The following is a 60948-nucleotide window of genomic DNA, read 5'->3' as shown; positions in this document are numbered from 1 at the left end:
TGCTTGAGGAAGATGCATAGATTTGTGTGTCTAGATCATCTAGATTTACATGTAAAAAGGAGGGGAGGCAGATCTTAAAGGGCCTTTTCAGTCAGGTTAAGGAAGTTTCTGTTGAGGCAGTGGGGAGCCATTGAATTTGCTGAGGAGTGAAGAAAGAATGGGAGGGAGATTGGGATAAGGGAAGGGGGCCAGTTAGGAGGCTGTTGCAGTGATCTGTGGACAGGAGAATGGCAGTAGAGCGGAGGGCGTGGAGATTTTCAGGAGGAACAGACAGCACAGGACAGTGGAGGTGAGGTGGCTGGGTGAAGGACTAAGGGAAGTCAGGGCCCAACTCCAGTTTTCTAGCATGGGCAGTGAGGTGAATGGTACAGCCCTTTACTGAGCTAAGGAACCCAGAAAAAGGAGTAGTCAGGGAGGGTGGAGATAAAGTTCAATTTTGGTGGTGGTTTGAAGTGTTTCTTGGCGACCTGCGGAGATGTCCAGTTGGCACCCACCCCCGAGCTCTGGGCTGGAGGTCTGGACTGGAGGCTGTGAAGTCAAACTGTGCCCTGTGCCTTCTCACACAGCTTTGGCCTCAACATGTGGATTAGGCAGCTTTTCCAGTCCTCACATCTCCAGTGGGCTTGGAGGGCAGCCTTCCTGAAACACAAGCAGTGTGGGCACCAGGGAGCCCGGCGATGGACACATTCTGAAGGTGGCCCCTACCGAGCAGTCATTTTCGACATGGGTGGAGTTCTCATTCCTTCTCCAGGGAAAGTGGCTGCCGGTGAGCTCATTGTTCTGTTTCACTTTTGGAGACTGGGATGGAGGTGGGGATGGGGAAATGGAGGGCGGTCAAGGGAGACAGAGAGGAACATTTGGGCAGCAGTGTGTCCCAGTGGGTAATATTCTGCCTCCGAATCAAATTCCAAGCACCACTTAGTGGTTGACTATGTTGGGCAAATTAGTCAACTTCTTTGAGTCGTAGTTTCCTCATCACTAAATTAGGGCTGATATTAGTACCTTCCTCTTTGGGGTTTGAGGAGAGTGAAACGAGATGTTCCATGGAAAGTATTTGCTTAGCCTGGTGAGTATTTGGACCACCTAAACTTCTCAATAAATGGTGAACTGCCATTGTTACTGGTAGGATTTAATGACCTTTCCCTGAAAACTGTGCTACTTCTGAAATCTTGAATGCTGAAATCCCCCACCTTTGATCACAACCTTCCTTTTTCCACCAACCTTGCTCTCAGCCTACAAGAGCAAACCTCTAGGCTCTGATCCTTTCTTTGTCAGCCCCTTCCTGGTCTTACCTTTTTTCCTACTTAGTTCAAATGGCTTAAGCTTGACTAGTTTGGGGTCTGGTTGTTAGAAAACCTAACAAAACAGTAACTGAAACATGATAGAGGTTGATTCCTTTTGCACATGAAAGCCCAGGTATGTGGTCTGGGCCAGTATGTTGCTCTGTGATATCAGGGACTCAGACTCTTTCTATTGTGTTGTTCTGCTGGAGTTTACTTCCAGTTTTACCTCACAGTCTGTCTTGGCTGCTTCACCTCCTGCCATTACATTCTTGTTCCAGCCAGCAGGAAGGAAAAAGGGCCAAACAGCTGTCCCTAACGTTTTGACCTGCTGTGGTGGCTGCTTGGCAGTTCTCCATGCTAAATTGACTCAAGTACAGATTTTCTATGCTCCTGGGTAAAACAATTACCCAGCAATGAAAATTGGCTAAGTGAGTTTTTTTTTGTTTTTTTTTTTAGAGGCAGCTGGGCCCTCGGCCTCTCTATTCCTCCACTCATATTCCTCTCGCTTTTACCACGGGGCTCTTCCAAACACCGCCACGGGTCATCATTCTCTCCACCCCATACCTTCGTACTTGGCAGACAAAGAACATGGAGATCACCGGGCAGGAATCTTCTTGACTTTCTGCAGAATATCTTGAGAACCTATTCGCTCCCCTCCACTCCCACTGCCTCTACCCATTTAGATCCCTGTCTTCTCCCACCTGCATGATCACAGCAGCCTCCCAATTGCTCTCTTTGCCTCTGGCCCTCTGGGTTTTGCACCCAGAATTACCTTTCTAAAACACAGATTGTATCCCTTCACTCCCCTGCTTCAAATCCTTGAGTGCCTGTACTTTGTCCCCTAAGTCAGGCGCAGAAGCTTTCTCCTGGTATTCAGGACACAGTTCGCCTTGTGTCCTCATATCACACCATTTCCCACTGTATGTTCACATTTCAGCTGCCGAAGACTACTTGATGTCCTCTAAACTTGCCAAACGCGTTTACAGTCAGATGCCTTTGCGAGTTCTGTTCCCTCTGCTGGCAGCTACCCTTCCCAGCCTCCTCTTCCTGTTCGAATCCTACTTATACTTTAAATGGCAAGCTACATGGTATATTATTCAGCTCAGAGCCTGTAATATTCTGAGCACTCATTAAATCTTATGGTTGTGGTAAGCAAATACTAGAATTAAGATCACCTCAAATACCATATTAATATTTTTTTTACATTTAAACCTGCTAGTATAGGGTTGTTTTTTGTTGTTAGTTTGTTTTTTAATCCTCACCGAAGGACATGTTCCTTAATTTTAGAGAGAAGGGAAGGAAGGGAGAGAGAGAGAAACATCGATGTGAGAGAGCAACATTGATCAGTTGCTAACCAGGGTTTGAACCTGCAACCTAGATGTGTGCCCTGACTGGGAATTGAATCCATGACCCTTTGGTGCACAGGCCGATGCTCCAATCACTGAGAACACTGGCCAAGGCTAATTTCTTTTTCATACCTTTCTATCTTGTCTTAAATGTTTTCAGTGAATAATCATTACTTAATTACCCTGGCTGATTTGGCTCAGAGGTTAGAGCATTGGCCTGTGGACTAGAGGGTCAAAGGTCAGATTCCTGGCCCTGGTCAGGGTGGTGCAGGAGACAACCAATTGATGTGTCTCTCTCACATAGACGTTTCTCTCTCTCCTTCCCTTCCTCCCTCTCTCCCATTCTACCTACAAATCAATGGAAAAATATCCTCGGGTGAGGATTAAAAATAACAAAAAAGCCCTGGCCAGTTTGGATCAGCAGTTAGAGCGTCAGCCTGCGGTCCAGAGAGACCCGGGTTCGGTTCCTGCTAAGGACATGTACCTCGGTTACAGTTTGTCCCCGGCCCTGGTTGGGTTATGTGGGTGGCAGCCACTTGATGTGTCCCTTTCACATCAATGTTTCTCTCTCCCTCTCTCTCCCTCCCACTCTATCTGAACAAAAAATGGAAAAGTATCCTCAGGTGAGGATAAAAGAAACAAGAAACAAACAAACAAACAAAAATAGTCACTATTCATCAAAACAAAAGATACATGTAAATTATATAATGTCTTAGATATAATTATGAATGCAATATATGTGTGTGTGTGTGTGTGTGTGTGTGTATCCCCATAGCAGCTGCATTATACAAAAGAAAAACTGTACAAGAAAAAGGCCCTGGCCGGTTTGGCTCAGCGGTTAGAGCGTCGGCCTGCGGTCCTGAGAGACCCGGGTTCGGTTCCCGCTAAGGGCATGTACCTCGGTTGCAGTTTGTCCCCGGCCCTGGTCGGTCGTGCGGGTGGCAGCCACTCGATATGTTCCTTTCACATCGATGTTTCTCTCTCTCTCTCTGTTCTCTCTCTCCCTCCCACTCTACCTGAACAAAAAAATGGGAAAATGTCCTCGGGTGATGATAAAAAAAAAAAAAAGAAAAAAAAAGAAAAAGTAAGCCCTGTCTAAATGTTTTCAATATACAAATGCTAATCCATCCATTGCCTTAGGTCTTTGTAGAGAGACATTTTATTCTTTATTCCACAAAAACATCATGCCCCAGTGAATGTTTCAGTGTTACTAGCTGCACTGCTATAAAGGTATACTACAGTTTACAAAATGACGGGTTTGTTTTGGAGTACTCTCAGAATCTGGCTTATTACCACAGGTACTCTTTTACTATGTGGCCAAGACTATGTGAGTGACCTAATATATATGAGCCAGCCAATGAGAAACCAGAGAAGAAAATTTATAATGCAGTGTCCAGTATCATCTCAAGCAGGTGGTAAGGATATGCGACTTAGCAGCAGTGTTCCCTCAGTCACGCAGATTAGTACTGCTGTTCCCGTAGAGATCTAAGGCTGAGATTTGCATTGCCTGAATTTTTCCAAATTCCCACTGGAGCCCACTTGGCACCATAGTGATGCCACAGGAATTGGTATGGTAATTCCCCTGACCTCCGTAAACTCCAGCCATTTGTTAATAGATTTCACTTATTGCATATTTTTTTCCTATAGAATGGGAGGTACAAAATCATATCCCTTCGGGAACTATATTGAAGGCCTTTGTCTCGGGTGGCGAAAATGGACCCTGGATGAAGTTTATGAGAGGAGAAATGACAAAAGAAGATTTCTTACAAGAATTTGGGAGACTCTGTTCTGAAATTGTGAGTGATAAACATACCTGAATTTCCATATTATTTTTGCCTAGAGTAATGGATATAACATAACACTCATCCATATTTATTAAACTGCAAATAAACAAGTGACAATCTAATCTAAGTTTTTAAGCTATTTCTTCCATCCTCGGGTACTCAATTTTAACAACATATATGAATAAGTAAAAATATTCTTTTACTAAGCCCCTCTATCAGCTATTGTTCATCTGAAACAGGAGCTATTTGCATAATGGCTTTGATCAGAAAGCTTATTTAAGGCAATAATAATATTGAGCCTTTTCTTTGAACTGTGCATTTTTCTGAGCTCTTTATATTAACTCATGTAACCTTCACAATAACGCTGCTAAAATATAATTTAAAATATAGTAAATAAAGTTCTGTGCATGGATGGTAGAGATGGTTGCACAACAATGAATGTACTTAATGACATTCAACCATACATGTAAAATGGTTAAAATAGCAAATTTTGTATTATGTATATTTTACCATAAAATTATATATATATTGAAAACATTATGCTAAGTGAAAAATAAAGAAGCCAGTTGAAAAAGACCACAGAGCCCTGGCCAATCTGGCTCAGTGGTTAGTGTTGGCCTACGAACCAAAGGGTCTCGGGCTTGATCAGTCAAGAGCACGTACCTGGGTTGTAGGTTTGATCCCCAGCTCCTGGAGTCGTGCAGGAGGCAACCAATTGATGTGTTTCTCTCACATCGATGTTTCCTCTCTCTCTCTCTCTCTCTCAGTTTCTTCCCCCACCCAACTCTCTCTAAAAATCAATGGAAAAAATATCCTCCAGTGAGGATTAATAAAACAAAACAAAAAAGACCACAGATTGTATGATTCCATTTATATAAAATATCCAGAATAGGTAAATCTATAAGAAACAGAAAGTAGATTGATTTGCTCAGACTGGGAGTATTAGAGGTATGGGGGGTGGGGAGTGACTACTAATGGGGGTGGGGTTTCTTTTTAGGATGATGAAAATGTTTTAAAATTGATTGTGGTGATGGTTGCACAACTTTGTGACTAGAGTAAAAACCACCGAATTGGATGGTTTAAATGGGTAAGTTGTATGGTATGTGAATTGCATTTCATTAAAGCTGTTTTAAAATGTCATTGTGTGTATATAAAATAGCAGGTTTGCCTTTGCAGGTTATAAAATGATAAAATAAGAGTTTTCAAAACTCAGATTGAATTTTTTAAAAATTGATTAGAAACTAACGTTCACAATGGTGAGCTGAGGCAATACAAAATCATTACATGTCCTCTGAATCACTAAAAATTAATTTACACCTATTTAATACACTTTTAGAGTTTAATGTATTCTCTTATGGTATCCTGCTACTTTTTAAAATTGAGAACCCATGAGTGAAATAAAGAACTCCTTTAACCGGAATATTGATATAAATAGCTCCAATCCCTAATCATTGTAACTGTAATTCTAAATTACTTTGTATAATCTTGTATGCAAAGTTCTCCACTATGGCTGAGGGAGAGGATTCCTGTAGCCAGGGCTTTTGCAGCCAGGTAGCAACAGGAAGCTGGGCACATGTACTTTTCTCTGTTAGTGATAAGCTGATTTTACTCTTAATGATTGCTGCTTCTCCTTTCCCCTCCCCCATTCTTAGTCAAAGACCTCTGTGCCTGTGGACTCCTTTTTCTCTCTGCTGACCAGTGAGCAAGTGGCGAAGCAGTTCCCAGTGATGACTGAGGCCATAACTCAAATTCGGGCAAAAGGCCTTCAGACTGCAGTCTTGAGCAATAATTTTTATCTTTCCAATGGCAAAAGCTTTTTGCCCCTGGACCGGAAACAGTTTGATGTGGTGAGTTTCAAGTGATCCAAAACAATAATCAAAACAGTGTGTCCTTGCTTCAGGATGCAGCGTTTAATGCTGCCCTGTAGCAGGTCTTGAGTGAATGGGTTTTTTTGTTCAGACACTTGACTGAATTAGATTTAGACATAACAGGTTGAAAAGAGGACTTTTAAAATATCACTGAGCTCTTAGCATGGTCAGACATTTATGGGATTGGATAACTGGTTGAAACCTCAGCTTTAGGAACTTCCTTGCATTCTGGATTTGAACCTTAATCATCACATCACACACACACTTCATCAGCCCTCTTAATGGGCCCTTTGACCTTTTCTCTTCAAAGACAGACCATGTTGCCCTCTATTTCTGTGGCATTAATCCCTAGATCAGGACTGTCCAATAAAACTTAATGCAGTAATAGAAAGTCCCAGTATGGTTGCTACTAGTCACATATGGCTATTAAGCACTTGAAATGTGACTAATGTCACTGAGGAACTGAGTTTAATTTCCTTTTAATTAATTTCAATGTAAAGAATCACATATGGAGCCACGCCAGTGTGGCTCAGTGTATTGAGTGTAGTCCCATGGACTGAGAGGTCTCAGTTCAATTCCTGGTCGGGGCACATGCTTGGATGGTGGGCTTGATCCCCGAGGGGGACAAGCAGGAAGCAGCCGATTGATGTTTCTCTCTCACTTTGATGTTTCTATTTCTATCTACCTTCCCCTCTCTCTCTCTCAAACAAAAAAAAATCAATAAAAGTATATATTTTTAAAAAAGAATGGCAGCTCTGGCCGGTTTGGCTCAGCGGTTAGAGCGTCGGCCTGCGGTCCTGAGAGACCCGGGTTCGGTTCCCGCTAAGGGCGCGTACCTCGGTTGCAGTTTGTCCCGGCCCTGGTCGGTTGTGCGGGTGGCAGCCACTCGATGTGTTCCTTTCACATCGATGTTTCTCTCTCTCTCTCTATTCCTCTCTCTCCCTCCCACTCTATCTGTACAAAAAATGGGAAAATGTCCTCGGGTGAGGATAAAAAAATAAATAAATAAAGAATCAAAAAAAAAAAAAAAAAGAATGGCATATGGCTAGTGACCACTGTAATCGACAGTGCATCAAAGTACCCTGAGCATATACTGAGTCAAGATTTGGTCTTCTGTACCAGGAGGCTACATCTATGGAGGATTCCCCACTTCCCTAAGAGAAAACAGATCATTATCCTGGGGTAGATATAAATTATTATTATTTTTAATTGATTTTAGAGAGAAAGGGAGAGGGAGAGAGAGACAGAAACATCGATGAGAGAGAACATCGACTGGCCGCCTCCTGCATGCCCCCACTAGGGATCGGGCCCTGGGTATGTGCCCTGACCAGGAATCGAACCAGCGACCTCTTGGTGCATGGGTCAATGCTCAACCACTGAGCCACATCGGCTGAGCTAGATTTAAATTATTGATAGATGACTTATTTAAACTTCATTCAGTCAGAAAACAGATTCTTATTGAACAATTACTATGTGCTAGGCACTGGCTAGGCATGAAAGGCTACTGTGTTCAGTGTTACAAACACAATCCCCGCCCTCTGGAAGACGCACTTACCGTATTTCAAGTACTCAGTTTCCACATGTGGCTACTGGCTACTCTATTGGAGATATAGCACTTCCATCATTGTAGAAAGTTCTAGTGGATAGTGCTATTTTAGAATGTAAAATTTAGTAGAATTGGCAAGGCAGAAATTCAGAACAGTGTTGGATATTAACCTCCCAATCTAATGCTGCTTCTACCTTCTACCTCCTTCCTTCTGCTTGTAAGAAGCCTGGCAAAGAGAAAGTCCTGTCCCCTCTGGACACTTTGCCAGGCTCCTTAGCTGCTTTCTTTTTAGAAAATAATTTTTTTAATTTTTATTTTAGAGGAAGGGAAAGGGAGAGGGGGAAACACCGATGAGTGAGAAACCATCGACCAACTGCTTCCTGTACATCCCTACCGTGCACACCCCCTACTGGGAATCCAGCCTGGAACCCAGGCATGTGTCCCGACCAGGTCCCGAACCAGCAACCTCTCAGTGCATGGGACAATGCTCAACCAACAGAGCCACACTGACCAGGGCTCCTTACCTACATTTTATTTATTTTTTGCATTTATCTTTAGATAGAGTGGGAGGGAGAGAGAGAGAGGAAGAGAGAGAGAGAAACATCGATGTGAGAGAGACACACCGAGTGGTTGCCACACCCACACAACCCCAGCTGGGGCTAGGGATAAACTGCAACCGAGGTACATGCCCTCAGTGGGAATCGAACCTGGGCCTCTGTGGTCTGCGGGCCGATGCTCTAACCACTGAGCAAAACCGGCCAGGGCTCCTTACTTGCTTTGATTGTTGGTTTCTCCACTTGGCTAGTCCACAGTGCTGCCCTCCTCCAAGCTCCATCCACTCCAAGTGCTCAGGGACCTCGGCCAAAATCCAGTCCTGTCTCTGTAGCTTTCGAGCCCTGTAGCCTTGCTTCCCTGAACCTCAGTTTCCTCACCTGTAACACAGGAATAGCAATGTGTTTGCTGTAGGGTAGCTGTGCAGATCCCAGAAGATAATGCATGCCAAGTACTCTGCACAGTGCCGGGCACATTGGTGAATATTCGATACAGATATTCCTTCCTTCAAGTGTGGCTACAGGGGTGATACCTTCATCTAGACAACTTATGTTGGCCAGGCTCACGCCGAGCTCTTTCACTAGAAGCTATGGTTTAAAAGATCTGTGAGCTTCTTTAAAGTAATGGACTTGCCCTGGCCGGTTTGGCTCAGCAGTTAGAGCGTCGGCCTGTGGTCCTGAGAGACCCGGGTTCGGTTCCCGCTGGGGACGTGTGCCTCGGTTGCAGTTTGTCCCCGGCCCTGGTTGGTTGTGCGGGTGGCAGTCACTCGATGTGTTCCTTTCGCATCGATGTTTCTCTCTCTCTCTCTGTTCCTCTCTCTCCCTCCCACTCTAACTGAACAAAAAATGGAAAAATGTCCTCGGGTGAGGATAAAAAAAAAATAAAATAAAATAATGAACTTGGCCTGGCTGGTGTGGCTCAGTGGATTGAGCTTAGTCCCATCGACTGAGAGGTCCCGGTTCGATTCCTGGTCAGGGCACATGCCCAAGTTTTGGGTTCTATCCTTAGTAGGGGGTGTGCAGGAAACAGCCAGTCCATGTTTCTTTCTCTCTCTCTCTTTCTCTCTCTCTCTCTCTCTCTCTCTCTCTCTCCTTCTAAAAAATCAATTAAAAATATTTAAAAAACAACAACAAAATAATAGATTCGTTCATTCAGACTTCACAGGCTTTCCGGCATATGCTTTCCAGCAGCTTCTCTGACAGTTTTCATATTGTAGGTCTGCAGGAGACCTGGAGTTTTGAAAATCCATTTCCTCAAGAGCAAGGGTTTAGGTGTTTGTTCTCTAAAGCTATAAGGCAGACATTTTTTTCTGATGGAAGTAAAATAAAGATAGTGCAGCTACTCCTACGATCTCTGTCAACCCTGGAGGCCGTTCCTGATCTTTTCAACCAACATTGTAGGAAACTGTCCCTGCTGACATGGACATGGCTTTTTTTTTCTTGTTTTAATCCTTACCCGAGGAAACTTTTTCAAATATCTTCAGACAGAGTGGGATGGGGGAGGGAGAGAAACGTCCAGTCGAGAAAACACATTGACTGGCTGCTTCCCGCATGACCTCGACCAGGGCCAGGGATGAACCGCAACTGAGGTACGTGCCCTTGGCCAGAATTGAACCAGCGACTCATTGGTCCGCGGGCCGACACTCTAACCGCTGAGCCAAACCGGCCAGGGCTGTATGTGGGTTTTTAAAAAAAATTTATTGTAACACAACACGTTACCTAAAATTCACTGTCTTAACTGTTTTTAAGTGTACAGTTCAGTATCGTTAAGTGTATTCACATTGTTGTGAAAGATCTCCGGAGCTTTTTCATCTTGCAAAGTAGAACAGAAAGAGAAGGGCAAGGATGTTATTAAACTTAAATCTTAAGAATTTTTTTACTTCCCCAAAACATAACCCTGATGAGAAGAAATGTCTGCTTGTCAGAACTTGGCCGCATTCCCTGGGATCTCTGCCCTCCCCCATCTCTTGTGTCCGCCAGTGTCACTGTGTGGCTTCCCTGCAGTGTGATATATTGATTGGTGTCTGAAACCCCCGGCTTTTTTGCTACCTGCTACTGACATTTTCTTTAGAAGGAGCTTCTTTGTCTTCTTTTAGCTCATTCGGGTCCTTAGAAGACCAGGAAGCGTAAGTAGAGAGGTCCTGTTTACTCAGGACATTTATTTACCAGAAGGGGCAGTTCTTGCCCAAGGGGACCTCAGGTTTGTTTGCCCTTGGTCTTGGAGAGCATGGGTCATTCCAGGAGCGAGTCAGGGATCTAGTTCTATTCATCGGGCAGACCAGAGGCTATCGGTTATAGGCTTCTGTGGCCATCTGAGGCCCACTTTATATGAGATTAAGTCCTGGGGCCAGTGCAAGAGGGACTTCTGGGGGGTGCTGGGTCAGAGATAGCTTGACACCGAGACAGCTTTTTCAGGGTTTTTCTGGAAGCCCCCTGGTTCCAGATCAGAGAGACAGTGGAAGCAAAGTCTGTCAGGATACAGGAGGCTCTTCACAAGACATGAAATGTCTTTGGATGGTCTCTTTGGTGTCAGCCCTCCTGTAGGATTTATTCGTATAAACTGAGTTGGCTAATTTTTAACTTCTGAAATATAGATATTAAAGTTGTGTTCCTTTTACAACAGTAAACAGTGCCTTCTTTCGGAAAAAAATGGTGAAATACTTTTCCTAAAACTGCAGTGTACAGCTTTTTTTTTCTGCTTAGTGTAGGCACAATATCTAACCTTAGCAAAATGCTTTGTCATTTTGGAACTCATTCAAGTTTCATTAAGTTTCACAACAACCATTAAGACAGATAAGATGGCTGTTAGTATTCCCACTTGACTGGTGATGAAACAGGCCCGTCGGGCTTCGCTGTGTGCACAAGGTCACTGGATCTGAACAAGCACTTCGCTTTTCTGAGTTTGCCCCCAGGTTTGAATCATGTTCAAATCACTCAACTTAAAAAAGCAACATCATTTTCTACCATAATACTCTTAAGTTACCTGTTATAACAAACCTCAACTATCTTCTTCCTGCTCTCTTACAAAAACACGCGTGTGCAGCTCTCATTCCCGTCCCTCCCTCAGGTCGTGGAGTCCTGTCTAGAAGGTGTCTGTAAGCCAGACCCCAGGATATACAAGCTGTGCTTGGAGCGGCTCGGCCTGCAGCCTTCTGAGTCCGTCTTCCTCGATGATCTTGGACAGAACCTCAAAGCAGCGGCCAGCCTTGGTATTCGCACCATTAAGGTAACGGTCACTGTCCTGGGAACCCCACTGAGCTCCAGGCACTGGTGGAAGCATTTCTGTGCAGTCCTCTTACATTCATAGTTGTAGCTGCCTTTAGTGGTTCTCCCCGTGTTGCTGTAGTCTTTTTATTTTTTAATTATGGAATCTGTGTGACTAGCTGCTTGTATTTTTAATGGGAAGGAAGACAGACACGTACTAGGAAGGCAGTTTGAGAAGAGTTACACAAGGAGGTGAATGGCAGGCTCCAGACGTTTGGGATGGCAGTCGGGCTGTCCGAGTGACGCTCTTCTGGGTGGAGCCAGAAGCTTCCAGCCACACGGACCATCTAGGTCTCAGCCGTGAAGCACGAGAGGCCACTTGAGAGGGTTCTTGGTCCACTTTCCACACATGAGTTTTCCTTTGAAAGCGGACGGGCACACAGGGACAGGGTGGATGCTGTAGCACAACATTCTTCCCTCCTGTCACGAGGGAGTGTTGTGGACTCTCCACTGGAACGCTCCCCAGCAGACAGAGTTTAATGTGTTTAGGAGTTAAATGGGAAGAGGAAACTCATTCTGTGGCTTCCTCATTAGTTGAATATCCTGACTTCTAAGTCCTTGCTCAGAGAACTGAGTTCTTGGATATTTCCTTCCAAGCATGAGAAGAGAGGTCAGGGCTGACTGGTGGCCTGTTCAGTATTTTCTCCGAAACCAGGTTGATGACCCAGAGGCTGCAGTAAAGGAATTAGAAACTCTTTTGGGGTTCACCTTGAGAAGGGTCGTTCCAGACACTCGCCCTGTAGGAAAGACAATGGAAATTCCACACGATGCCTTGAAGAAGTACCTCAAAGGCCTACTGGGGACCCCGACCACAGGTATGGAAGTGTTTGTGCTTTGGTAACTGTTTCCGAGGTGAGGCGTTCAGTCTGGTTCTCAGTGTCAAGCCCCAGTGGAATGTACCAGAGACAGAGAGGCCGTGTGGTGAGGAAACAGCCATTGAGCCCGGTGGGTCGAGTGCTGCTTTCAGTTTGCTTGGGGAGAGGCATCCCCTCCTTTTCTGTGGATCCCCGCAAGTCTGCTGCCGCTCTTCCACGGACATCGTGATATGGCAGCAACTTGCCTGCAGTCAGCTGTCAAGAGGAGCCTGGGCATTGTGTGTGCCCAAGGGCGCTTGAATGTTTCTCATTTTTTTGAGATGACAGCCTGTTTATAAAGGACACTTAAAAGTTGCAAAATATGCCCTGGCCGGTTTGGCTCAGCGGTTAGAGCGTCAGCCTGCGGTCCTGAGAGACCCGGGTTCAGTTCCCGCTAAGGGTGCGTACCTCAGTTGCAGTTTGTCCCCAGCCCTGGTCGGTTGTGCGGGTGGCAGCCACTCGATGTGTTCCTTTCACGTCGATGTTTCTCTCTCTCTGTTCATCTCTCTCCCTCCCACTCTACCTGAACAAAAAATGGAAAAATGTCCTCGGGTGAGGATTAAAAAAAAAAAAAAAAAAAAAAAAAGTTGCAAAATATAAATGTGACAAGTTGTCTCCATCCCTTCAAAGGTCCACCCTTCTTCACATTCCACCCTCAGAAAATCAGGTGCCTCGTGAGCTTTTGAAGAAATTTCTACCTGGTGATAAAGTTTCGCCTCACCCACTTGGTCCTTGAAAAAGGCTTTTTGTGTGGAGCTTCATGTTATGATGTGTTCCCGTGATTGACTGGCGTATTCTTAGCCACTACAGAGCTGAGGGGCCCTCTCTCCCCTCGAAGGCCTGCCCTGCTTAGCTTCTGAGATGAGATCGGCATGTTCAGGGTGGTGTGGCTGCAGACTGAGGGGCCCTTTCCAGCCAAGCCAAACAACTCAGGCCTACTCCCGTTTCCTGCTCTTCTTCTGATCAAGTGAAATTAACCTGTGTCCAGAGTTCAGTGTTATTATGAAGCTGAGGGCTAATTAGGATGTTTCTGTAAGGGAGACAAAGAGTTCAGCGCACTGTGGTGGGAAATCGCATCTCGTGAAAGCAGCTTTGGCTCTGGCTGTGGCCTCTTCGTGGCTCCTTTCGGCTGTCTCACCAGTGGCAGGCGTGGTTTGGCTGAGTGTGGGCTGAGGGACGCACAAGGGCACCTTTCATCCTCAGGCTTCAAGCGTTCCATTTAGGAAGATGGGTTGCCATGACTGTGCTGTGGTTGATAAACAGAACTGAAAAGCTTTTCTTCATGGGGCAGGAGTTGGCAAGCAGGACAAAATTGGACACCGTGCAAAGTGAGAATGTTATTGCGGTGTAAATCCAGTGGCCTTGCCACACTGTAGTGGCTTGTGATTCTGGACCCAAGCTACTAGGGCACGACGCCATTCCTTCAGTGCATCCCAGTGCTGAACTCATTAGAAAGAAAGAATCTTTCCAGGTCTGCCCTTCGGAGCTGGTTTGAGTTTTCTTTGTTTTCAAACTTGCAGGCCCATTGGAACTCCTTCAGTTTGATCATGGACAGTCAAATCCAACTTACTACATCAGGCTGGCTGACCATCAGCTGGTTCTGAGGAAGAAACCCCCAGGGACACTCCTTCCCACTGCCCATGCTGTAGAGAGGGAATTCAGGTAAATTCTCAGGTCCAGGCGCACTCACCCACTCAGCCTCTGCAGCTCAGCCCCTGAGCTGACAAGTCAGCACTCCATCAAGGGCCTGGAGACATTTAAAACTACAAGTGCCCGGCTGGTGTGGCTCAGTGATTGAGCATCGACCATGGACCAAGAGGTCGCTGGTTCGATTTCCAGTCAGGGCACAAGCCCAGATTGTGGGCCTGATCCCCAGTAAGGGGCATGCAGGAAGCAGCCAATCAGTGTTCTCTCTCTCTCTTCCTTTCCCTTCTACTCTCTCTAAAATCAATAAAGAAAAAAAAATTTTTTTTAAACTACAAGTATGACTCTTTCAAGTAAGAACAGTAACCTAATTTTATTTTGTAAGTTTATTTCCTTTTCTATACCTTAACCTATAGGAGACTAGACTTTTTTGGAACTTCTAGATGAAAAAAGGCATTATTAAGAAACTCTTTAGTCTTTTTTTTTTTTTTTGGTATGTGCCCCTAGCAGGAACCAAACCTGAGACTCTGGTCTGCAGGCCGACGCTCCAACCGCTGAGCCAAACTGACCAGGGCAAGAAACTCTTTAGTCTTAAAGCTTCTAAGCCCTTTAGTCTTAAAATCAATATATTAATGAGGGTACAGCCCAACAAGCATGGTCATGAGTTGATAGTTGTTAGAACTGGGTGATGGGTACATGGGTTTTTTTGTTTTTGTTTTCATGTTTTTATTGATTTTTTTAGAGAGAGAGGAAGGGAGAGAGAAACATCGATGTGAGAGAGAAACATCAATTGGCTGCCTCCTGCACGCCCCCTACTGGGGATCCAGCCCACAACCCCTGCATGTGCCCTGACCTCTCAGTCCATGGGACTATGCTCAATCCACTGAGCCACACTGGCCAGGCCATGGAGTTTTTTATACGAATCTCTCTACTTGTACATATTTGAAAAATCTCCATAATAAAATGTTTAAAAGAATAAATGTATTATAACTCATCCCAAATAAAAGAGCTTGCTTTGCAAACGGAAATTTTAACGTAGTAGGTTTAAACAAAACTAGCTCTAAATCTCAGAGAATGAGGACTAAAGCAATGAATGGGCTCCAGGGTGGGGCTTACCCTACTGGAAGACTTTCTCCTCCTCTTCCTTCTCTTCCTTCCAGTCTCTTACTGCTCTGCAGAAGGAACGTCGTAGAGAGTAGTGAAGACAATGTGATTTTGGCTCCTGGCCCCTTCTCATTCTTTCTGTTTGCTGTCTCTCCTCTAGACTTTTTGGTTCCTAAAGTTTGACTTCTCCAAGTGTTGCGGGGACAACAACTGACAAGCCTCGAGGGTACATGAGAGGAGAAAACCTATAGCTATTTCTGAGCATCTGTGTATGTGTCACGTGATAGCAGTGTGTGTTTATAGAAGAGAGACCCGACAATGTAAAACCACCCCTCTGTCTGCTGCATCCAGCTTGTGCCTCTAACCATTCCCAGAGGCCTGAGGAATTCTGGAGTGCTAGAGTGACATTCCAGAAATCCTGGAATGCACAGAATTTCCATTTTTGTAAAGGAATAAAATGTGCATTTGAAAATGAAACCTAATATGGTATCTGTTTATAAAATGCCAAATGTAGACTTGAACAGTATAAACCTAATAATTCCAATTAGGTAATCTCTCTTTAAAAAATTCTAAATAGGGAAAAAAGCTGTATGCATGAATATGCTCACTATAGTGTTGTTTATAATTTTAAAAAATTGGAAAGACTAAAGTTACAGTAATTGCGAAATGATTACTGGTAGATCATTGGTAGATCTACTTGTGGCAACAACAACAATAGTAGTAATAGCTAACATATACTGAGTGTTTACTGTGTGCCAGGCACTATAATCAGTGCTTTGAATTATTAACTCAAAGCATTCTCACAACAACTCCATATGTTACTATTATCCCCATTTATAGTAAGGAGGCTTAAAGAGGTATATGAGTAATGGAGTTTGGCTTCACACCCATGGGCATTGGGAGTCCATAGCCCAGCTTTAATGATTCTGCTGTTGTAACCAACAGAAGTATGCCTATCACAACATAAGCTGTGTATGGTAAAATTTTAATGTAATAAAAACAGATACAAACCATATATAGTATTATCTTAACTATTTTTTTTAAGACTTATGCATTGAAACAAAAAATATTGGAAAGGAACATACCACAGTGTTTACCCTGGTCATGGTTGGGTAATATGTTAGTGGTAGTCTTTAGCTGCAAATGACAGAAACCCTCCCAGCCTGACTTAAGCACACACACACACAAAAAAGTAGGGGAAGTGGTAGTATTTATTGGCATCATAATGTAAATCTTGTAGGCCAGGCTAGGTCCAGGGGATCAAATAATGTTGCCAAGACCCATTCATTGTCTCTGTTCATCTCTCAACTTTCTTTCCCAGATAACCCCAGTGATCTTTCCAGCATACCTCCTTAGATTGAGTCATTGGCCCAGTAAGGGTCACAGGTTTGTCCCTGAACCAATCTCTGCGGTAAGGAGGCTGCAGCATTCAGATGGGCCATATCTGGGTTTTATGCCCATTCCTGGAACCAGGGACTGGGTCAGTCCCACCCAAACCATGTGGACCTACAGTGGGGGAGAGCTGTTCCCCAAAGGAAAGTCTGGGTATTATTACAGAATTACGACGTGGGGAAAGGAAACCAGGCAGGCAAAAGACGGAGCCAGTTACTGATGATAAGACTATTTTCCTGTTTAAAAATTTAACAAATTTCTTCCTTACATGTTTCAGGTAATTTACTAATTAAAGCCATCGGGGCCTGGAGTTTTCTTTAGGAAAAGGTTTTTGACCATGAATTCAATTTAGTAAATATTGGGTTATGCCGCAGGCCGACACTCTAACCGCTGAGCCAAACCGGCCAGGGCTAAAATCTTTTTCTTTTAATATAAATATTTAAGTTATATATTACTCTCTACATGCATCTGCATACCACAAAATTTTACATGTTGTATTTTTTTTATTATTAGAGGTTTTAAATATTTTCTAATTTCCCTGTGATTCTTCTTTGGCTCAAGACTTATATGGAAGTGTGTTATTTAACTTCCAAATACTTGGGCTATTTTCCTGATTATTAATGTAGCTATACCAGCTTTCTTATGCTTACCAGTTGAGTGGTACTTTGCTTTCCATATGTTGATTTTTTCCTACTTATCTTTTTTTCTATCTATGTTTTAATCTTTAAAGTGTCTTTTGTAGACAGTATATAGTTAGAGCTTACTTTTCTATCCAATGTGACAATTTCTGTCTTTTAATTGGAATGTTTAGTCTATTCAACCTAATGTAATTATTGACTGTTTGATGTGGGCCTATAATTTCACTATTTCTGTTTTGTTTGTTTCATCTGTTTAATGTTCTTCTTGGCTACTTTTGGGTCAGTTGAATATTTTTTAGAGTTACATTTTAATTTCTGCATGTACTAATTTTTACATCAGAAAAATAATTGTAAGACAGTCTCATCAGCTGTGGCTGGTTTTGCTCAGTGGTTAGAGCATCAGCCCGAGGACTGAAGGGTCTTGGATTCGATTCCTGGTCAAGGCCCTGTACCTGTGTTGCGGGTTCGATCCCCAACCCTGGTCAGGGTCTTGTGGGAGGCAACCAATCGATGTGTTTCTCTCACATTGATCTCTCTCTCTCTCTTCCCCCCCCCCCTCCCTTTCTTCCCCTCTCTCTCTCTCCCTCCCTCCTTTCCACTTTATCTAAAAATCAATGGAAAAATATCCTTGGATGAGGATTAACAAAAAAAAAAAGTTGCATCAGTTCAGCCAGCAGTGATGCTCATTTTCCTTTGTTCTGGCAGGATCATGAAAGCCCTTGCAGGTGCTGGAATACCTGTCCCCAAAGTTCTTGACCTCTGTGAAGATTCGAGGTAATGTTCAGATTTATTTTTTCCATTTATATTCAAGCTACAGAAGAGCAGAGCCGGCGCACTAACTCAGATTCCAGTTCGTTACAGTAAAGACAGAAAAATTTGGTAGGAGAGAAAAGAGACTTTATAGTAACTGCCCCAGAAGTTCACAGATCTCTAAGTTATTCTGAAAGATAAAGAAATGCCTGCTTTGCCCGGCCAGTGTGGCTCAGTGGTTGAACATTGACCCATGCACCAAGATGTCACCAGTTTGATTCCCGGTCAGGGCACATGCCCAGGTTGTGGGCCCGATCCCCAGTGGGGGGCATGCAGGAGGCGGCCAGTCGATGTTCTCTCTCATCGATGTTTCCATCTCTCTCTCCCTTCCTCTCCCTTCTTCTCTCTCTAAAAATCAGTAACGAAAAAAATTTTAAAAAAAAAGAAATGCCTGCTTTTGTGAGAGTTGGTAGAAAAAAATCTTTTTTTAAACAGTCTAAAAATATGTATCCATGTAGTTTATGGTGTTTGCTTTTAATTACTTATTGTAGTCTTTCTAAATTTTTTAAGCTGCTTTGTAATATATTTTTTGAATCTGTCCCTTTTTTCTAACTTTATAATTATGAGAATTGTGAAACGTAGAGTTGAAAGAAGAAATAGTATATAAAAAAAGAAATAATAGTATAACGAGCACTCATTTACACTTCATCTGGATTAAAACATAGTTAACATTTTGCCACATTTCCTTTCTATATATGTATGTGTGTATATGTGTATATATAGATGTATATGTGGATATTACATATAAATAGTAATAATTATATTACAAAGTATTTTATATACTAGAACAATATTACATGGAATTATGTAATAGATAAGTATATTTTAAGTGTGTGTGTGTGTATGTGTGTGTATATAATTTTTAGCTGAACCTTTGAAGTAAGTTGCAGTAAGTTACATCTCATAAGAGTGAAGACATTTTCTTTCATAACCATAGCAACATTATTACAATTAAGATAATTAAGTAAAATTTAATAATATAACTTAATATCTAGCTCATAGTAAAGTCAGGATAACATTATAATGGTAGAAGTTTCAAAACAACTTCTTAGAGTAATAAACTGATTTCTAAAAATGACTAAAAGATGACATTTCAGTGTGTCACCTTAATTCTATAGGGTGGTATATGTGCCATTGGTACCATTGGATAATAAGAATAATAATGAGAAGGGATATTTATTGAACCTTCATTGGAACCAGACACATATGCCAGGCACTCCATATATATTTGCTCTTTTAATTCTTAAAACTACCCTCTGAAGTTTTACAGATTTGAAAACAAAACCCAGAGAGGTTTAGTAAATCTCTCATGACCACACTGCTAGGAAGGGGTGAGATTCTGTATGACTCCCAAGCCCCTCCAAACATGCTGCTCTCCTGGGTAATCAGCCGTAGAGCCATCCCAGTGGCTTCCACCTGTGGACCAAAGAGAAGAGGAGAGAGGCATGCTGGCCAAGAAGTGTGGACAGGTGGTGTGTGTGGATGGGCTTGGGAGGGAGCACTTCTAACCCCCTAAACTCATGTGAAAGGAAAAAGGAAAGGTCCGGGGCTCTGGTCCCAACCCTTCCCAGCACACAGCGTACACACGGGATAGAAAGAGCCGTGCCGTGGCCAACAGCCCGCCACGTTGTGAACCACTGAAACACCCTGTCTGCTTCCCTCCAGGGTCATTGGCACGCCCTTCTACCTGATGGAGTACTGCCCAGGCCTCATCTACAAAGACTCCTCTCTGCCAGGCTTGGAGCCCAGCCAGAGGCGGGCCATATATGCCGCCATGAACAGAGTCTTGTGCAAACTTCACAGTGTGGACTTCAAGGCTGCGGGCCTAGAAGACTACGGGAAACATGGTGAGCATGAGGCTGCCTGTCTTTCGTGCTGAATGTTTCCTCTCTGTTGCCTCTGCTTTTGGGATTTGTGTGGTGTCAGGGTGTTAATGCACCCAGCGGTTGCTAAATGTGAGGTGAGCTTATTAGCTTCCTACTTGGAAATCCACTTTCATTTCAGTGGAGGTGTTGCTTACCTAGACATTTTGTCCTGGGATAAATCCCTTCACAGACTATAGAATCTCTCTTCCCTGCAATTTTTATCTCACTAGATCATTCAAATCTGTCTTTTTTTTCTGATACTGGCCAAGGGTATTTAAGATCCGTTCTTCTCTGTTTTTTCTCCTTACCCTTAAATATTCCCTTCAACAGGGATAGGTTTTTTTTAAATGCCATCATGCCAAGGTGTGTTGTTTGTATAGTTTGTTTCTGCTTTTTTAAAAAAAATGTCTGACTTCCAGTTGCTCCTCAATCTTGCCAGCATTTGGTATTGTCAGGTTTGTTTGTTTGTTTTTAATTCTCACCGAGGATAAATTTCATTGATCTTTAGATACAGTGGGAAGGAGGGGGAGAGAGAGAGAAACATCCATGTGAGAAAGACACATGGATTGGTTGCCTCCCGCATGACCCCAACCAAAGCCGGGAATTGAACCTGCAACTGAGGTATGTGCCCTTGACCAGGAATCGAACCCTCGACTCTTTGGTCCACAGGCTGACGCTCTAACCCCTGAGCCAAACCGGTCAGGGAAGTTTGTTTTTTAATTCAGGTGTATTGAAATACAGCATTCTATGAATCTTGACAAATGCAGTTTTATAACCACCACCAGAATTGTCTCCATGTTTTTGCATGCAGAAACTTCAGCATGAGCCAAACAATCTCACTTTTTCTGTCCTGCAAAGTTCAAGAGTCTCTGCCTCTTGACCAGTATGGATTCCTGGCCAAAGTCAAAAGAATCTCTCAGCTAAGCTATATTTTCTTTTTTCTCTGCCTTTAACCAAAACATGCCTGTGTTCTGTAGGACCATATCAAAGGCTGCCATGTGTGTCCAAAGTACATCAACTTCCTAACACATTTCTGCCAAGTTATCTAAAATTCCACTACTCCACAGGCACACGATCTGAGTTCCCAAACCAAGTTTGAGGTACTTTGCTACAACAGAGCAGGCTTGCCAAATTCCCAGTCCAAACTGAGGGGTCCTCACTACCCTTCCCCTTCCAAGTACAGCCAGAGCCATGTCATCCCGCATATTTTAACCTATTGACCAGACATACACACTCAGTGGGGGTTCCCCTCCATCTTGGTGGCCTCACTGCGAAATACTTATATTAAAAATGTATTCATAGTTCATCTGAAATTCAATTTCAAGTGGACATCCTACATTTTATCTGGCAGCCCTAGTCACCAGTACAAGCGCCAACAGGCAAAGACAGGCACCTATATTGATCCACTGTTTCAGATGGAAAGGGCATTGGAGCAGAAGTTAGATGTTAATTTGTTGAGTGACCTTAGACAAGTCACATCACTTTGGCACAGATTTCGCAATAGTACAGGTTTGGTTAAAAAAATAAAAAGCCCTCAGCTGCCTCCCTTACAGGGCTGATGTGAAAAGCAAGTTAGGTGGCAGCTGTCCCAGTGCTTTGAAGATAAAGCCTCAGGCAGGTGAAATACGGGGCAAGTGACATCCCATCAGAGAGCTGAGTAAATCCTGTGCCTTTTGTTTCTAAAGTGGACTAGTTTGGCTCTTGCCACTGACATGTTAGCATGTAGAGACAAAGCAGAAAACTGATTGATGTCATGTGACCCAGGGCCAGCCTCCTGGGCCACTGGCTGTGTTTTGAGCCTGAGAGCATAAAGCAGGTTTATCATATTTCTGATTCACTGCAGCTGCAGGGGTATCAGATCTTCCTTCTCAAGAATCCTGCAATTTCTTAAGTTATGTCAGAAACCCAGCCACTGGGCAGGGCACTGGCTCTGTATATACACACACTACCATTTGTGTAAAAGAGGGTGTGTTTAAATAAATGAAAATGTTTGTGTAAGTGAAGAATATCTCTAGAACCATACCTAGGAAAATGGTCACTGGGGGTTACCTTTGGGGAAAGAATTGAGCGGCTGGGCAGGGGGACAGGAGAAAGACTTCACTGCATTCCCTTTGTCACTTTTAACTTCGAGCCTGGCGAATGTGATCTGTTCAAGAGAAAACATTTACATTTGTAAAAAATAAAATTAAAAAAGAAAGATACACAATCGTGATTTCTAATCAAAAGAACTCTTGCCCTGGCCGGTTTGGCTCAGCGGTTAGAGCGTCAGCCTGCGGTCCCGAGAGACCCGGGTTCGGTTCCCGCTAAGGGCACGTACCTCGGTTGCAGTTTGTCCCCGGCCCTGGTTGGTCGTGCGGGTGGCAGCCACTCGATGTGTCCCTTCACGTCGATGTTTCTCTCTCTCTTTCTTCCTCTCTCTCCCTCCCTCTCTATCTGAACAAAAAATGTCCTCGGGTGAGGATAAAAAATAAAAAAATTTAAGAACTCTTGACAAAGACCCTTTAGGTATGGTCTAATTATCACAAAGACCCTTCTTTTCTCACCCCAGAGGGACAGGCTGCTTCAGAAGTTCCAGGGCCTTGGCAGGAGGCCTGTTGAGGACCAGTGGCCAACAGAGCCCGAGACACAGGGACAGCTGCACCTGCCTCCCATGAAGGGAACGTGTGCAGCGCTGGGTTGGTGTGTGTGAGAATCCACACAGGAGAGTTTCTGGAGGGTTTCTTCCACAGAGGCTCAGCCCCTGTGGTTTTGTATTTGACTTACTATGATGATTTTCAAACTTACAGAAACATGAAATAGTACAATGAATAACTATATATGCCCACTACTAATTTTAACAATGGTTAACGTTTGCCATTTCACTTATCTGTCAATCTCTTTATATATGTGTGTATGTGTGCGCGCGTGTGTGTACATGTATATGATTAATGAAGTTGTAGAGACCCTGATACTTCATTCCTAAATATTCAATGTGCATTTCCTAAAAATAGGGACATTCTTCAGGACCATTATCACATCCAAGGTAATAAATATACCATCTCCCCAGAATACCTAAAACCCAGTCTATATTCAGATTTCCTCATTATCCCCCTTACATCCTTTTTCCAAACTGGATCTAATCAAGGAATCTAGCACAGTCCTTCCAACACCTGTTTGTTTTTTTTAATGAATTTTTTAAGAGACCAAGTCAGTTGTCTTACAGATTTGTCTCAATTATTTCCTTATGGTTTCATTTACTGCTCTCTTCTATTTCCTGTAATTCTGAAAACTGGAAGTTAGTTCTAACAGGTGGATTTGTTTCGGGTTAAATGCCTAGGGGTTTTGATCTTCACTGCTCCTGGCCCAGCTGGATCCTCTGAAGGGTAGGTGTCCGGATGCTCTGAATATGTGGTGGCCTCCACAGAAGAGGCTTGATCTCTCTGGGACCATTTATCTTTCAGATGAGGGGTGAGGGCTTGGCTTAGAGCCAGGGACCTGACATGTTTATTATTAGTTATAATAGCGATAATTAGTAATTATCAATTGACCATAACGATGACAATAACAATGCCCACCATTCACTGAGAATCCTTCTGGGCCAGGTCTGTATTTGGCACGTTGTATATCGGTGTCGTTTGGCCTTCACGGCAGTCTACAGACTTTCCTATCAGTACACTTATACAGAGGAAGCAAGGGAGGGAGACTCAGGTTAAATCAACTGAAGACCTTGTCAGTGAGCCCAGTTAACTCCAGAATTCCTTTCAGTGTCCAGTCCCAGATGTAACTTGCAAGTTCCTCAACTGTTGTATCTCTTGGGTTTTTTGGCAAACAACTGAATAGTAGTAGCCAATTCTGATGTAGTATTTACTACATACTAGGAGAAGCTTCAGGGACTTTGCATATTTTATCCTCCCAACAACTCTATGAGGACCATCTCATCCATGAGGATAAGCTGACGCACAGAGAGAGAACAACAGAAAGAGATCCAGGGAATCTGGCCCCGGCATCCATGCTCTTAGCCAACCACTATTGTTTAGCCAAAAAGGGATTTCCTAAAGGCTATTAGTAAGCTCATAGGACCTCTGAGAGGTCCAGGGAGCAGGCTTGGAGGCCACGTGGCTGGGAACAGTGCCCAGATCATACTGATACAGGCAAGACAAAGCAGCCAGTGGCTTTCACTGGGGCAGCCGGAGCGTCCTGTGGGATATCTCCCATCGTAGGAAGATGTGCTCCAGAGCATTACAGAGGGTTTCATGACCCTGGGTAATTTTGAAACCTTTGGAGGTTGTTGGAATGGCACACCATGCTCTCACCCTCTTTCCCTCAGGGGACTACATTCCACGCCAGGTGCAAACCTGGATCAAGCAGTATCGAGCCTCAGAAACCAGCACCATCCCGGCAATGGAGAGGCTCATCGAATGGCTACCGCTTCATCTTCCCAGGCAGCAGAAGCTCACAGTGGTGCACGGGGACTTCAGGTAGATGCAATGAGGGGCTAATACTTAGATGTGGAAAATGATGGGAAGGGCATCCTAAGGGGAAAGGAAGCAGCTGGTCTTGGCCCAGTTTACAGTTGTGAATTACTCCCTTTACAAAGGATGTCCCTGTGCAAGGCCTTTGAAGGCAGGGTTTCTCAGCCTCGGCTCCACAGACATTTGGGCTAGATAATGTGAAGCTGGGGGGCTGCCCTGTGCCACTGCAGGGACTGTCACCACGCTGAGGTCTGAAGGTGCAAGCCTACGACTGCATGACCGACTCCAAAACTGTGGCTGTAAACGACAGCAGGTTTTTCACTCACAGACCTGCAGTCTGGGGACAGGAGAGCTTGTTTCAACTGAGGTGGCTCTGAGGCTGGGGCTGTACCACCTGAAGGCTCATTCACATACCTGGCAGGGGCAGAGGACACGTGAACAGCTGGACTCCTCGGGTCTCTGTGGTCCCCGCGTGGTCTCTCCAGGACGGCAGCTTCTGGGTAGCGGGACTTCTTACCTGGAGGCGCAGGGCTCCAAGGTGTGTGCTCTGAGAGAGGGCCGGGCAGGAGCTGATCACCTGTTCTGACCTAGTCTCGGGCGTCATTCAGCATCGCTTCCACCTGCGTTATATTTGTTAGAAGCCAGTCGCCTCAAGAGGCAAAGAATTAGACTCTTCGTTTCATGGAAGGAATGTCAGAGAATTTACAGACCTGTTTTAAAACCGTCACAGGAAGGAGGAATTACCAGGACCCAGAGGTCTTAGCTGTGTAGAGAGGGATACCGACCAAAGCTGGGGCCCGTGAGAGAGGAATGCAGTCGGCCCCTTCCTGTCTCCTGCTGGGGGCCCATTGGCTGAGCCCAGCTGAGCCAGAGGGCAAGGAAGCTGGTGGATATGGCCACAGCCCCTGCAGCTCCGGCTCCAGGGGCACAGAGGGGCCACAGGAGCACACGGAAGATGCATACATAGCACAGAGTGCGCCCTTGGTGATCCGTTTTCTTAGTGCTGTCTCTCTGTTCCTTCTGTGGCTCATTCAGGCTGGACAACCTGCTGTTCCATCCAGAAAAGAACGAGGTGCTTGCTGTCCTTGACTGGGAACTTTCTACTTTAGGCGACCCCCTTGTAGATGTGGCCCACAGCTGCATGGCTCACTACCTGCCATCCAGTTTCCCCATACTGCCAGGTAGGAACTGCTGACGGGAGGGGGAGGGACAGCCTGCTCCATTCTCAAAGCTTTGGGGCGGACTCAGGGAAGTAGCTGTGATTGGGCTGGTGCAGAAACTGAGGCCCCGCTGGTTTGGGTGGAAAATGCATTTGGGCTACATTCCTGTCACATTGTGGGGAAGTGGGTGTAGGGAGTATATTAAGTGAGAAGGTTATGGGTATAGGCACCTCTTATGCTTCTGTACAACTAATTTCTAAAATTAAAAATGCAAGTTTATTTTAAAAATTTAAGAACCAACAGATAACAAAAAGAAAGCTGAAATCATCACTAGTCTCCGAGATAACCACTGCCAATCTTTTCATTCTTGTCACCTTTTTCTATGCGTATGCATACATTTGTTTAAATGAAAACATGACTATATGATTTCAAGACCTGCCTTTTTTCACTTACATACTTTGGACATGTCTCTGTGTCATTATTTGTTCTACAGCATCATTTTTAATGACAACATAGGATTTTATTATGTAGAACTAACTTAATCAACACATTTGGTTTGATTCCTAATTAAATATTTAATTTGTTTCCAATATATTTAATTTTTTAAATATATTACCCCCTGTCCTCACAAAAAAGGCAGTGAACATCTTTGTAGTAATATATTTACCTCTCTCTGTATGAGGTATGCTCCTAGCAGAAATTCCTAGGAATGGATTACGTTCTTCTAAACCATGAAGAATTTTTCATTTGTTGTAATTTTCTTTTTCATAATCTGATGGGACTGGTCTCTCAATACCGTCTTTATTAAATGACTCACGGAAAATAATATGCATCCATGCTGAACTGTAGTCCAGATGGAGGTGGAGGCCCCTCATTCCTTCTCTTGCTGCCATTTAGTCTGAAACTTTTAAGAGCCAATTTGGGAATAATAGTTTCGTGTCTGGATTCCAGCCATCTGAGGGAGGAAGAGCCCTTGAAATAATGAGCTAACCCTTTGAACTGGCTGTGAAGCTAACTTCCAAGGGAGGAAGTGATTTTCAGAATTTAAATACTTGTGGCCCCAGGGGAGCACGGGGTCACTGGCTGCCCGGGATGGCTGTGTCACTGCAGGTCTGAGTGGCTGTGATTTGACTCAGCTGGGCATCCCTGCTGCAGAGGAGTATTTCAGGACGTACTGTCTTCACATGGGGATCCCTCCCGCTGAGAACTGGAACTTCTACATGGCTTTCTCCTTTTTCGGAATGGCTGCAGTCCTGCAGGGAGTGTACAAGGGCTCACTCACAGGTACTGGGTGTCTTGGGAGAGCCAGCCTGAGGTCTGAATGGCTTCCCCCTGGGACCCTCCCGTGGCCCAGAGGCGTCAGAGGGATGGGTTTGGCCAGAATCTTTACGATTCCGTGAATTCAACCATTTGTCATTAAGTATATATCATATAGTTGTATTCTTTAAAATACTTAAACTTTAAAATAATGCACATACAAATTTTAAAGTGGCTCGGTGGTTGAGTGTCAACCCATGCACCAAGAGTTCGCGGGTTTGATTCCCTGTCAGGGCACATGCCTGGGTTGTGGGCTCGATCCCCGGTAGGGGGCATGCAGGAGGCAACCGATCAATGGTTCTCTCTCACATCAATGTTTCTATCTCTTTCTCCCTTTCCCTTCCTCTCTAAAAATCCATAAAAATATATTTAAATAAGTAAATAAATATTTTAGGTAGCAAGCAAAATAATCCATATCCTAAATTATTTATGAAGATAGAAAGGCAGATTAAAGTTTGCTTCCTATGTGGAAGAAAGGCAACTAGAAAGAAAGCAGACAGAATCTAGAAATAGTGACTAATCCAATAGCATTAAGTACAACCAAATTCCATTCCCACCCAAAGCAACCAGGATACTTTGGAGAAGTGGCTGATGTAGGTCTAGGGCAGAATATCTACAAGATGAACCTGGAACATCTTGTACCAGAAAGCAAGGAAGTTGTCAAAGACTATTGGGGTCATATCTAAAGGACTCAGGAGCCGACTTGAACAGGCTCCCACTTGCTAACGATAGGACACTTTGAGCACCAATAAGGATGACAGTTGAAATGGATTGAAACACAAGTATGGTTAAATCCATGAGTACAGAGTGATGCTAAAACAAAGAGATGATCTCATTGGTGACTTTGGAAGATGCCTAGAAAGCAAACCCATTATTTTGAAAATTGGTAAATAAAGGTGGGGGGGGGGGATTAAGCATTGATCCTGCCTTTCTTATACAAATTACACGTCAGGCTAACCTAATAATTGACAAGGGGAATGTTTCTCTAGAGAAGCACCACAGACAGGATGAGAGAATTAGCATATCCCCCATTTGCCACCCTGATATATTAATGGGTCTGGAAAATAAGCATCTGTGGTGCTGACATTAGCAAGAGAGAGAGGGCCAGACACACTGCCAGCCTCCTGCTGCTTCCCCAGAAGCCGAGCCTGGATCGGACCAAACCTCTAGTGCTCACAACCAACTCACAGCAAACAGTTCAGAGAAGCACAAGAAACAGCACCACAAGGCACAGCCACTCAGAGGCCAGATTCTGAGACACTTCACAGGGCAAACAATTCAGTTTCTTCAACAAATACATTTCAAGGGGAAAAAAGAAAGATGAAAAAGGAAGTTATAACTTGAAAAGAACTTAAAAGACATATCTACTGCCCAGGTGGTGTGGCTCAGTGGTTGAGCATCAACCCATTCTACAAAAGGTCGCCAGTTCGATTCCCGGTCAGGGCACATGCCCAGGTTGTGGGCCCGATCCCCAGTGGGGGTGTGCAGGAGGCAGCCATTTGATGTTCTCTCTCATCGATGTTTCTATCTCTCTCCCTCTCCCTTCCTCTCTCTCCCTAAAATCAATAAAGGGAAAACAAAAAACAAAAAAACATATCTACCAATTACAGAGCTTGGACCTTATTTAGGTCTCTGTTTGAAAAAGCAAATCATAAAAAAAATTTTTTTAGAAAACAGTCAATGAAATAAATAGTTGATGGTATTAAAGAGTCAGAGTTAAGTAACAGAGTTTTGTATGCGTGATAATGATATTGTGTATGTGTTTTTAAGTCTTTGCTTTCAGACATTAGTGAAATATTGATAGATGAAATGATCTGTACTTGAGATTTACTTGAGAACAACCCAGGGCACTGGGGGTGAGGATGGCAGAGAATGAAACAGCCTGGCCTTGCTTCAATGATTGTTGAAGCTGAGTGATAGATACCTTCCTGCTCATTATGCTCTTCCCTCGACTTCTGTATATCTTTGAAGTTTCCCAAGATGAAAATGGAAATAAGGGTCAAGTAGACAGAAACCCAGCAGTGGGTTTGTGACTACTATAGGGACATCTTAGCTTTTTAAAAAATCCTTTACCTGAGGATATTTTTACATTTATCTTCAGACAGAGTGGGAGGGAGGGGGGGGGGAGAGAGAAATATCGATGTGAGAGAGACACATTGACTGGTTGCCACCCACATGACCCCAACAGGGGCCAAGGACGAACTGCCACTAAGGTACACGCCCTTGGCCAGAATCGAACCCGGGACTCCCTGGTCTGCAGGCCGATGCTCTAACCGCTGAGCCAAACTGGCCTGGTCGGGACGTCTTAGCTTTATGGCCATCCACACCCGAGTTCACTGGCAGCATATTGCCCTCGGCCAAGCTGCCATGTTCTGAGAGAAGCAGCTGTAGGAGAATTGACAGTTAATTCGTTCACCAGTGTCCGAGCCTCTACGAAGCCAGGTGTCGTGCAGGTGGGACTGGCAGTACCCAGTCGTGAGCAAAATAGTGACCAAAGAAAAATCAGGATGTAGGGGATTCTAGTTTCACTCTCCCTGATCTGATAGTAGGGGTCTCGATAAGCAGGGATTCTTGAAAATGATATTTTCCCTTCCTCCAGATAACATTAGCTCTGAGTCACCATTTCCCAAGCTCTGTCCTGGCTTTGCAGTGGCGAGGAGCAGGCCTGTAGACATCTTCTCGGGGCTGCTGCATCCTCGCTGGGTCCTGCTCCAGTGCCTGGGGGTAGCTGCATCTGTTCCGAACGACCGTTCTGGAGTCTCTGCACACACACACCTCACCGCGTTGGCCTCCGTGTGCCTGTCAGGAAGCCATCTGACAGCTTCTGAGATGCTGTGAGCCACTGGTGAGGCTCCATGCTTCCTGGGCTCGGAGGTAAAGGCCCGGCTGTTTGCCACCACACAGAAGGAGAGAGGCGCCGTCTTTGAGGCCCCTGTTCTCTGATCTTTTTTTTTTTTTATCCTCACCCCAGGGACATTTTTGCATTTATCTTCAGATAGAGCGGGAGGGAGGGAGGGATGAAGAGAGAGAGAGACACATCGACATGAAAGGGACACATCGAGTGGTTGCTACCCGCACAACCCAACCAGGGCTGGGGACAGACTGCAACAGAGGTACGCACCCTTAGCAGGAACCAAACCCGGGCCTCTCTGGTCCGCAGGCCGACACTCTAACCGCTGAGCCAAACTGGCCAGGGCCTCTAATCTCGATTGTGCATTCCCTTCCCTCCTAACTGGGAAGTCAGCCAGCCAGAAGAAGGCCCAGAGAGAGTCAGGGAAACAGCCTCTTTAGAACGTGGGCATGCCGAAAAGAATCCAGGAAAGCTGCAGAAAAGCCCACCCGAAGGAGACAGTGTGCACACAACAGCACGGACAGATCTCAGATGCCGTGCACTGAGTGAAAGAAGCCTCGCTGGGAATCCGACAAGCCTGTGCATGTGTGACATTCCGGGAAAGACAGACTGGAGGGCAGAGATCAGAGCCACCAGGGGCTGGAGTAGAGGGTTGGGTACAAGAGACACTGGACGTTTCAGGATGATGGGAGTGCTCTGGGTCTTGATCATGGCGGTGGTTACCTGACCACGCTCGCGGAATTGTACACTTCATAAACAGGGTGTATGTATGCTATGCCTTAATTTGAAGAAATTTAAATCCTTTTTTAAAAAGTCTTGATGAGCATATTGAAGAAAGCAACAGAGTCTGGCCAGTGTGGCTTAGTGGATTGAGTGTTGTCCCATGTTCCAAGAGGTCACTGGTTCAATTCCTGGTCAGGGCTCAAGCTCGGGTTGTGAGCTCAATCCCCAGTAGGGGGCATGCAGGAGGCAGCCAATGGAAGTTTCTCTCTCTCCTTCTTTAAAAAATCAATAAAAACATATTTAAAGAAAAAACAAAAAAGAAAGCAAAAGAGACAGCGAGAGCATGACTGGAGTGAGTTCTGCGATGCTGGTGATGGCACTGACCTGACAGAACGGTGCCCGGAAACTGGCCATGAATCACCCACTGTGACACTGTCATCAATTGCACAGCCCGGGCAGCCCAGGGCAGTGCAGGGCTTCGTGTGGCCCGCTGCTGACGGCAGAAGTCATCCGGAGTGTTACTGATTTACTCTCTTTTTTTTTTAATCCTCACCCGAGGACATTTTTCTATTTTTTGTTCAGATAGAGTGGGAGGGAGAGAGAGGAAGAGAGAGAGAGAGAAACATCGATGTGAGAGAGACCCATCACCTGGTTGCCAACCACAAGATCCCAGCCGGAGCTGGGGACAAACTGCAACCGAGGTACATGCCCTTAGTGGGAACCGAACACGGGTCTCTGGACCGCAGGCCAACGCTCCAACTGCTGAGCCAAACCAGCCAGGGTTGATTTACTTTCTCTAGGAAAAGAAGAGATCAGGAGCAGGAAATAGGCCAACAGGGATCGACTGCTGGCTCCCGGCCCACTTACTGAAGCTTGTCCTCTCTAAGACTCAAATCGTTGTCTTAAGGTGGGGATTAAAACAGTCCAGTTGCTCCAGGAATCCACCAGCGGCTCTCAACCTGTGGGTCACGGCCCCTTTGGGGATTGAACGACCCTTTCACAGGGTTCACCTAAGACATAACAGTAGCAAATTTACAGTTATGAAGTAGCAACGAAAATAATTTTATGGCTGGGGGTCGCCACAACATGAGGACCTGTATGAAAGGGCCGTGGCATCAGGAAGGTTGAGAACCCCTGCAGTAAGCTGTGATAAACATGTAAAGCCCTTAAGACCATGTCTTTTACGTGGCAAGTGCTCAGCAGATGGTAGTAGCTGCTATTATAATAACAGTATTCTTGTGTGTTGGGAGCATTATTGAGGGCCATTTGGGAGAAATCACTGTTTTTCTTTGCTTAGGGCAAGCAAGCTCAGCAACCGCCGAACAAAGCAGAAAGCTGAGTGGCTTTCTTTCCGACCTGGCGTGGGAGTTTGCAGTCAAAGAAGGATTCCGGATTTTCAAAGAGACGCCAGACACAAAGCCATTAACCAGGTCCTACCACACGTGGGCTGGTCCACGGTCCCTGCTGAGCACCCCAGGAACAAGGCGTTGTACCCCTCTTCGAGAATTTTCCTCAGCTCATGCCTCAAAAGGAGCTCTGGCTCTCTCCCCAGAGGGCCTTTCCCCGCCCGCCAGGGAGCCGTATCAGCAGCTGAAGCAGTTTATGGAACAAAACGTGTATCCCGCCGAGCCAGAACTGCAGAGTCACCAAGCCTCCTCGGAGAGGTGGACCCCTTCCCCACTGGTCGAAGATCTCAAGGTAAAGTAGCCTTTCGAGAGTCAGAGAGACCTTGTTGAAATGGCACATCTGTTCCCTCCAGAGGCAGTGAAGAGACAAGGTGGCTCTGCGCTTCCCACCACCAGCAGTCCTTACCTGTGTTTATAACCCTGGGGCAGGTGGGCTTATCATGCATATTTTAATTAAGTAAATTTGAAACAGTGTGATATTATTTTTTTAAATATATTTTATTGATTTTTTTGAGAGAGAGAAAGGGGGAGAGAGAGAGAGAGAAACATCGATCGGATGCCTCCTGCACGCCCCCTACTGGGGATGGAGCCCTCAACCCGGGCATGTGCCCTGACTGGGAATTGAACCGGGACCTCTCAGTCCACGGGATGGCGCTCGATCCACTGAGCCACACTGGCCAGGCCAAGCGTGTGACAGTAAATACAGTAGTTAATAGAGTCTCTCTTTGAAGAATCCATAATGTCAAAGCCAAAGGGCCAGATCAGCTGTAAACCGTTTGTGCTCTTGTCACACAGCGGCACCACTTTGGCTGAAGAACGGAAATACCCACTGTTCTTTGTCAGGATTAGTCTTGGCTTGTCTTAGTTTTTAAGTTATTTGAGGTCTCCAGGAGCACGTTTTGCCTATGATACAGCCATCATCTACTTTTCGAAAAATAGCATTATCACTCTTTTCTAGTTACAAACCTGTTACGATATTAACCAGAGCTCAAACACGACAAAGTCTATGACATGGAAGGCGTTCTCTAAAACTCTCTGCCCTCTGAGATCATCACTGTCAACAGTTTGATTGTTAGGCTCCCAGCTTCCTTCTTTTATATGCTAGCATATGTTATCATTGCTGTGTTGTAGCGGAGTCATCCTGCACATTCGAATCTCATGCTTGCTTACTTAACTTAACGATGTATCCCCTTCCCATGCCAGACCTCCGAGGGGGGTCCAGTGTGGGTGCACCGTCATTTGTCTGCCCTCCCGCTGGCTGAGGGACACTGAGTATCTCAGCCAACAGTCCTGGTACAAGCCACAGAAGCTAACTCTGGGTCAGTTAAGGAGCCAAGCTGGTTAGCGAGCTTCTAACATGGACAGGGAAGCTGAAGACAGTAGATGCTGACTCGGGGTTCTCCGTATGCTCCAGAGCAGAGCAGCTGGGCCCCATCCCTCTCAGGCACACAAAAGGATCCTTCTGCCCCCTGTCCGCACGGAGCGTGTTCTCGAAGATTCATCATTTTAACAGTAATGCCAGCAGTGATGGCAGGTGGGCACAGGGGTGTCTGGGAAACAGACGGGAGAGTGAACCGACTGCTGCCGTGCCAGGTCTCCTCTGGCGTGTGCCTCCCCCGACCCCGCCCGACAGTGCAGACTCGCGTCACTGCTTTCAGCACATGCTTCATCTTTGGCTGTCCGTCCTCCTCCCTCCAATCCCTTTCATTATTCTCCAAAGTAGAACGAAAGTGTCCACAGTGCTCCCCTGACTGACTTTCCCATGCCAGGAGAAAGCCAAGGCTGAAGGACTGTGGAACCTGTTCCTCCCGTTGGAGACTGATCCCGAGAGAAAATACGGAGCAGGACTGACCAACGTCGAGTACGTGCACCTGTGTGAGCTCATGGGCACGTCTCTGTATGCTCCCGAGGTACCGTCTCTAAAGTTCTCCGTGTGTAAGGGGATCTTCATCCATCTGTCCATCACCCCCCAGACGATAAAGTTTTCTTTGGCTTGAACTGCAGTCAGGAGCAGTGATACAAACCCAGACTTCGCCCGGTGAGGGAGGACAGCGACTGGCGGCTGGCTGGAGCCGGAGCAGGAAACAGCTCCAGGGGTCTTCCCGGGAAGACGGGAGCCGGGCAAGGCATGAGCCCGGCTGGCTTCTGAGTGTCCAGCCCACTAGCGCCAGTCTCCTTTCAACACAGGAGGTCTATGGCTGGGTTTCATGGGCTCTGAAATACTGCATTCACAATGTTTGGGTCTTTGGGTTTCTCTGGGGAGAGGAAGAATTTCAATGAGGGTGTCAGAGGGCCTATGACTTGGAAGATGCCCTGGTACACCCTTCCTTGGTATTTGAAATTTTCAGTATGGACACGGGAATCACCAGGGTTTTTTTCCTTTCAGATATTTAACTGTTCTGCTCCAGACACAGGGAACATGGAGCTTCTGGTGCGCTATGGCACTGAGGAGCAGAAGGCCCGCTGGCTGGTCCCACTGCTGGAGGGAAGGGCCCACTCCTGTTTTGCTATGAAAGAACCCCAGGTACCCCCACGGGCTCCTTGTCAGGCCGCACCCTCGCCAGGCCCCTGGTCTCTGCCGCCCCAGAACCACGACCTTTGCCCTCCCTAAGCAGAGTGTGCTCTCACTCAGGGCGCCTTGTCCGACGCCACCAACACCGAGTCTTCCATCAGAGAGGATGGCTTCTATGTCATCAATGGCCACAAGTGGTGGATCTCAGGTATTTGGCCTGAAATTCAGTTTTCAATTATTCTTCAGTGGGTCTGTGTTGCTAAGCAAGTCTCTCTCTGCCGTGCTGTTGTCTGGGAAACAGTGGTAGGGGGCAGCTTCTTTTCCATTTGATGCAAAAGAGATTCTGTCTCTGTGCTCATGGCAAACCCCAGAAGAACCAGAGGTTCTGTGTGGGTCACCAGATGACCACATGTGGGAAAGTTCTGGGAATTTCTCTCAGTCCCCCGACTCTCTTCATTTTACCTTGGGAAAGGCAGAGGTCCCTTCCTCAGTGGCCAGCCCCTGCTTCGAGATCAGGTGGCTGCATTGGAAGGGCTGGTGACACCCCGCCATTCATCGCAAGGTGACTCTGCCAGCCCTCCACAGTGCTGCCTGGACCTCACCTCCCTGAGTCCCCACCCCTCCAGGAGGGACACATTATTACCCCAATTTCACAGAGGAGGAAGCTAGATCAGAGAAGTGCCTTAAGGTACCCACTGTCCACCCCCACCCTCGCCCAAGGAAGTCTGCGATCCAGAGTTCAGGATTGGCCTGGTTCCAAAGCCTGGCCCAAAGCTAGTATGTTCACGCCACCTGTGGGACCAGCAGAATGGGCTGCCAGCGACAGAATAGCATTTTCCCCCTTTTGCCTTTATATTCTTAATTCTGCATGGCGCCTTTCAGAAAATTTGCTCTTATACCCTGGCCGGTTTGGCTCAGCGGTTAGAGCGTCGGCCTGCAGTCCAGAGAGACCCGGGTTTGGTTCCCGCTAAGGGACAAACTGGTTGCAGTTTGTCCCCGGCCCTGGTTGGGTTGTGTGGGTGGCAGCCACTCGATGTGTCCCTTTCACGTCACTGTCTCTCTCTTTCTCTCTCTCTCTACCTCTCTCTCCCTCCCTCTCTATCTGAACAAAAAAGAAAATTTGCTCTTATGACGTTGGATTCATTCCTCACTGGGACAAAACCGGTCACTCTGACTCCCAGCCCAGAACTGCACCTGGTCATCTGATCTGTGAAGTCTGAAAGAGCTGTCGGCGTGCTGGCTTCTGCCTTTCCGGGCCAGGCCGCGCCTGTGCAGGTCTGATGGCCTTGACGGCAGGTGGTGAGGTCCGTCTCCCTCCTGTCCCGGCAGGCATCCTGGATCCTCGCTGCCAGCTCTGCGTGTTCATGGGAAAGACGGACCCGCACGCCCCACGCCACCGGCAGCAGTCCATGCTCTTGGTTCCCACGTACACCCCGGGGATCCAAGTCATTCGGCCCCTGACGGTGTATGGGCTGGAGGGCGCACCAGGTCAGCCCCCAAGCCATCCCTGGTCCTGGGCTGGGCCTGGGAAAGGTGAGCAGTGCCTGTGAGGGCCTGAGGACGTTCGGAGGCCACATGCTCCTGCCTTTCATTTCCAGGCGGGAATCTCAGCCGCACGGGCAAGTTTCAGGCAGACATTTATACTGTTATTTTGTCTTCTAAACTTAAAAGATAAGCCAGAATCTGTCATAAACAGGCCACGCAGGACAGAGGCAGGAAGTGCGCTCCAGGCCCGGAGGCCCTCTTCTGCCTGCCAGTGGCACTCAGGGCTCCTCTGTGTCCCCAGTGCCACTGCCCTGTGCGAGTCCCACACTCGCAGGCACTTGCAGCTTGCAGTAGAGTCACTGTGTTTTAGAAGAGGAATGGCAGGCTATTCATTTGACATCGTAAGTCAGTGATTTATTTTCTATCTTTGATAGCTCCTGCCCTACTCCCCAACCATGTCCCAGTTAGAAGGTTGAACAAAAGGCAAGAAAATTGGCAGCAGGTGACTTGAACTGAGGCAAGGGATGAACACATCCAAAATAGGTAGGTGGCTCTCTCAGGAGGAACCGTTTGGGTCTTTCAGGTGGCCATGGTGAAGTCCTGTTTGAGCAGGTGCGCGTGCCCAAAGAGAGCATGGTCCTGGGCCCCGGCCGAGGCTTTGAGATCGCCCAGGGCAGACTGGGTCCCGGCAGGATTCATCGCTGCATGCGGCTGATCGGGCACTCGGAGAGGGCCCTGGCGCTCATGAAGGCCCGTGTGAGTGTGCCCTTGACCCAGAGCCACCTTCAGTCCTAATCATTTTCTGAGAGCCGACTTAGCAGGTGAAACAAGGTGATGTTCTTGCCAAGAAGCTGTGTCCCGGTCTTTGCTTTGCATCTGCTGCTTTGCTGAAGTTTGAAAGTCAGAGTAGCATGGTTCTTGCCCTGTTGAGGTGAATGGAAGAAAAAGCAGGCCTCTGTAGCAGAAGAGGGCAAGGTTCCGAGGTCCAAAGGCTCACAGGCTGCCAAGGGCCATTCCTGCTATGAATCTTTAAAAATCAGATACAGCCCTGGCCGGTTAGAGCGTCGGTCTGCGGTCCAGAGAGACCCGGGTTCGGTTCCCGCTAAGGGCACGTACCTCGGTTGCAGTTTGTCCCCGGCCCTGGTTGGTCGTGCGGGTAGCAGCCACTCGATGTGTCCCTTTCACGTCGATGTTTTTCTCTCTCTCTTCCTCCCTCTCCCTCCCACTCTACCTGAACAAAACATGGAAAAATGTCCTCGGTGAGGATAAGAAAAAGAAAGAAAAATCAGATACAGGAAGAACCCTCGTTGGTGGCTTATGTCCCTGGGTTCCAGCATCAAGCCCTGCACCACCATCCTCTTCTCTGAGCATGTCCAGAAACCTGTTCTTCCGTGACCCTCCTGGAAGATTGGGGCCCACACAAAAGAAAGCTGTTGCTGGGAGCAGTCATTTAAATCAGTGGTATCGATTTCACAAAGATGAAGCCAACCCTTGAGACCAAACAAATGTTGCACAAGAAACCACACGGGGATCAGGCAGTCCAGTCATTTGAATTACTGAGCAAACCTGTTGTGATTTACAACCTTTTGAGTCGAGGCTTACCAACCGCCCCCCCCCCCCCAAATAAAATGCTTTTTCTAAAGGTTCAGAATGGTACTTCAGCCCCACCCTGCACTGGAACTCAGGCCTGCCTCCCTGCAGAGCAGTTTGACGCACGTAAGACGTCTCCGGGGGGCAGAGCACCGACACAACCTCTCCACGCCTCGGACTGGGTCACAAGGGACTAATTAGGAGCCTACAAAAGATTTGATACTATGAGGTTCACCACAGCACCGAACACAACAGCAAACTTCTGGAAACAGCCTGTGAGGCTTATACTTAGAGCCTGGCCAGATAAACTCGGGTACAGGCACGCACTGAAATTCCAAAATGAAGCTGCAGAAATCTGCTGTCTTTCTTAACACACACAGATGTCCACTGTGTACTCACAAATGAAAAGAAACAGGCTACAAAGCAAAGTGTAGAATATGACTCCCAATTTCATATTTAAAAATGTATACAAGCATGGCCAGTTTGGCTCAGCAGTTAGAATGTCAGCCCATGGACCAAAGAGTTACGGGTTCAATTCTGGTCAAGGGCACATACCTCGGTTGTGGTTTATCCCCAGCCCTGGTCGGGGTCATGCTGGAGGCAACTAGTCGATGTGTCTCTCTCACACTGATGTCTCTTTCTCTCCCTCTTCCTCTCCCCCGCACCTTGTCTGAAAATAAATGGGAAAATGTCCTTGGGTGAGGATTTTAAAAAATGCATACAAAAAGTCTAGAAGGATGGCCACTAAATAGCATCTGTAAAACTAGATGGGGTAACAGGTGTTTCTATTTTTGTCTGAAAATTTATACTTGTTCTGTTTTTCAATATACATTGTTTTTAGTTAAAACAAAACTAAAACTAAACTGAAAAAAGAAAACAAATCCCTTACAAGCTTTTCTGATTGCTGGTGACCTTCAAAGATTCTAGAATGTCCTTTGCAATAACAGTGCTCACAATGGGGCTCTGATACCCAGACATAAAGCTGGGCCTCGGTCAGCAGAGGGCGCCCTCCCCCCATCTGTGTGAGGTGCCCACAGTTACTGCCTAACTCCCAGAGTAGCTCTGGGCCAATGCTGGCTCAGATCCAGAACTCCCTGCCAGGCCGCCCAGAAGGGGCTGGGTCACTGGGGTGGAGGGACTCCTGGAAGCAGTCTGCTGCCTCCGTCAGCTCGCTCTGCAGTGCACACGGATCTGTCTGCATCCAGCTCTGCTCTCTGAAGCTGGCTGTGACGAGAGAGCTGGCATCCTGCGTCCACTCCCTGCCCTCTCCTGTGCACGCCGCCCCCCTCTGCAGGGCACCAGCGCCATGCCTCAAGCTATCTCCTCTGCAGGGCACCAGCGCCATGCCTCAAGCTATCTCCTGTGCCCACAGGTGAAGTCCCGTGTGGCCTTTGGAAAGCCCCTGGTGGAGCAGGGCACGATCCTGGCAGACATCGCCCAGTCGCGTGTGGAGATCGAGCAGGCCCGGCTGCTGGTGCTGAAAGCTGCCCACCTCATGGACATGGCAGGAAATAAGGTAGGAGGCCAAGGGGCCTCACAGAGGATTGGTCCTGGGGGAATCTACTCAGAATCTGCAGACCCTGGAGAAAGCTTGGCTTCTTGACATTAATAACTTCGCTTCAGTTCTGCTTGGAACTATTTGGGCAGCTTTTCAAAGATGGAAGAGGCACGCTGAAATAGGACTGAACTTTCCGTTCACTGAGCCGGTGAGCTTCTGGGTCCAAGAGAGTGGGCCCGAGAGGGTCACAGCCCCCTGGCCTCAGCTCTGCCCCAGCCTGGACTACAAGGCCCTGTTGGTGCAGGCGTCAGGCAGACTTAGAATTCACCACAGGAGCAGCTTTACTCTCAAGGGCGACATTCCTTCAAATGGCTCTTCTGAGTGCCTTTAATGGCACGATGCCTACGTCGACCCCTGCGTTGTCCAGCTTTCCGTGGGACAGCCTGTGCCCTTAAGCCAAGAGGCCTCAGTGATGGGGGGGCCACCCAGGCTCTGATTCCTGCTCCTTGGCACTCTAGTGCTAGATATGGTGGGGGCTCCCAGGGGCCTGGCTCCAGCACCCCCAGCTTAGGGAGATTCCTGCAGCTTGACCTCCAGAGTCCTGGCTTGCCAAGGCCCACTGTCGGGTTGGAGACAGAGCTGTGACCATAACTGAAGCACAAGCCGTTCCCCACTCTGCCTTCTGCGTGTGCTGGGAAGACCAGGCACCTGCTCCCACCTCACCACATCCTGCGTCACCCTCACAGTCACCACCACTGTGCCTCCCCCCCCCCCCCCCCCAGGGCTGGGTGCAGGCAACGCACCAGGCAAGGGCTGCCTCGCGGAGCATCTGGCCCCGCTGGACCTCAGGTCTCTGTTCTGAGTCGTAGTTTCTGCTGCTCCCGTGAAACTGATTATCTTCCGAGCATTCTGCCCTGGGGTCTGCCCTTCTAATCTCATCTCGTCTTCCTCGCAGGCTGCAGCTTTAGATATTGCCATGATTAAAATGGTGGCCCCCTCCATGGCGTACCGGGTGATTGATCGCGCTGTTCAGGTGAGCACGGACTGTGGACCGCTGGCTCTTGAACCATTTACAACACACACAGAACTCCCTCACCTTCAGCCACTCAACCTTCTGTGAACTCTGTGCCGCTGCCACACACTCACCGTGCATGTCACTTCCCGCTTTTGCCTGGGGACAGCCCTACAAGGAGGCCACAGTTATCCTCTCGTTTAGCATATGTGGAAATAGAGGCACAGAAAAGTGAAGTGGCTGCCAGGGTTACTTGGCTTGTAGGTAGCTGATCCTGGATTTATGGTCCTCGTTACACCAGAGCCCTGTCTCCTTCCCACCTCTTAACACCTTGCCCTACAGAGAGACTTCCTGGTGGCAGAAGTTACTTCCCAGGGTGGACTGGGGGAGTCTGGTGTCAGTGGGATGGCCCCACCCGAAGTCTTCCAGAACATTCGTTGTCACACAGATTCTGGGGACTCCCTGGGAGGGTGCCCGTTCTGAGCCAGTCTCTGCAGGCAGTCGTTCCCTGGCCCAGACCAGGGCTCCCCCGGGCTCCCCCTCCTGCCCTGTCTGCTAGGCCTACGGAGCAGCAGGGCTGAGCAGCGACTACCCCCTGGCTCAGTTCTTCGCCTGGGCCCGAGCGCTGCGCTTTGCTGACGGCCCTGACGAGGTGCACAGGGCGGCAGTGGCCAAGATGGAGCTGAAGAGCCGCGTTTAGATGCAGGACCGCTGGGGCCAGACGGCCCTGCCTGCCACGACACCCGCAGGTGAAGTGATTGCTTTGAAAGGCCTGGTGCATGTGATTCTTGCACCCTGTCGGCAGCTGTGTCCTGGGACAGTCACTGTGAACACAGCCTTTTTGGGTCCCCACAGAAGGCATTTCTGTGAGAATCCTTGAGCTTGCTGTGAGGCAAGGAGGAGGGGCATTCGCTGAAAGCGGAGTGGGTTTCAGGGCAGAGCCTGGCAGCTGGTCTTCGGCCTCCGTGCCAGGCAGGCAGCCCATGCGCCCTCTCTCTCTGGCTGTGATGAGTGCGGCTGTGGGAATCTGGACCCTGCTGGGCGGTGCCTGCACCCCAATACAGGGCCTTCCCGGCCTGTGGGCCCTCCCCCAGCAGAGGGGCAGCCGTGACGGGCTGCACCTGGACTCAGGCCCCGCTGCTGGGAGAAGGAAACAAGTCGTGGAGCCGCTGCCGTCTGGTTTCCTCTGCTCGAACGTCCACAGCACAGAACAGAGGAAGATGACGCTTGGAAGGGGCTCTGGGGACACGAGAGAATAAGAAAACACACCTCAGAGACTTTGTGACTGTCTATGTATCATACAAAGGAACTGAGAATAAAGGTGCACACTTCAGTCCCTGCCTCAGTGTGTCATTTGTCTCCTCACACTCGTGTCCACACAGGATCCTGCCCAGTGCATTGGCCCACACGCGGGGAGCAGACGCTGTGACCTCTGGTGGGGTGGGTCCCGAATGGCCTCCTCACACTGCTCATGTGGATGCCACCACAGGACTATGGCTTTGTGGCGTGTGAGGGCCCTTGTGACTACCACACGCCTCCGTCCACTCTGCAGCCAGAGCGAGTCGGGAGGGCGATGGAGGCAAGGCGCCCTCACAGTGCAGGAGCAGCGCCGCCCTCTGGGAGGAGAGGGGATGCTGAGTTCTCCCAGAAACGGGCGGAGCCCAGGCAGCATGTGGGAGTAGGCCACCAGCTGTTAGGGCCCTGGCTGTGAATCTTGTGATTCGTGATGGTGTGGCCAGCAGCTGCCCGTTCAGTCAGACCAGATGGGCAGGGACCGTCCTCCTTTGCATTGCAGACTTGACCTTGAGGGAACTGCTTCACCCAGGACAGTGCCCACCTGCTTCGGCCAGAACCACGTGCCTTCAGGGTACTGGAGAGTCTTGGGGGCTTGTGAAAAGGTTCCCCAGATATTCTTGCCCCAGTGTTCCAGGGAGGCAGGCCCTCCAAACACAATGCTTGTTGCTCATGAAGGCTCAAGTTAATTCAAACCCCCAAACTAATTGCTATCACAACACCAGCCACACTGGCAAAAAACGTTTTGCAGAATCACGGTTCTAGCAGCCTGAGCTGTTGCGTCAGGCCTCAGCAGGGAGGAGGGTGTTTTGAGAAAAGAATGCCTTGGCCAGAGACCTGACATATCACATGACCATCAGAAATTCTCTTGTGGCCTCTGAGGTTAACTAGTTAACAAGCTGGTGCAACTGCAGGGATGAAAATAGAAGCTGTGCTGTGGGGTGACTCCCCCCCCCCTCAGATACTTTGTTGCAAATGTGGGGGGGGGCACCGAGCAGGGTGGCTGAGTGCTGCCTGAAGAGGCCAAGTCACAGGGATGCGGCCTCAGCAGCCCTCAGCCGGGTCTCCAGTTTGATCACCCCACTCACTGTCAGCGCACCCCAACTCTGGGCCTGGCCGAGTTCCCGGCCTTGGGGAATGGCAGGGGACAGAAGCAGGCAAAGTTGCCGTCCTCGGGAGGGGGGCTCACATCTCACGTAGGGGATGGCAGTGAGTGCCGGAGCCCCTGGTGGGCAGTGTTATGGGCACTGCTGGGGGGCTGGGGAGCTGGGGGCTCAGGAGGGAGCTCTTTCCAGAAGAGGCATTTGAGACAGACCTGCATGGCAAGAACAGGTAAGGGTGCTCCAGAAGGAGAGGCAAATGCAGATCCCCTGGGGACTTGGGGGGTAGCTGGTATGTCAGGTGAGGAGCAGAAAGAGGAGGAGCTGCCCGGGCGGCCATGCAGGGCCACAGGGACTTGATCAGGAATTGGGTGTTAATTCTAAATGTGACAACGTAGTGAGTTTATGTAATGGTTTGACAGGACTCGATTTGCGTTTTAAAAATACCCTATGCAGCCCTGGCCGGTTTGGCTCAGCGGTTGGAGCATTGGCCTGCGGACCAGAGAGTCCCGGGTTCGGTTCCCACTGAGGGCACGTACCCAAAAATAAATAAATAAATAAATAAATGTCCTGTGCGCTTCCCAGTTCACCAGGGAGAAAGGAACCGAGGGTTAGGGCCCGTCCAGGGTTCCGTGACATTGCGGAGGGCTCCGGCACCGCCTGCAAAGTTACTTTTAAAAAAGGAAAAGAAAAGGAAGGGTGGGGCAGGGCCTCAGGAAGATGTGAATAAAGGATCCAAAGACCCTTTCCGCCTCACAAACAGTTGGCATTATCTGGTTTGCCCAATGTGGTGGGCAGTGTGGGGGTGCCCTGGGCACCGGCCTCTCTGGAGTGGAAGGCCGGGTGTGACCAGGGCCGGGTTGGGCCGTGAGTAAGCTAGGCATGGTGACGACCTTTTACCTGTGGAACACATCTTGACACCACCCCTGCAGGCTGGACCTGCCTGAAGCCTGTCTTGAGGAAGAACATGTGGTCATGGCACACTGATGACGTTTCTCTCTCTCAGAAACATTCTGACCCAAAGCAATCGAACACACACGTTCTTCTGCTGCTTTCTTGGCAAACGTAGGGGGCCAGACTGAGCCCTCCCCAGTGGTCCTGTGAGGGAACCACAGGGTTCCCCTTCAAGATGCCAGCTCTGGTGGGCTCTCATCCTCTCCTGCTCCACCTGCTCCTCATCCCCCCCACATCGAATTGTGGTCTTGACATTCACATGCTGCCTGTGCTCCCGAGTCCTGATTTCGGGTACTGTCAGATAATTCCAGAATAATCCCATAGAGGCAGAAAGAGACAACTCCAAGCAACTCGCCTGGGTCGGGCCCTGCTGGACAGCAGCTGGGAGTCACGGCTGGGAGTTACCCTGAAAGAGCAGGCTGTGTTCTGGCCAGTATCCCCATCCTAGCCCTCTGTGGTTGCCTGGAGACGGCCCCGCCCGCCGCCCCCAGGCCTTCCCAGTTTCCTAGAGAGGACTTGAGGGTGCCAGGGCCTGTCTGTGGTTAGAGCAAAATACTGCACAGGCCCCAGTCCGAAGTGTCGATTGAGAATGTCTGACAACTGGGACTGTATCTGGCCCCTCTGTGGTGCCGTGTGGCCATGGACTTGGTTTCTACCTCTGCCCACTCTCTTGCCCTCTGACGGTGCTTTGGTTTTGTCAGCTCCGTTCCTGGCAGAGTCCACAGACAGTGATATTGGAGAATAAGAGAGAAAGTTGGACCTCGAGAAAAAGAGATTAAAACAAAATCAGAACAAAGACATGTACCAGCAGGAAGACAGAAAGAATGGTGGAGGAGAGAGGAGCCGCAGGCTGTCGGGGAGAAATCCAAGGTGAGCTTAAACCGTACTTAACGCTTTGGACAGATGGAGCCACACAAGCCACAATTACATTAGGCTTCGGTACATCCGCTGACTGTGGTCTGCAGTGTTTGGCTGTCCCTGAACTAAAGGAGCTGAAGGAGATAAAGGAAGTTTTCCCCAAAAGATGAGAGTTGGGCTGAATCTTCATAGGCAAGATTTCCTTAAGCAGAGAGGGTAGGCTAGGCATGGGGGACGAGGGGCAAGGAAGCTGCTGGTGGGGGATGGTGAGCACCACAGACAAACACACCAGAATAAATGAAACTATGAACCGACATGTGTGCTGTACACCAGCCTAGCGCTGCACACTGTCTCAGCATATACGAATGTTTATGAGCTAGCGCATTTTCCTTCCCCTCCCCATAGCCTAATCTGCTACTCCTGGCTTCCCCTTCTTGGTACACGGGTAGAAACCTCAGCACCATCTTCCACTCCTCCTTCACGTTCATCTCCACGCAGCGACCCATGGATTCTCCCTCCCAGCCTTCTCCACTGCTTCTACTCAGGCCCTCGTCTCCTCTCCTGTCAGCTCTCGGCTTCCAGCCTGTCTCCTCTCTACAGCTGACTTCCTGTGCTGTCCCCAGAGGAATCCCTGAAACACACCGGCGCAAACTCGTTACTTCCAGGCTGAAAACGCTTGGTTGAGAAAAATGAAGAGATTGACTTATAAGATGGCTGCAGTAATCAAAACAGCATCATATAGCATGTGAACAGGCAGATTTATGAAACAGAATATAGTTCAGAAATACTCAACTACTTAAGGACATTTAGTATACAAAAAATGGCTTTTCAGCCCTGGCCGGTTTGGCTCAGCAGTTGGAGCATCAGCCTGCGGACCAGACAGTCCCGGGTTCGGTTTCCGCTGGGGACACATACCAAAAAACAAAAAAAAGACTTTTCATATTGGTGGGGGGGAACTGGATTATTAGAATGAATGATGTTAGGAATTCTGAGTAACATCTAAAAAAGAACTGGAGTCCAGCCGGTGTGGCTCAGTGGTTGAACATCACCCCCACACCAAGAGGTCACCAGTTTGATTCCCGGTCAGGGCACATGCCCAGGTTGTGGGCCTGATCCCCAGTCGGGGGCCTGCAGGAGGTGGCTAGTCGATGTTCTCTCTCATCGATGCTTCTCTCTCTCTCCCTCTCCCTTCCTCTCTCTCTCAAATCAATAAAGAAAGAAAAAATTTTAAATAAAAAATGGGTAGAGAAACTAACCAGACATTTTTCCAGAGAAGACATACAGATGGCCAACAGCTACATGAAAAGAGGCTCACCATCTCTAATCGTCAGGGAGATGCAAATCAAAACCACAAGGAGATACCATTTCACACCTGTGAGAATAACTGTCTCAAAAAGACAAGCAAAAACAAACGTTGGTGAGGATCTGGAGGAAAGAGAACACTTGTGCACTGTTAGTGGGAATGTGAATTGGTGCAGGCACTATGGAAAACAATATGGAGGTTCCTAACAAACAAACAAATATATATAATTATATGATTCAGCAATCCCTCTTCCAGGTATATATCCAAAGAAAATGAAAACAGGATCTCAGAGAGACGTCTGCACTCCCATGTTCACTGCAGCATTATTCACAACAGCCAAGACATGGAAACAACCTAAGTGCCCATTGAGGGATGAGTGGATAAATAAAATTTGATTTATCCATATATGTACAGTGGAGAAGCTGAGAGAGAAATCCTGCCATTTGTGACAACATGGATGGACCTTGAGGGTATTATGCTAAGTGAAACAAGGCAGACAGAGAAAGACAGATACTGTATGATTTATATGTGGAATCTAAAAAAGCCAGTCATAGAAACAGATAGTAGAATGGTGGTTACCAGGGGCCGGGGTGCAGGGTAAATGAATAGATGTTGGTCAAAGGATATAAACTTACAGTTATAAGATGAATAATTCTGGAGATCTAACATACAACATGGCAACTATAGTTAACAATTCTATATTATATACCTGAAAGTTGCGAAGAGAGAATATCTTAAATGTTCTCACTATAAAAAATAAATGGTAATTATATGATATGATAAAGGTATTAGTTAATGCTAAGACGGTAAACATTTTGCATTATACAAAGTGTATCAAATCAACATGTCCTAGATTTTAAACATACAGAGTGTTACATGTTAACTGTATCTCAATAAAGTTGAAAAAGTACTAGAAAAAATATAGGAGAAAATATTAAAATAATCTCAAAATGGTAAAGGCTTTCTAGACATGACAACAGCCAGAGGCATGAAAGAAAGCACTGGCAAAAAAAAAAAAAAAAGCCCACCAAAACCAACAACAACAACAACAAACCTCTGGAAAACAAAAACAAACAAACGGCATAAACTAAGTAAAAAAGATAAATGAGGATTATCTTTTTGGAAAGTATTTGCATCATATATAACAGACCAAATGTTAATTGCCTTGATATATATCACCTACAGATCAATTTTATCTTATTAAAACATTTTTTTTCCTTTATTGATTTTAGAGAGAGAGAAAGGGAGAGGGAGAGATAGAAACATCGATGAGAGAGAACATCTACTGGCCGCCTCCTGCATGCCCCCCACTGGGGATCGGGCCCACCACCTGGGCATGTGCCCTCGCTGGGAATCAAACCAGCGACCTCTTGGTGCATGGGTCGACGCTCAACCACTGAGCCACACTCGCTGGGCCCTACAGATCAATTTTAAAAAAACCAACAACCAGTCCTATAAAACAATGAGCAAGGGACACGAATAGTTAGCTTGGAGCGGAGAAAGAACACATGGCTTCCCATGGGCAAAGACGCTCAAGTTCACACCTAAGAAGAGAAATGCAAATTAACGTGATAGAGAAATGCTACTTTTCACCTCTCTGATGAGCAAAGCTTAAAAAAAATCTGATAAATTTTATTGGTGAAAGTGAGGAAATTCAGACATGACAGAGGGGATGGAACGTAAATTAATCGAACCTCTATGAAGGGTAATATAATAATATCTATATTTACATTGTAAATATCCTTTGACTTAGCAGTTCCTTTTCTATGAGTTTCACAAGTATGTGAAGGATATAGATTTCAGCATTGTTTATATTGGCAAACGATGGGAAACAACCTAAATGTCCATCCATGGGCAATTCGTTAAATAAAAATGGTACATGTGCCATGGCTGGTTTGGCTTAGCAGTTAGAGCGTCAGCCCGTGGACCAAAGAATCGTGGGTTCGATTCCTGTCAAGGGCACATACCTCGGTTGTGGTTTGTCCTTGGCCCTGGTCTGGGATGTGCCAGTCCATGTGTCTCTCTCACACATTGATGTTTTTTTCTCTCTCTCTCTCCCTCCCACTCTATCTGAAAATATTTGAAAAAGTATCCTTGTGTGAGGATTAAAAATAAATAAATACATAAATACATAAATAAATACATAAATAAATAAATAAATAAATAAGAAAAACTTAAAAAAAATGATACATGTATCCCATGGAATTCTATGTAGCTGTTCAAGAAAATGGGACACTCCTTTGTGCTGTTACAGAACCATCTCCCCCACACATTACTAAGTGAAAAAAGCAAGAGTTGTCTTGGGAAAGGGGAAGTAAGGTCTAGGGGATCTTCAGAGAAGAGAGGAAGACTGTTGGTTTCTTTCACAGTGTGGACACTTTTGCCTGGTACTTCGTAGCTGGGTCTTGGTCAGCCTCTTTGGCTTCAGGTCCAGGGGTTCCAGCCTCAAACAGCAACCCAGAGCTTGCTGCCTAGATGTGGCCCTTCCTCCGCTGTCAAAACTACTTATGTTTGCACGGCTCTGCTCAGACTTCTTCACCCCGTCCTTGGACTTGTTCTGATAGTTATCTGGTTGGAATGCACACATCTGACCAGTACAAATGCCCCTCCCTATCCAACAAGTCCCGTTCCTCCCAGCGTCCTCCCTCAGTGCCCAGCCCCGCGAGGTCCCTGGGATAAAACAGCTTGCAAGTTCTACCCCTGCCCTTCTGTAGTCCATCCTCCACAGAGTGAGAACCCAGTAACTTCGGGATGCAAATCAAGCAGGTCATCCTTCTGTTCCAAACTCCTCACCACGGCCTCTAAGGCCCTACCTGCCCTGGCCTGCGCCTCTCGCCTCACCTCAGCTCCCAGCACTCGCCCCTGGTTCACCGGGCCCCTTCTTCTCAGTTCTCTAACGCTGCCGTGGGCCATCCCAAGGCTCTTGCACCTACTGCCCCTGCCCCCTGGGATGCTCTTAGATCTTTAAGACTCAGGTCTCACAGGCCACTTCCTGACCATGAGATCTGAGAATCAATGCCCTCTGCCCCAACCACGTCTTCACCCTATTCGTTTTCTTCACATCCCTTGTCACCCTCTGAAACCACCTCGCTCTGGTTCAGCACAGGTCTCTCCCCCTGGGGTGCAAGCCCCGGAAGCCAGGGCCGGCGGCGCCGCGGCTCAGGCCTGTGCGCACCAGGGTCAGCCAACGCGCGCTGAAGTCGGGTCGTCCTGCACACGCAAGGTGCCACGCGGGGGCAGGGCGGCGCAGGGGGCGCGTCCGGCGGGCCTCAGCCCCCTCCCCACCACTCCCCTCCGCCTGCGCGCGCACTGGCGGCCCGGGCAGCTCCGCCCGGGAAGTGCGGGAGGCAGCGAGCGCGCCATCCACCCCCAGCCCCAGCCTCCCCCTTACCCCGGCTCTGCGCCTGCCCATTGGCGACTGCGCCAGGGGCGGGGAGAGGTTGTGGGAGGCTGGGACGCAGTGAGCCCCTGGGACCGCCGCCCCGCACCGTCTCCGGCCGCAGCATGTGGCGCGCTGCAGCTCTCGCCGCCGGCCTTGGGCCCCGCCTGGGCCGCCGCCTCCTGTCCACCCAGGCCGTGCCGGCCCCCAACCAGCAGCCCGAAGTCTTCTACAACCAGGTGAGGCCCGGCCCCGCACCGCCTGCGCCTTGTTCTCTCGTCCGCCGGGTGCAGGCCTTAGGCCTCTTTGGGCATCAGTTTACCCACAGCAACGCGGTTGGTCTTTGTGCACACCTTCCCTTCCCGCGGTCATTTCGGCTCCTTCGCCGCCTCTGGCAGCCCCTGTCCCGTACTCCAGCTGTGACTTCGGGCGTGCATTGGTTTTCGTCCGACCGCCGCCCGTTTTCCAACGCCCGCTCTCTCCCCTAACGTCCTTGGTTTTCGGGCCTCAGTCCTCCGTGTCTGCTGCGTAGAGCCTTCATCGTAACCCACTCAGAGGACGTCTTTGCAAATCCCTTACTCTCGACTCATGTTCCTGTTCAGATTTCAGAAGGAAACACAAGCAGAAGAGGGGTCCTTTTCAGCCAAGGTTCATTAGCTTGCCAAGGCAGAGACCAAGGCCACTGGGCGCTGCCGGCTGCTCTCACTGCAGGGAGTTGGGAGAGGGTGGGGGACCTTCCCCTCCTGGCGCAGGTCCCCAGCTGTGCCCACCTTCCAAGGAGCTGGCTTTCTTGGACCGAACCAAGGAGGAGTCTTCCAGGATAACACTGATTCCCAGTGGCCGATTTCTTGTTCAAACAGGACTTTGAGCTTTGAGTTTGGGTCAAGTGCTGGAATTCGCAGAGAAGGAAATCGGTTATGAAAGAGTTCGTTGTGTGTGTGCAACAAGTGTGGTTGCTGGTCTTCTCTGAGCTTCGGGTTCTTCTGTAAAGCCGGAAGGGGGCTGGGGTGACGCCCACGGTCTGCACAGGGCCTCACACACTCCTGCAGGCACTCACAGAAAGAACAGCTTCCAGTCCCCTGCACAACCTCGTACGTGGAACCATTCTAAGCATTTACCTGTTTTGCTGTTTAGTCCTTACAACAGCATTTTGAGGCAGGTACTGTGGTGATCTCCATTTTACAGATGAAGAGACTCAGTTACAAAGAGGGGTAGTCACTTTGCCTAAAGACTGAAGTCAGTGGCGAAGTTGGGGTTCTCATCTAGATTCCCAAGAGGAAGCCCCTAAGCAGACTATTCTGTGGTACTATTGGTGCAACTATGGGCGGGAATAAAGGGGTCATTGCTGACTTGGGGTGCTGGAGAGCCGGGCCCCCGCGACGACTTTCAATAGCAGACCTGCTGTCTGGCGCAGTTTCGCTGCAAATCTGCACACAGGTGATGGGCAAAGGCACATCCACGTGTTGTTAGGTATGTTTTGAGAGAATACATACAAAATGTCCTTTATATAACACGAGCCAGAAAACGTTTTGTATTTGGTAGGCTGTGTAAGAAGTTAATGCTTGAAAGACTTGAACATCCGAAGATCGAGCAGAAATATCCTTGAGGGAGCGGCCTCAGCCCGAGCCTTTGTGGCCACAGGGTCTCATGGAGATCTTCCTCCTGTGTGCACACAGGCAGGTGAGAAAAGGTCCACGGGTACCCACAGGGCTGGTGTGAACAGCATGAGTCCTGTTCTCCACATTTGGTCCGGGAATGTAAGTTGAGAATGTAAGTTGGGGGAGCAGAGTGAATTCTCCCTGTGGCTTCTTTAAATCTGATTTTTTTGAGATCAGAAAAGTAACGTGTGCTCACTGTATAAGAACATAGAAGTACTGTGAACCCCCCACACACCCCAAGGCATTCCGCAAGAGCACTGTTAGGAAACGGGTGTGATCTGGCGGACATTTTCTCTGCATTTGTGAGACAGTGGGGGAGTGAGGGTGCACCAGATTTTTTTTATATATATAAATGAGCGTCTGGCACTTGCTGCTCTGAAGCCGTCTCATTGGACAATGTATCTGTCTACGTTATCTCTCAGTGGGTGCTGTATTCTTCCCAAGGATTGCCGTCTCTCAGTGGTGCTCGTGCTCCACGTGGCTCCTCTTAAAGCTCCTTAGGCTATTTTCATTGTTTGGTTATTGTGAATCTGCTGGCAAGAATGCCAAGGCATGCCCTGGCCAGTTTGGCTCAGCGGTTGGAGCATCAGCCTGCGGACCAGAGTCCCGGGTTCGGTTCCTGCTAGGAGCACGTACCAAAAAAAAAAAAGAATGCCAAGGCCTAATCCTAAACTTTCCAGCCTCTTACCAAGGGCTCTGGGTACAAGTCTGGAGTTTCCACCAAAAGGAGATATTTCGATAGGCTTTGAAGCTGCTTCTGCAGGAGCTGGATTTTCTTGCTGAGGGCCCTTGGGGGGTTTTGTATTTGGGGGAGGGGAAGTTGCAAGTTAAGCTTGTCAGGTCTTGCCTTTTCTTCCAAAACTGGTTGGGGGATTTTGAAGTGAAAATACAGAAATGGAGACCACCAGGGTCCTCAGTCCCTGGAAAGGGGAGTCTGAAGCTCACCAGGCGGAGCCCTTCGGGGCTGGGAAGGACTGTTCGGGACAGGTTTCTGCAGGGCATGGACTGGTGGGCGTGCATTTCTTGGAGAACCAGCCCTTCCACCTTGCACAAGCAGAAGGTCTCTTTCTCACCTCTTTCTCAAAGGAGGCTGAGTGGGGTGATTTGGGCCACCTTCCTGGAGTTCTCTCAACTCTACTTGGCCTGGGTGGGGCTGCAGGGAGAGGCAAACTTCTTGTCTGGGTTAGAAAGATTTCAGGATGAGTTCTCCTTTCTCCACTCACCAGGAGAGACTGTGGGGCTTGCCGATGATGGTCAGGGACACACCTCTGTCAATGTAACTTTGGAAAGACAGCTCCAGAAAACCCACGGGACTGTGGTTTCAGCAAAGTCATCCCCCCAGATAGGGAGTGGCTATCCCTTTCACCTTAAGCATCACCTATTTATGCTGGTAGATGCAGTGACGAAGATGAGAATGTTGTTAGACACTGTGTCACACGCTGAACTCAGATGGCCTGCTGCTCGCTACCATCAACCTGGGCAGGTTCATTCATTCATCATCCAGTTCCTCAGCACCCCAGCTCCAATGAACAAAACAGACCAGAATCCTTGCCCGTGGAAGCTTGTACCATGGAAGCTTAGAGACAGACAAGTGAGTGAGATGCATAGTATGGCGCAAGGCAATCAGTATTATGGAGAAAAATAAGGCAGGAAAGGGGGTTATGGAGGGCGGTACAGTTACTTAACTCTGTACCTCAGTTACGCATCTGTAGGATGATGGGAAGCCTCGCCTACGTCATAGGGTTGCTGTGAGGAAGAAATGGGGTCATCTTCGCACAGCCCTTAGCAACTGCCTGGCTCATGGCTGCTGGCGCCTCCGTATTTACTGCAGCTTTAAATAACAGCGGGGGTAACAGTGAGGCTGCTGAGCTTTCAAGATAATGGTGACATTGTGTGGGTGCTGACTGGGATTCTGGGGTGAATTAAATTAGTGTCTGTATGCTTAGCCTCTTGACCACATCCCTCAGGAACTAACGAGAACTGACAAAAGGGAATTAAGAAAGGATCTCTGCCCAGCCGGAGTGGCTCAGCGGTTGAGCGTCAACCCATGCACCAAGAGGTCGCCAGTTCTATTCCTGGTCAGGGCACACGCCCAGGTTGTGGGCCAAATCTCCAGTGGGGAGCATGCAGGAGGTGGCCAGTCGGTGTTCTCTCTCATCGATGTTTCAATCTCTCTCTCTCCCTCTCCCTTCTTCTCTCTCTAAAATCAATAAAGGAAAAAAAAAGAAAGGATCTCTCTACATGACCTTTCTGAGTACAGTAGTTAATGCATCCTCAGTCATGTGTGTCATGGTCATGTGCAGGTACCTCTGATCCAGTGAGTTTTGATCATTTATGATCTATCAGGCCCTGTCCTGAGACCTGTACCTACATTTCCACCTTGCAGTCTACTAGCACCTCTGTGAGCCAGGTGTTATTGCTGTCCCATCTTACAGATGAGGGGACCAAGGCTCGGGGAGGTCACGTTCACAGTGAGTAGCAAGTATGAAACCAGGGTTCAAACTTCACTCTGTCCAACTCCAGCATGCACGCCTTAGCCATGTGCTGCCTCGTGACCAGGCCTTATGGTCAGACGAGGATGTACATATTTAAGGGACAAGGGAGTGGAATATTTGAAATTGGGAGGGATGAGCCAAGCTTGTGCTCACATTTGTACTCCTAGCACCGAGATTAGAGGATGATTACTGTTCAGTAACTATTTACTGAGGGCGTGAGTGGTTGCCATTTATAGAACCATGTTTAGTTTGTGTTCCAGTAGTAAGGAATGAGGAAACGGATATCTCCACTCAAAAGGGCCTTTTTGCAAAGAGGTTAGGAGTCAATGTGAACGGGAATGTGGGGACACGCAGTGCTGAGACTGGCCAAGGGAAGAGACTGCAGCAGGATGGAGGTTGTCAAACTATAAGCCCATAGGTGCATCAGCAGACAGACGTGGTGCCTGGCTGGCCATCAGTGCACGGTAGAACCAGCCCTCCTGTCTTGGAAGTGCTGATGACCTGGAAATGCAGGACGAAAGGCCCTGGTGCACTGGAGGAGCAGGCTAGGGCCAGATGCCAGAATGTTCAGCACGTCTAGGTGAGGTGGCTGCTCTTGGGTTTAATCCCAGACTAACCCACAAGTCCTAGATGATTGTGTGGGAAAGTGTGAATGTACGTGGCATGCCAAGTTTTTCTTGAACTTTTCTCCTCGGGATCTTGTAACTCAAAAGATAGCATCTGGCCCAGCTGGTGTGGCTCAGTGGTTGAGTGTTGACCCATGCACCAAGAGGTCACCGGTTTGATTCCTGGTCAGGGCACATGCCCAGGTTGTGGGCCAAATCCCCAGTGGGGGGCATGTAGAGGCGGCCAGTTGATGTTCTCTCTCATTGATGTTTCTGTCTTTCTCTCCCTCTCCCTTCCCCTCTCTCTAAAATCAATAATAATAATAAAAAGATAGCATCTGCCTTCTGTTGAACAGAAGCCACCTAACTGCTACTGCAAAAGCAAATGACAGCAAGAGTCACCCCAGGATAGAAAACCACAGCATTTGCTCACTCACTCTTGGAGGGAAACAACACATCCTTGGGATATAGATCCCTAATTCTTTCATGCATCAAAGCTTAAACTAAAATCTTCCCGCACCGTGTCCTGCCTCCTTACCCTGGGGCTACTGAACCTTGGGCAGATAATGCCCGTCCAGTGCCATGGGGCGGAGGTGGCACGGGAATGGCACTCTGTCAGGGTCCTGCAGTCCTGCCTCTAGCTCGTGTCCCTACCCTAGCTTCTGAGCCAGCCCTCCCATTTCCAAGTTTCTGTTCGCAATTCCTGATGCACTGGGGTCTGGAGAACAAGATGCCCAAGGCAGCCGGGGATCATGTTATTTTCCAACCCAGCAACTCTCCTTTTTATGCTACAATCTGGCCCAAGTTTGCAGAGATGCCGGCCAAAGGAAGTCTGCTGCAGCAGCAGAGCCGGGATAGTGAGAACTTGTCCCGAAAGCACATCTGTGGAAGTGGTTAACTCGGCCGGGGAGCGCTGTAGAATGATGCAGCGATCTGCCTGTGGAGTAGTGTCCAAGATAAACGTACCGAGAAAAGCGAGGTACGAAATAGAAGTCCGTGATCCCCACTCAGGATGGACACTCCCCACGTCTGCCCTTCCCGCCGGTGCCCCAGCACCAGTGGCCGTCTGCCCCTCCTGCGGCCGCTGGGCCCTTCTGGTTCCTCCTGTCCCCAAGCTCTCCCTCAGGCCCCCTCTGGTGCCCTCTGACCCTGTGGTCTGTTCCTCACTCCTGCCTGTTTGTTTCTGCTTCTCACTTTGTTGGTTTGCTGGGGGGCTCTTTCCTGCCCAGGGTGGTTGCTCAAGGAGGCGGGACGGGCTGTGCCCCAGTGCCTGGCACTCAGTGAAATGCTGACTGTGTGGGTGGGCGAATCCGACATCTACAAAATGAGGTGAGGTTAGCGAAAATACATAGAAAATACAGCATTCTCATGGAAAAGCTGTGTGAGTTGGGCCAGTAGTCCCGATTCAGAGCGTCACATCCTGAGGTGGCTGGGTGTCACTCTGCTTCTGGAAACTACAATGCGGAAGTGAGCTGGTAGCTGCCCCGTCCCAGCGTGACCGAGTTGAGCGTGTTATGTAAGTCAAGCTCTGGGTTCTGGCAGGAGGTTAGGATGCGATTGGCTTGGACTCTGCCCTTGGGCTTATTTGAGAGAAGTCACTGGGAAACTTCTCCCCGGAAGCAGAACTTCCACAGGGGCTCAGTTCCAGAACCGTCCTTCCCAGCCCCCTCCCCGGGGAGGAGAGGACGTCCACTGGAGTCTGACTCTAGGAGACGGGAAATAGGAATTCTGAACAGAAGATCCCAGGTCCCTGCAAACCCAGGGTTGTCTTATCAGTTAGGAGGGAGGGCTGAGCCAGCAAACGTCAGGGCTCTGGAAGGCATGTCCATGCCAGTGAGTGGTCTCTGCAGGGATCTCAGTCTAAGGTCAGGGGGCGGCGTCGCCCTGCCTAGGGAAGAAGGGGTGAGGACGGTGGGAATTTAGCCAGACTGGCCCACCTCTCTGCTTCATCCTTCCTGGTCTTTGCAAAATAACAAAACTGTCAGGACAGACAAATTTAATAGGCTGCCCTGCAGGGAACAGCCCAGAAAGAGCTACACAGACTTGCCTGGCCCATGCTCCTAGGAACCTATGCCTGAGAAAAGCCACAGGATCTAGAGTAATGTCAGTGCAGGGTGAGACCCGCTGTGAGTGGGGCCCTGGCTTCGGAATTTAATGCTCCCTGTTGCATTTACTCCTCACTCCAGCCCCCAGACATGTTACTCTCCAGGGAATGATGGACCACCTGGATTGAAGTGAGGGGCCCAAGGTCATGGGGGTAGAGCTGGGGTTTCACCCAGGGCTGTCTGGCTTAGAGGCTGGTGCTCTTTACAGCACCCACAATAAAAACCCCTAGTCAAGCCTGCAGGGGGCAGCAAGTGAAGCGTAAGGACGGGACAGCGCACGACCAGCCAGGCTGTGCGTCCTGCCCTCGCCTCAGTGGCTTCTGTGAAGAGTGGGTGTGAGGCCGCAAACCCCGAAACCCCGAAGCACTCAGGATGGCACAGGGAGCTCACGCTCAGCCAGTGGTGGCAGGGCCTGTGCCAGGCGTCAGCCCTGCTCCTCGGGTGAGATTCCCTCTCCTCCACGGGCCCCGGGGGGAGGAGGCTGGTTCTCAGAGAGGAGAACAGGGGTGCAGGGCTCCCCCAGGGCATGGCCAAGTCCAACCTGAACTCCGGTCTGTCTCACTTCGGGCCCGAACTCTTCCTGCCACACCTGTTCCCCCACTGGAAACTGCCCGTTGCCCACTTCCCAGCCCTCCTGCCTCTCCTCCAGGAAGAAACAAAGGTGCCGTTCGCCTTCAGACTAATGACCAACCAACGAGTCTGAAACCATGCAAACATATTTCCAGAGAATCTGATGCTGTTTCCCCACATTCTCCTGCCAGATGTGGATTCCCCAGTGATGATAGTAGGGATTGCGCCGAAATACCAGGTTTGAGCCTGGGGAAGTGACTGGTAGGCCCTTCCCTGACTGGCTCCTCCTGCCGCCACCGTCACTGTCACAGTATTGCGCACGTACTCCCCCAGAGGTTTGCTGCAGCGCTGGGGACTGTCCCGTGCCCCTTTAGGAGGGGTACCATAGTGATCCCAAAGACGTGGGCGGTGAGGTGCCTTGCCCCATGTGACACAGTGGGAGGAAGTGTCCGGATTCATCCAGATTCTGGTCTCGACTCCTGCCCTTGAACACGGAACCAGGCCAGCCCTCCCTGGGTCCCGCTGGCCCTAAAAGCGTGGCCCTGGATTGAACTGAGCACTTGGTTTTGCTTGGCAGCCCCTTTCTATCCGTCAGGGCTCAAGCCAAATGGCTGCCCCTCAGGGGCCCTCCCGTCATCCCAGCTAAAGTTCTCCATCTCCCGCCCCGTGCATTTCGTACTCTCCCTGAATCCTGGTTTCCTCCTCTGCTCTCGCCATGGCAGTGTGAGGCTGCCCCGTGCATTTGAACGCCGCTTCATTTTCTGTGCCCACCAGAATGCCAGCTCCGTGAGAGAAAGGTCCTCGTTGCGTTTGGTTCCCACTGTGTCCTCAGCCCTAGACCTGTGCGCGGCTCATCACAGTGTTCACTAAGTATTTGCTGAGAAGACGGAAGAATGACCTACCTCGGTTCTCACCACAACACTGTGCACTAGTGTGTTCAAGGAAAGAAGGTGGTGATTCTTGGCGGCTTCTCCCAAGGAGAGGGGGAGGCTCTCTCCCCTCCATGAACCTGGACTGGCCCCTGACTCACTTCAACCAGTGGAATTTGGTGTCAGAAATGAGGCCGTATGACTTCTGAAGCTAGATCTTAAGAAGCCTTCCAGCTTCTGCCCGGGCCTCTTGGAACATTCTTTCTGGGCGAGCCAGCTGTCATGCAAGAAGAGGTGACTAGCCTGAGTCCACCGTACAGTCACACAGTCCACCACAAGACCAAGCAGCCGTGTGGTGCCAGATGCGAGTGAAGCCATTTTGCATGTCGAGCCCCAGGCACCCTCGCTTTGCACCACGTGAGCGAGCCCAGTCCACGGACACAACTGTGAGATAATGAGTCAACTTAAGCCACCACATTTTGAGGTGATGTTACACCGCAGTCGATTGGATAGCTGAGAAGGCAGGAGGCTAACCTCATTTTTCAGATCAAAGAAACCAAGGCACTGAAAGGTCAGATGACTTACCCGAGGTCAGTTGGCAGAGTGGGCACTCCAGCTCGGATTATCGCGGAGGCCTGTGCTTTAAACCTCGAGGTCACGTCGCTCTGAAGCTGATTCATATTTGTTCCTTCTGATATTTTTTTTAATATCGCTGGTTGTCAGTTTCGGGCTAAGGACTGGTCCTGAGAACTTTCTGCCTTCTCATTCTAGATCTTTATAAACAACGAGTGGTGTGATGCTGTCAGCAAGAAGACCTTCCCCACCGTCAATCCATCCACTGGGGAAGTCATCTGTCAAGTAGCTGAAGGGGACAAGGTGAGAGACCAGTGACTTACCTCGGGGAAGGGCTGAGTGGGGTAGGGGCAGGCAAGGACAATTTAATTTTTTACTTCATGTGTTTTCGTATGATTGAAACGTTACCGTGTGTGTATTCCTTTCATAACTAAACAATGCCAACTAAAATGTTGAGTAAAGGAATCAGCAGAAACTCTTCCTTGCAGACAAAGGTGCTAGACTGTACCCGAATTCTCTAATTCATACTGTTGTGGGCGTGAACTTGAGAACATCTAACCCAGTCTCCCCTTTCCAGACCTGGAGGGCAGTGCACCGCTGGACAGAAATCCTGTTGAGTAGAAGTTGGTTCTCTGAGATCTAGCTCTGCTGTTGGTAGTATTTTCTGTTTGCATTATACTGGTAGTATATTCTCGTAGTAATTAAACTACGAGTAATAATACGTAGTAATAATTTAAAAATTTTTAAATTAGACTTTTAATAAAAAATATGTATATTTTTTTAAATAGAAAAAGGGCATTAAAAATTATTCAGGAATGCCTCCTGCCCTCTACTTTAAGACAGTCTCCTACACTCATGGTTAAGACCTTGCTCCCTTTGCTAAAAGCAAATGTGAACACTCTTCTGGGGTAGAGGGAGCCAGATGGTGAATGTGATTATGAAAACCGTGCTCCCGCCTCCTGATACACATCTCCCTGCATGGAATATGCTGGCTGGGTTACCTGGGCTGGGTTTACTGCTTCCCCAAGGAGAGGGGCTGGGTGAACCCGTGTGTCTTGGATGCTGCCAGTTGTCTGAGGAGGACTGGTTATGTTCATGGAGCTTGCTTTCTTAGGAAGGGGGGAAATGGTCAAATTCTAAACACTGACCCTGCAGTGCCTCTCCCTCCAAAACCGGTTGGGGGATTTTGAAGTGCAAATACAGAAATGGAGACCACCGGGTCCTAAGTCCCTCCGAGGCGCCTGGAAAGGGGTCTGCAGCTCGCCAGGCGGAGCCCTTCGGGGCTGGGGACAGGGTTCTGCAGGGCGTGGACTGGGGGGCAGTAGTTGGAGGTGGGCTCGCTGAGAAGGCCTGAGCTGCCGTGCTGGTGTTTTCCAGGCAGACGTGGACAGGGCAGTAGAGGCTGCCCAGGCTGCCTTCCAGCTGGGCTCACCCTGGCGCCGCATGGATGCCTCCGACAGGGGCCGGCTGCTGAACCGCCTGGCCGATCTGATCGAGCGGGACCGAACCTACCTGGCAGTGAGTTCTCCGCCCCCTTCCCTCTCATCCACGTGGAAAATGGGTTCAGAACATGCCTTAGATGGCCAGGAAGGGGCCACACTGCTGACAACTGGTCAGAATGGCATAGGCTGGATACCTTTGGGATATGCCCCTGTACCCACCAGAGGAGTCTCTCGTTTGATGCAGTGGGTTTGGCTAAGAAAGGAGGAGCCTAGGGAGAGGGGAGCCTTCCCAGGAGAGAAACCCCCAGGGATGGACCCCTCTCCTGGGCCTTCTCCCTGGCTGCCAGAGGCAGAAGAAACCAGGAGGCAGTACCCTTTCCTCTCCCCAATCCATTCTGCACATAGCTAGAGTGAGCCTTCTAGAAGGCAAATTAGACCATGGAGCTCCACTCTTAAGTCTTCCATGGCATCCTGTATCCTTAGGATAAAGTCCTGCTGGACCATGGCCCTCACACACAGCTCAGCTCACCTTCCTGTCCTCAGCTTCTTGACCACCAAGCTTCTTTGAGCATCAGGGCCTTTGCATGTGCTGTTCCCTCTGCCTGGGGTGCTCTTCCCTTCATCGCTATTTGTACCTTCCCTCTTTGCCTAGTCACCTCCTATATGTCCTTCAGGTTAGAACTTTTCAGACTGGATTGGGCCGCCTGGCCTTCTCCTTCCTAGCACTCTTAGCCCATGTCACTGATGATTCAGTGTCTTTCTTCACTGGCTCTTTGCTCTGGAAGCTCCTTGTTTGTCTCTGTATTCCCAGCGCCTGGATCTGGCCTAGAACAGAAACTCACAGAGATGTGTTTGTGAAATGATTGCATGAGAAGTTGGTGCATCGCTCCTCCCATCCCCCTCCTCATTGTCCCTGCCTTTGCAGGGGGAGGAGCACTGGCCCAGAAAGGCCGGGGGACGTTCAGTGGCGCAAGGCAGCCGGCCACACGCCTCCTCAGGCTGCGCTGAGCCTCTGCGCTGCTGTGGCTCGTGTGCTTTGTGTCATCCCCGCGCCAGCATCTCTGTGCTGACCTTGTTCTCTTTTCTCAGGCCTTGGAGACCCTGGACAACGGCAAGCCCTACGTCATCTCCTACCTGGTGGATCTGGGCATGGTCCTCAAATGTCTCCGGTAGGGCTCAGGGTTCCTGGTCCTTGTTCTGGCCGTAGCAAGGAGGAGGGAGTACTGCTGGGGAGGGAGAAACAGGATAATGTAAACAGATCGCAAGACTTGGAGAAACAGGTTCTACTAGACTCCATCTCATGGGAAAATCCCCCAATACCGAAATTGTAATCTAGTCACCAATGTTTCTCTTGCTTCTTGAGTTAGTTTTGGTCATTTCGGTTTTAGTGGGATTTGTCCATATCATTTAGGTTATCTGATTTGTTGGCATCAATTATTCAAAGTATTCTATTTTATTGTTGTGTTAATCCTCACATGAGGATATTTTTTAATTGATTTTTAGAGAGAGTGGGACAGAGGGGGAGAGAGAGAGAAAGAGAGAAAGATCGATGTGAGAGGAACACATCGATTGACTGCCTCCCGCATGACCCCTGACCAGGGCCGGGGATCAAACCTGCAACTGAGTTACGTGTTCCTGACCGAGAATCAAACCCAAGACACTGTGGTCTATGGGCTGAGCCAAACGGGCCAGGGCCGTAGAATTCTTTTATAATCCTTTTTATCTCTGTGAGATCGATCATAATGTCATTTCTGATTTTAGTTATTTGTGTTGTCTCCCTTTTTTCCATA

The 60948-nt window shown here is 48.4% G+C and overlaps 2 protein-coding genes and 1 long non-coding RNA gene across 3 annotated transcripts in view; 2 read left to right on the top strand and 1 right to left on the bottom strand.

Moving 5' to 3' along the window:
- The first annotated feature begins 566 nt into the window (after positions 1-566).
- On the top strand, positions 567-40981 carry ACAD10 (acyl-CoA dehydrogenase family member 10). The gene is made up of 20 exons (XM_036277321.1): positions 567-766; positions 4277-4425; positions 6066-6260; positions 11446-11604; positions 12298-12457; positions 14017-14158; positions 17980-18048; positions 19750-19931; positions 24256-24406; positions 25436-25581; positions 26671-26844; positions 31749-32149; positions 33627-33767; positions 34244-34381; positions 34490-34577; positions 35699-35857; positions 36438-36610; positions 38817-38960; positions 39898-39975; positions 40514-40981. The coding sequence occupies exons 1-20, from the start codon at positions 580-582 to the stop codon at positions 40652-40654; spliced, it is 3177 nt and encodes a 1058-aa protein (XP_036133214.1). The 5' UTR covers positions 567-579; the 3' UTR covers positions 40655-40981.
- Positions 8624-22087, bottom strand: LOC118640422. The gene is made up of 3 exons (XR_004961352.1): positions 21999-22087; positions 15257-15312; positions 8624-8759 (listed from the first exon to the last, which is right to left on the bottom strand). It is a non-coding gene; the product is annotated as an uncharacterized LOC118640422 (long non-coding RNA).
- Positions 40982-48793: 7812 nt separating the features above from the next.
- The window catches only part of ALDH2 (aldehyde dehydrogenase 2 family member), a 26506-nt gene continuing 14351 nt past the window's right edge, over positions 48794-60948 (top strand). Inside the window, exons 1-4 of the mRNA XM_036277322.1 lie at positions 48794-49080; positions 57915-58019; positions 59094-59234; positions 60248-60327. Of these exons, the coding sequence (XP_036133215.1) occupies positions 48967-49080; positions 57915-58019; positions 59094-59234; positions 60248-60327 (440 nt within the window). The 5' untranslated portion in view covers positions 48794-48966. The remainder of the gene's footprint in view (positions 49081-57914; positions 58020-59093; positions 59235-60247; positions 60328-60948) is intronic.

The sequence above is a fragment of the Molossus molossus genome, unplaced genomic scaffold, assembly GCF_014108415.1.
Source record: "Molossus molossus isolate mMolMol1 unplaced genomic scaffold, mMolMol1.p scaffold_m16_p_22, whole genome shotgun sequence".
Taxonomy (NCBI): domain Eukaryota; kingdom Metazoa; phylum Chordata; class Mammalia; order Chiroptera; family Molossidae; genus Molossus; species Molossus molossus.
The sequence above is the reverse complement of the archived record's forward strand: the minus strand, read 5'-3'. Positions and strand labels throughout refer to the sequence as shown.

Coding starts and splice junctions, on each gene's coding strand:
- ACAD10 (XM_036277321.1), top strand. CDS start 580: ATGTGGATTAGGCAGCTTTTCCAGTCCTCACATCTCCAGTGGGCTTGG. Junction 25,582..26,670: donor CAGTTTCCCCATACTGCCAG/GTAGGAACTGCT, acceptor GTGTCACTGCAG/GTCTGAGTGGCTGTGATTTG. Junction 35,858..36,437: donor TGGGCTGGAGGGCGCACCAG/GTCAGCCCCCAA, acceptor TGGGTCTTTCAG/GTGGCCATGGTGAAGTCCTG.